At 35.4% G+C, this 71,260-nt stretch overlaps 5 protein-coding genes across 8 annotated transcripts; 1 reads left to right on the forward strand and 4 right to left on the reverse strand.

Moving 5' to 3' along the window:
- Positions 1–1,526: 1,526 nt before the first annotated feature.
- Positions 1,527–10,363, reverse strand: LOC110776361 (SPX domain-containing membrane protein At4g22990). 2 transcript variants are annotated; one of them, XM_056837554.1, is made up of 10 exons: positions 10,069–10,363; positions 9,333–9,403; positions 8,764–8,884; positions 8,233–8,544; positions 7,727–7,831; positions 6,452–6,906; positions 5,585–5,883; positions 3,822–4,012; positions 3,086–3,276; positions 1,527–2,585 (listed from the first exon to the last, which is right to left on the reverse strand). In XM_056837554.1, the coding sequence occupies exons 2-10, from the start codon at positions 9,383–9,385 to the stop codon at positions 2,213–2,215; spliced, it is 2,100 nt and encodes a 699-aa protein (XP_056693532.1). In that variant the 5' UTR covers positions 9,386–9,403; positions 10,069–10,363; the 3' UTR covers positions 1,527–2,212. The 2 variants fall into 2 exon arrangements, with proteins under 2 accessions (XP_056693532.1, XP_021836611.2); XM_021980919.2 differs by lacking the exon at positions 9,333–9,403 and having other exon boundaries at positions 10,069–10,362.
- Positions 10,364–24,047: 13,684 nt separating this feature from the next.
- LOC110776358 (carbamoyl-phosphate synthase large chain, chloroplastic) lies at positions 24,048–29,591 on the reverse strand. 3 transcript variants are annotated; one of them, XM_021980914.1, is made up of 4 exons: positions 28,073–29,591; positions 27,167–27,859; positions 25,112–26,685; positions 24,048–24,474 (listed from the first exon to the last, which is right to left on the reverse strand). In XM_021980914.1, the coding sequence occupies exons 1-3, from the start codon at positions 29,405–29,407 to the stop codon at positions 25,144–25,146; spliced, it is 3,570 nt and encodes a 1,189-aa protein (XP_021836606.1). In that variant the 5' UTR covers positions 29,408–29,591; the 3' UTR covers positions 24,048–24,474; positions 25,112–25,143. The 3 variants fall into 3 exon arrangements, with proteins under 3 accessions (XP_021836606.1, XP_021836608.1, XP_021836607.1); XM_021980916.1 differs by having other exon boundaries at positions 24,048–24,495; XM_021980915.1 differs by having other exon boundaries at positions 25,108–26,685.
- Positions 29,592–31,623: 2,032 nt separating this feature from the next.
- On the forward strand, positions 31,624–39,795 carry LOC110776362 (uncharacterized). The gene is made up of 16 exons (XM_021980921.2): positions 31,624–31,866; positions 31,953–32,043; positions 32,140–32,314; positions 32,400–32,505; positions 33,270–33,352; positions 34,467–34,493; positions 34,880–34,947; positions 35,240–35,353; positions 36,171–36,251; positions 36,457–36,521; positions 36,663–36,719; positions 36,952–37,023; positions 37,171–37,419; positions 37,582–37,697; positions 38,360–38,455; positions 39,281–39,795. The coding sequence occupies exons 1-16, from the start codon at positions 31,816–31,818 to the stop codon at positions 39,429–39,431; spliced, it is 1,602 nt and encodes a 533-aa protein (XP_021836613.1). The 5' UTR covers positions 31,624–31,815; the 3' UTR covers positions 39,432–39,795.
- A 152-nt stretch (positions 39,796–39,947) lies between these two features.
- LOC110776363 (protein CCC1) lies at positions 39,948–41,743 on the reverse strand. Its single transcript, XM_021980922.2, has 2 exons — positions 41,202–41,743; positions 39,948–40,717 (listed from the first exon to the last, which is right to left on the reverse strand). The coding sequence occupies exons 1-2, from the start codon at positions 41,685–41,687 to the stop codon at positions 40,331–40,333; spliced, it is 873 nt and encodes a 290-aa protein (XP_021836614.2). The 5' UTR covers positions 41,688–41,743; the 3' UTR covers positions 39,948–40,330.
- A 2,160-nt stretch (positions 41,744–43,903) lies between these two features.
- On the reverse strand, positions 43,904–47,066 carry LOC110776366 (UDP-galactose/UDP-glucose transporter 4). Its single transcript, XM_021980925.2, has 7 exons — positions 46,696–47,066; positions 46,377–46,405; positions 45,986–46,187; positions 44,947–45,189; positions 44,750–44,851; positions 44,538–44,645; positions 43,904–44,370 (listed from the first exon to the last, which is right to left on the reverse strand). Exons 1-7 carry the CDS (start codon positions 46,825–46,827, stop codon positions 44,119–44,121), a joined length of 1,068 nt encoding a protein of 355 aa, XP_021836617.1. The 5' UTR covers positions 46,828–47,066; the 3' UTR covers positions 43,904–44,118.
- Between the last annotated feature and the right edge of the window lie 24,194 nt (positions 47,067–71,260).

Genomic DNA, 71,260 nt, shown 5'->3' on the forward strand with positions numbered 1-71,260 from the left:
TTTTTTTTGTTTGGTTAAATACGGTACCATCACATAACTTAAATAGAGTCTGAGGCATATAGCCTATTACAGTCCAAAAGTAAATTATGCAAATAATAACTAGGGGGTTGGGGATAGGGGTGAGAAAAATCGGATATCCGGTCCGGATTTATAAACCGGATTGGATACCCGATTTTTCTGATCACAAAAATCATGATCCGTGTCCAATCCGATTTAACTGGATATACTGGTTTTGGAAATCCGGTTTAACCGGATCAAAAAATCGGATAATCCGAATCCAATTTATCCAAAACTAATTCTTAATACCTTGCGTATAAGCTATTTTATTCTTTTTTTCTTCTTCTAATAATCGTCATAAATTCTTAGTAAATTAACTATACTTTTAGTATCCAAAAATCATGTACACGATAATTATAAATTTAATAACCTTAGTATGCAAGATAACTCGCATAAAGTTTATTTTTCTTTGGTACGTATTTCAATATTTATTAATCACAAATAATATAGTATTTTAGTATAATCAAAGAACTAAATTCGATAATTTTCTTTTGTACTGTATCTTATACACTTATATTCTTGTTAATTTATTTATATCATACAGAGTACGTAACTTTCTATGTTGTTACTTAAGTCTCCAAACTTTTTTTTACGAAATAGCAAAATTCGCATCGGGTCCAGATATCCAAATCTTAAAAATCGTGATTCGTATCCGATCTAGTTTTTTTCTTAAAAATTCGGATCGGGTATCCAATCCGATTTTATCGAATCGGATATCCAAAAATCGGATATTTCAACAGGATAACGGATTGGAAATATGGATATCTATTTATTCGAATATTTTTGCTCACCCCTAGTTGGGAAAGGTCCTAGTTACATTCACTTCGAAGTTATCCCTTCTACACTTCTCAACTAATCCGTCCGCTACTTGGTTATCTTTCCTTGTATACTTAGAAGCTCCGCATGAAGGGGGGAGACATATCATACACCAATTTTGCAAAACCCAACAACTATTTCCCTGTATGATCTGTAAATACTCCTGCAATACTTAAGGGAGTTTCATGGTTCACAAAGGAATTGAAACATCAACTTTCACATGATCACATTTCTCAAATTAATGGAAAGGATAGTGCCCTATATAGACTTGACCGTTGGAGTGGTAATAACTTGAGGGTTAAAGTTGAAAAACTCCATAGCAGGTTGGTGGCCTTTAAAATAACAATGTTTAGGAGGTGATGGTTTTTACCTTGAAAGACAAACCTATTCCTTTGTTTTCAGATCTCGAAGCACAAAAATGGGAAAAACAAATCCCATTTTAGACCATTATAAGACCGAGGAAGTCTTTGTCACAAGTGACTTGTGTCCATATTGGACACAAGTGAGTACCAATATAAGACCCTGGATTAGAGAAGTTAGACTCGACCAGAAATGAGGGGGACAGAATGGTGTTCCACACATTACTAGCAACAACACAATCCCTTAGAACATGTAAGGTATCTTCTACATGGGTTTGGCAATGAGAACAGTAGGAGTCCTGGACAAGCTATGAATTCCTAATGACTCTTGCAAAAACTTAATACAGAATAATACGATTGTCAATTATTACCCTATGATGACATACAACCCTTAATTTTATTGTTTGATTAATCTTCGTGTAAAAAATAACCAAAACAACTCTTAACAGTAAGAATTTACACCCTATACTTTCCAATTGGGATATTAAACATCAAAATAATACAGAATCATTTACAAAAATTAACTCAAGTATGAAACTTTAGGTCTTTAGCTATATGTCTTCCATGTATTCTGCTAGGATGCTAACATCTTTCTAGCTTAAATGCTATCATCTTCCCCTATCAGCGTTTTAGACTTCACTGTCGATCTGACAACATGGCAACATAAGTGCTTTCATCGGCGCAACAAACCTGCACTGCTGAAGAATTCTGTTGGTTGATTAATCAGCGCAAGCAGTTCTTACCTGAGAATACATCCAAGTGCTTTCACGAGTCCGTTATACAAGGTTGCTTTACACACTATAATTAAGGTGATGAGGAACATGAAACATATGCTAAACAAGACCATGACCGGATTAAGCTCATCATCACAAGCTTTTACCCTATGTCTCATCAACATTGATTATCAACTCATAATGATCATTTGAGCTGTACAACTTCCTTGCATATATGACGCGTTTAAGCTTTATTTTTGGAGGGATTCAGTACATAGAATTATAAGTGAAGCAGGTGGCTACAATTGAGGAGATACATATCAGAAGTGAAGGGAAGAGAGTAGTATTCAAAAGTCTGCTTTCACCCCATAACCCGGCCAGAGTTATCGTACCATCAGCAACTACTCGAGCTAGGGTCCCTGCTTCTGTAGAAAGCAGTCCTCCGTTGTAGGTCCCACGAGCTAGCCTCGACGACATCACTCGAGATAAAAGTGATAGATTAACACCTTCAAGTACTTCAGCAGATACAAATGTGATGACTGCTGAAATGACATACTGCGGAACTGAATACGGGAATCCAACCTTGAAGCTCAGGACAATTCCTATGCAAACAATGATCTCGGATGTCAACAAAACTTGCCTGCATCAAGTAGTCCAAATGAATTAGTTTTGAATCACAAGTAAATGAAAGTCGTCCTTGAAAATTATGCGATGATTCACAATGCTTCGACTCATAATTGAAGATGATTTACCAGATTTATAATATGCTATGTAGTGCATTATTTACTACCCAAGTATTAATGAAATTGTGACATGAGCCTACCAGTATATGGAGTACATTTTAATCTTTACTGTTATAGAAAATTAGTCATAATACTGTATCTATCGTTGTGGATTTCACAAAAGGCGCTTAAGAGTTGGAAGTAGGAAAACAGCTTAAAACAGAATGAACTAACTTACATGTGTAATAATATAGAACTGTGTAGGAAACTCTGAATTATTTCCAGTCAATAGAAGAGAAACATCTAGGTCTATCATATTTTCTGGTGTGCCGACTAAAACAATGATCAAGAAGACAGCCAACAATGAGCTAAGGATATGCAACAACAATTAACATAATAGGTTTCCTTTGATGATTACCTTTCCTCAAACATATTGCTGATGTAGTTTCCAACTAGAACATTGACTGGGAGAACTGTTAGCCCAAGACATGCAAGAAAAAGTGCCACAGAGCTGGTAGACCACTTGAAGTAGTATCCTGTAATGACGCTTGATTCTGCTAGTAGTATCTCCATTGCATACTTGAGCATGAAATAAATCAATAATTGAGCCTGATTTTAGGCAAAAGATGATTTTGTAAGTTTAGATGTCTGTCAATGAAATCAAAGAAGAGAACTACTATTGAGAAGCATACAAAATTCCAGCTGATTTGATTGGCTACACAAACAGCAGTTATCTAAAAAAGAAGCAAATCATCTATTCATTTTTCCTGAAAAGTGTTACTTCATGAAAGAACTAGTGATGAACCCAACACACAAGGGGAGTTAACACAGCTCAATCTTTCACTTGTTTCAATGGTCTTGAAAAGAACTCCCAATATTATTTCATAATACCCACTGATTTTACTAATATGCTGATGCTGAAAGTAACAATGACTGGTATCGGTTACATAATGCCATGAGATTGTTTTAAGATGAAATCTACACTGCCTTGGAAGTTTTGACTTAAAACGCATACCCCTCTTAAATACCATACTTGGGGATGCAAGCACAGGTATTCTGATAATGAGTCCAAGGGCCGATATACTTTACACTGTTGGTAAGGTGTACATTTACTGGCCTAATTACCAGAAAACAAAAAAAGCTGAACTCCATACCTTGACAGAAGGCGTCAGCAATCTATAAGCTGCAACAATTGAGGTAGCAGGTTTATGGTTTTCTTCAGAATCGTCATCATTTTGGTCATAATCTTGATCATCTTCGTCATCATCATCCTGTTTTTTTTCCTCTGAGCCTTCAAGTAATGGTTGCTCCAAACCATTCTCTGCTGTGTTATGTGTCTTTTGTCCTTTTGTATCATACCAGGTATGGAGTATTAGATAATAGATATAGCAGAGAAAAAAAGATATAATAAACATGTAAACAGTACACAAGACAATGAAACCTTGCTTTGATAAGTCAGCAAATGAGGGTATTTAAGAATGGCAGTGCTCTCAAATAGAAGCTGATGCACTGGACTCAAATTAGCTTTATAGTTTTAGCAAATGTGGTCTTAGGGGACATGTTGCACTTGGTGAAATATGTTAGGGAAAACGGCCATACAGACCAAGAGGAATTACTTGTTCTAATAATCGGAAATTATATGATTCAAAAAAATATCAGAGAGTATATTCACTCTTTAGGCATGGGAAAATATGGAATACTCCTCTATATTAAAATTATACGAGTACTTCGTAAAAGAAAGAGTTACTTGATGCTTTTCACATGATGAGCCTCTAAGGTTGCTAGGAAGCTCAAGGTAACCTACAGCTAATTCCCAGGATTTCAGTTCACATCTAAAATGAGCCTCACTTCTGGCATCATATATTGAGCCAGTGGCATTAAGTTCGTCCACATGGACTCTTTCCATTTTACAAAATTCTTAGGTCTTATGTCAAGTATGGTCCAGATGCCCAAGGAAAGTAGATTTTAACACGAGGAACACCAGTTTTCTGCCTTGGAGATCCATATGCTTCTTTTTCCTAGAGTTACCAAAATGGATCTCCCAAATGGCATGGCTTTTGATCAAGGAAACCAACCTTCATTGTCATTGTCATTACCCCATTGCCTCAAAGAAGCTCCCGCAAGAAGCGGGGTAAGGGGGGTCGGACGTACGCAACCTTACCCCTGCAATTGCATAGAGGTTGTTTCCAATTGACCCAAAAGCGATAACGGGACGACAACCGAACAACCATCTTCTACTTCATGGAAAGGAAGCGAAGAGGTTATAAGAGCCATTTTGATTTAGTCCATTACATCCCACAGCCAAAAGAACAAATGAATCTTTGACTCCATTGGAAATGGACATTTGAAAAATGGATCTCCCAAATGACATGGTTTTTTTTTTATCAGGGGAAACTAACCTTATATTTGATAACATTAATTGAGTATCTAGCACATTGAGCAACACCTTGGATTTTACAATTTCCTCTCAGATCCTTTATTTCTCACTTGCCTTCAAAAGTTCCACAGGTGTGATCAACAATCCTCAAAGCGGAGTAGCCAAGGGCCTAGAACCATTTGGGTTCAGGTCCATATGATGCAAATGGCCAATATGGACCTTCGGATCAATAACATACACTTTGCACAGGTAAGTCCCGGCCTATACATGATTTAAACACTTTCCTCAATCATAGAGCTAAGAAAGGATCTTCCCTGTAGCTTGTGGCTTTGTTAGTTGGCTTAATAACATACCAACCTTCAGTTTTCACATACTAGTATATTACCATGAGACAGTTGAGGGATTCAAAGAGAACTTATATGAGGACTTAACATTTACCGTCAGATTCTCTTGGTCTTTTTTTGCAGATATTAGATGAACAACCATGCAGCAATAGGATATTCTGATATTCATGGTAGTAATAGTGATGGTATTTCTTACCTCGATTCGATTCCTGAGACAAAATGTTGAATTCAGGCTTGGGAGGCTCTTTAAACGAAATGCAAAGACACACAAGGTAAACAAGCCATGCCAGCGCCATAAACCATCCAGGTAAAGTGTCATCATTGAATGTTAATCTGAAGAATTTGAATTTGACTTGAAACAAACAAGCAAGAGCAGGACCACACGCCATCCCAAGTGCACTGGCAGTAACAAAGCCTGCAGATGCCTTCATGCGCAGTTTTGGTGGCACACAATCACTAATGTAACGCCTATTTACAGCCCTAGCAGAACCCAACCTGAAGTAATGACATCCAATTCCCAAGAATTAGACCCGTTACAAAATCAAAGCAATGTATATATATAATGAAGAGATTAAAATAAGTTATTTTGACTAAATTTTCATGAATAACCTAATGAAATGCCGAAGTATCTGTCTTGCAAACGTCACCTAGTCTCCACCCAATAGTAACAGAGATCTAGATTCAGTTACTACTTACAAGACTAGCCTGAAGAGGTTTTAATGAAAAATTTAGACATCTAAGCACAATCCTTAAGGTTAAGGATCACCAATATTGTTGTTGTTTAGATTAAACTCGCTCAAACTACTTTAGTTCACTGAGACACTGACCCTTATTCATTCTCATCCTAAATATGCATGAATTCACTAAGTGGTTCAAGTCAAGAACAATTATTTTGTTTAAATGAACACCAAAAAATCTCAAAAAGATCAGTTACCTCGGACAATATAGCAGTTTTTTTCAAACTATCAAAGGAGACAGGGGTCTCTATTTGGAGGGGAAAACAGAAGAACACAACTTTCAAATAAAAAATACACAAAGACCAGAAATAGGTTGAAGTTATTACCCACAGAAGACACGGCCAATGAGAAGTACTGATATCGAGTTAAGATCAAAAGCCAGTGCATACAGGACATTTCCAACAAGGAGAAGTACACTGCTACACATAAGGGGCCTCTTATATGATTTATTTGACCAAGCACTGAAGTAAACTGAAGAGAACATTTGGGCGACAGCCATTGATCCAATCACTGCCCCACAAACAGTTGCTGCAGCACCAAGGCTTAGAGAATAACTATCTGCTGTGGGGACAATAATGTATGTATTGACCATGTATAGGAATGTGTTCATCAAATTTAACAAAAGGGACATTAAATCAAATGTCTGTTCATCAACATCATCCTGAGGTGGACTTGGTAAATCTTCTTGCACTATCATAGCATGTTTCCCCATGAAATGAAGGAAATTTGTTGAATTTGTCAGCCTATCTACAGCTACTCGAATGGAAGTCACAACCGGATCCTGCAGGTCAAGAAAGGCAACATTACTCCTCTGTTCAGAAATTTGCAGAGAAGGTTGAACTCGTTATTTACGCCGTTTCATTGAAGAATTACAAATATGTGAATAACTAATATAAATTACAGAGAGTGATTGTGCTACTGATAACTCCTGTCTATCATGTGCATATTGGAAATCAAATTAAAACAAACAATTAACCTCCAATTGAGACCTACATAAGAGATGAATCTGATTGAAGTTGCCTATTCAATTGGCATTTCTACTAGTTGAAGCAATAATGAGTTTTCTCAATTCCTATTGTAATGATTACAAGTCTCAAACATATACGAAATTAGTACCTTGGGAGAGTTGGGACAATTGACACAACCCAAATTCAAGTAATCAATTTGAATACTAATTGATCAATTATTGGAGTTTTGATGCAAGTTTAACCTCCTTTTTTCTAGGACAACATATTATTTTCCCATGCATAAACTATCATGTAGAGATTATCTCAAAGAATGATAACCTGAAAGGGCTTAAACAAGTAGCAAACTACATATTTTGTGTGATTATTCTATGAAATGGCTGCTTATTTAACTACACAAGAAAGTAAAAGTCCCTTTAGTTTGGAAACGAACAACACAAAAGTAATGTAGGTTTTGAAAATTTCTGGAACAAGCATGTGTAAGGATATGTAATTAGCATGAAGAAAGTTATTGTAGATGTCTCTAATTAAAAGATGAACATTTCCTAAATCAGGTCCATCAGTATAGTTCTAATTTCAAGCAGGGACCAATAGTTCATTGAATATAGAAAACAGTAAACAATGAAGGAGCAAGACCTGAAGATGAAGAAGCGGTTGATCATATATTGATACATAGCTTCCTTGGTTGTCCTGCAGATCTGCAAGATTGCGGGATATGGCTCCCACGACAGCCCCAAAGCCCTACTTGTTCAACAAAACAGGTGGTTAATAGTTTCATTATTACATACCAGGAAGGGAACACTTGATTTCCCATTAATTACATGAATACATAATTTTGTTTCCAATGAAAATTGAAACTGCAATGAAAGATCGAGTCGAGCAGAGACAAATGTCAGATAATCTGGAAGTTGCCTAGGGCCGCAGTGCATTGCTTTCCCTAGCAGCTAAACAGCACCTTTGCTCAACAATCAATTAAACCATAAAAACCCTTTGGACAAGTTCTAAATCTACACCACTCCTACATCAAGGATTCTTCATGCTGTAAATTGCATTATGACAACAGTTGCATGCAAAAATGAAGCAAATACAGAAAGGCAACAAGTAGAATTTGTCGTTTTGATTAGCAGAACTCGGGGTATTACCACATGCTTGAATATTTGTTGCAGCTGTGAATAGGGATGATTAGCTCGAGTTTTGACATAATAGTTAGTGAAGCCATAGCCCAAGCGTTTATCAAATTTCTTTAAGATCTTCCTTAGAGCTATAGCATTCATTTCAACAAAGAAGAGAAGCCTCAAAAGGTCTTGTCCAACAGATTGATATGCTTCTCGTACTTCAGACACATCAAGAATGCTTCCCTGCTGAAATGAAGTGTCCTGCTGTTCCCTGAGAGCAGACAACCTCTTTGCGAGTAGCCCTTGTTGCTCTAGCATGAACAAGACAATTTTTTCAAGCTGTTTACAGAAAAGGGAATAATAACATCAAGAACTTGACCTTAGTTGTCTAGCCAAACAATGATCAGATAGTTCATCAAGACACTAGTAGAAAATTGTTATTCAGCACTTTCTAAATAGAATGATGAAAAGTTCAGAACAATCCCTTCCAGAAAAAGGGCTTCTATACTAAGTGTGCAACAAAAAACATAACATGTACTTAGTATCTATATATGATACCTGATTATCCAGCATAATCGAGAAATCCTTCAGAACAAGAAGATGATCTCCCGACCCATTCTCAATTTGTCGAGTATATTGATTGACCTTCTTCTTTAGAATCTTGTAGTTTATATAGTACCTTAACATGACCAAGATTAAAAGTTAAGGGTGTTAACTAGCATACAGGCTTAAATCAAATGGTCTAACACGCACCAAGATATTTACAACAGTATCCGGAATACATGAAACTCATGTTCGGAAACTATCAGAATTAATCATCGCGTTCATCAACCACAAATGTCAACATAAATTTAATACAGTACTCCGTAGTATGTAGACCAACTCATTCATAGAATCATAGTCCTACCATTTTCAGTAACTAAACTACCTACTCCACTTCGTTTCTACATCACCTTTCATTCTTTCAACATCACAAAACATGAACTTTAAACGTGACATGAACAACAACCCCACCTCCCAGTCAATTTTATTTTAAAAACGGGCCTCGTTGTTCTTAATCACAAATAATAGTTGGTCTACTTATTTGTCTCATTATCCCAAATAATAGAGATGAACAGAAAAATTACCCTTGCCATTCTTCAATTTGAGTTTGTTTTAGCCTTTTCCCAAAAGCCACCATCCTCTGTAGATTATTACACTATCATGGCAAAAAAAAAAAAAAAAAAAAAAAGAAGAAGAACATCATCATAATCAAGTTTTGAAGATGCCAATAAACAACCTCACAATATAAAAGTTTGGAAAATCAAAAATAAGTTAATCTAACTATTTCATCAAATTAGCAATGAAGGATTAGTTCATTTGTCACGTGACACTTCCCTTGGGAAATTACTCCATATATACATATAAACTCGTTCATATTCCGGCAACTTATTACCGCCTACCAAATGAGCCGATTAACTGTGTTCGTTTCTTTCCAACAACATTTCTTTGTCCTCTCTGTTTACATTACTGTGATGATCACCATTGATAAGTACAATCGAGACTTTCTATTTTTATTTCTTAGTTTTTCTCTGTAAATACACAAAATTCCAAAAAAGGAAGTTTGTTCGCAGTTGTGATTCTGACATGCGGCGTTAAGTTACGCAAAATAAAATCAATTCCTAATTTCTTCATTATCAATAAAAATCACAATCAAACAAAAAGAACCCTAGAAAATACGAATTCGTTCACAAAATAACTTTTTAAAAAATCACATTTTCTCGAAAAATAATATCATTGCGGTGAACAAAACTGCATAATTTTACAATAATAAAAACAAAAATGCCATTAATAAAAAAAATGGAATGAGAGAAGAAAGAGAACCTTAAAGCGGTGAAAAATGAAGGAATTTGATGTTGAGCTGGTTTAGTAGAACTTAGGATTGTTTGGACATTACGGATAATCTGGAGAAATTATTAAGCGGGAATTTGAAGAGGAATTAAACAAGAAAGTGTGATTGTGTTCATGCAACAACTCTTTAGGAGAGAGATTGATGAGCGTGGCAGGAGAAGAAGGAAAGAGAAGGGAGTGAGTGAGTGAGTGAGTGAGTGAGTGAGTGGGAGATTTTGAGGGGAGCACTCGCGCCTAATACGTTTGCTGTTGAGCTCTGCGCTTTGCTTCCCCCTTCAATTTAACCCAAACATTTTCTCCTTTTTTTTCTTTTTTTTAAAAAAGAAACAATATTTTTTTGAATTCTAGTAATGGTACGGTACTAGACCTACTAGGCTACTAGTGACAAGTTCACAACGAGTCGTTACCTTCTTCATTCCTTTAATAATAATAATAATAATAATATGGAAATCACAGCAGGGGATCACTCCTCTGCTTGGTTGCGGGCAGTCCCCATCTCAGGTTTAGGCCAGACTATCGATTGGGTATTCCGTTGTTCTCTGCTTCGACGCCGTGTTCTGCTTGCTCTCGGGTTTTCGATGGGGACATTTATGGGGATCATGCCGTGTCTTGTGCTGAGATTGTGGGTATTAAACATCGACATAATGTTGTTCGTGATACCCTTTTGGATATTTGCTATCGGCCGAGATTTCTGCTCACAAGGAGGTTGATGTTGGGCTGACTAGTGAGAGTGATGGAGCTCTTCGTCCTGCAGATATATTGCTTTATTCATGGGATGACGGTCTAGATGTGTGTGTTGACTTGACTGAGTCTTCCCCTATGACGCAATCTGGGTTGTCAGACTTCGTTCCGGGTCGGGTTGTGGCGGTTGCAGCGCAGCGCAGCGGAAGCAGGATAAGTATGCGGCACGTTGTAGGGCTTTGGGTTACGGTTTCTTTCCTTTTTCCTTCTCTTCTTTTGGGGAATTAGAGAAAGGGGTTGTTTCGTTGCTGAAGCGGGTCCAGACGTACTGCAGGGCTCAAGACATTGGGGCATGGGCAGCTACCCACATTTTCAGCAGGATCGGGTTCGCCATAGCTAGAAGAGTGGGGGCCCAGATTGTATCTCGGCTCCCCTCCAACTTCTTGTAGTTCCCTTGATCTTTGTAGCTTGTTAAGCTTGTAACGTTTTGGTGTTTTCCCATAATAATAATAATATCTTTGTTCTTTAAATATTGCATCATTTTATCTTTTGTAATTCATACGTATGAAAATATATATATATATATACATATATATATATATATATATATATGAGCTCTTGTTAAATTTTTATCGATATATATTTTTGAAATATCAACTTTTTTAGAATTTATACTTCTACATGATTCAAGATAATAAGAGTCAAAATCATGTGTTGGAAACCACAAAGTCAACCATAGTTCAATATTTTAGGAGCGGATGAAGTATGTAGGTTGGTATACACAGTAAGGCTAGGTTTTCTCCAACTAAATTTGATTAAAATTAATTTATACTCCTTTGTATTTTAATACTCCATACTCTCCGTATTTTATTAGGAGTCACATGTTGATTGGCACGCGTATTAAGGAATGAGAGTTGAATTTAATTTAACAAAAATAATAAAGCAAATGGGGGGAGGGAGTAATAAGCCAATAGAAAAAAGATGATGGAAAAAGTATTTTAATCAAAAAAAGAGATGAAATTTAATGTAATGGTAGTCCTTAGAAGAAATTAGATATACTTCGTATTAAATAATTAGAAGATGGTTTAAAAAAGTTACTAAAAATGAAAGTGTGACTCCTATGACCGAAAGTGGTAAGTATGACTCATAATAAAATACAGAGGGGGTAAAGTTATAGTTTAACTGACACAGGATTTAAGAGGGTGGGTTAATCTAAGCATATAAATAGATAGAAATCAAAAAATAATTAATAGGAAGATGATTGATTTTCGGACGTAAATAATGGAGTGATAAAGTGACTTTCCGATTATTATTATGTTTTTATTGTAAATAGTGATTTTAAGTTGTCAATTACTTTGTATGTCTAATTTGTTATTTTATGGCCATTTTATATTATTTTATAGGGACACCAACAGGTCATTTATGTTAGTGACCTCAGGAGTTTCGTATGAAATAGAGACAAGATGAAAGTGGGTTATTATTTATTGCAAAAAATTGATAGTGAGTGAATTATTTATTGTGAAAGAAAAAAAATGTGAGTAACTGAACTTAAGTTTCGTTCTATTGGACTTATTTTGTTTCAACTTATCTTAACTTATTTATCTGGAAAAAAAAAAAAAAAAAATTTGCATGAAATAATTAAATGTGTTTGAGTGAAAAAAACTTATTTTTCTGAACTTATATTATTTGAACTTATATGAACTTACCTGAACTTAACTGAACTTATTATGTTTGAATTAGTCAAACAAGACATAGTCTAAGTGTGGAGACCGTTATTTTTCTGTGAATTGTATTGTACCTGATCGACTGATCGACATGTGAGGTCTATCAGTCTATGGGTAAGATGTAGAGGAACTACTCCCTCCGTATTTTAAAAAGAGATACACTTTCCTTAAATGGTCGTATTTTAAAAAGAGATAAACTTTCCTTTTTTGACATGTTTTGGTCCCCACTTCCAATTATATTAGTATTTCCCTCTTTCTTATGGTCTCCATACTTACTCACATCACCCTTTTACTATAATAAATAATTTACCCACTATCCTCACTTTCATCTTATTTTAATAAATCAACCCACTCTCCTAAAATCACGTGTCGGTCAAAGTGTATCTTTTACAATACGGAGGGAGTATATTTCAATCTCAGATATGTTTTGACAAACCTATCAGATCAAAATAAGTTCAAAAATGGTACTCAGAAGCTCAAAAATGGTACTCAAAAGCTCAAAAATGGTACTCAAAAGCTCAAAAATGGTACTCAGGAGTTCAAAAATGGTGTTCGTTTCTCAAATATGATACTCAAAAGTTTTCAAAATAATGGTGCAATTATCACCGTGCCCTCATATATAGACCTGGTTATTGGACAGGGTAGTCAAATGGATATAGGGTTAGGGTCAAGTTAATAGGGAATTTATTGGGCAGAGCTCTTATTGGACAGGGCCTTTATTGGACAGGGTCATTATAGGGTCAAACTTATACTACAATTATTTTGAAAGTTAAAATAGTAATGATACAAAAACTTACGTGTATAGCTTCGTATTTACTTGTACTTGCACATGACTCTTTTGTTTTTCATTTTTCATTGCTCGTTTATTGACCCGCCCACTAATGACCCGCTATTGACCCGCGACCCGCTTTTGACCCGCCCATTATCGACCCGCTAAAAATGACCCTTTCAATACCCGACCCTCTTTTGACCCGCACCGACCCTGACCCGCCCCGCCCGATAACCAGGTCTACTCATATATGTGTTTGGAAGCACATATCTGATATGGGTTTCCCCCTCATGTTAGGACTTTAGGAGTACATTTCTTAAACGTCCTCGACGCATTTTAATGCTTGCCTGAAGCCTCAACAAAAACCACATACATTATACGGAGAGTATAATCGAGATATTGCAACATATAGAACATATATCAAATTAAGATGTTTAGAAAAAATCATCTTGAAATTTGAGTTTTGTTGACATGATATGTCATATGTTGTTGAGAAGATTAACCCACATGAGAGTTATGACTAATTAATTTGTCCCACATGTGGAAGAAGTAGAGAGAGATTGGCTAATATATAAGATTGATAGGTTGCCCCACCTATCACCAATTGGTTTTAGGATGGAAGTCTGTCAAACTTATATGCGGTTAATCTCTTCAATTCTCATGTACGGGCTTGTGTTAGCCCCGGTGAGTTTATCATGGTATCAGAGCCGACGTTCCTGACCCATTATCAACCCTCAAGAAGGGAGGCCCCAGTGAATTGAAGAATGCAAGATGGAGATGATCATTGTCCCACATGGAAGAAATAGAAGAAAAAAAATTGACTAACATATAAGATTGGTGGGCTACTCCTTATAATACCAATTGGTTTTAGGATGGGTGCTTGGCAATTAAGCTATAAAGTAATAGAATACACTGATTAATTGAAATGTCTTAATTGAATTAAATTTGGCTTAAGAGTAGTAGCTGGACTAGCAATTTATAAATGGAGTCCAATGTGATTGAGGCTGAACTTGGTAGGGAGAATCCGTGTTCGATCCCCCGCAACAACAATTGGTAGGGGACTGAAACATATCCACTCAGAACTCGCCTCGAATCCGGATTAGCCTAAGGGTGAATCGGGTGCTAACACCAAAAAAAAATGGGGTCCAAAAAATAAATTATGATTTGCTATACAATTTCTCTTATTTGCTCATTTTAGGGAGGTAAAAAATTTAATAAACACCATAATAAAACTACTAGGTGAAACTTTAGTTTGTGGGTTTAATAACAAATAAAAGTGAATACTTTATTCCAAATTACAACAATAATTTGGTTCGATTTCAGTAAAAAAAAAAAGGAAAAAAAATTACAAATGTGCACAGTACGACGCAAATCTACTCCCTCTGTATTTTATTAAGTGGTCGGTGCACTTCAATTCCCATAATCGGGCGTATAATTAAGTGGTGCACTTTCCATTTACGTAAACTTTCCCTCTTAAATTACTATATAATTTTCTTCTTTCCTCGTGAACATCCCACCAGTTTTATTTAACACTTCCACTATCTTTTATTACAATTGTTTTTGTTTAATTTATATTTATCCCATTTGTTTCTCTGTTTAATAAAATCAACTTACTTTCATTAAACAAGCCGTTCAAATTACATTACTTATTAAAATATGCAAGGAGTATAAAATACAGAATATAAAAATACAATACTAATGTCTCATGAAAATAAGAAATGTACGCCCATCTACAATCCCGGCCGGTAAATTAAGCTTAGTCTACGTACTAACGTATTAAGTATCTAATTTTTGCGCTTCGCATTTTGCCAATATGAAATTACTAAATCATTTTTTTATAATAATATTTTGTGTCTTATATAAGCAAAATCATGAAATCATTATACTACAATGTAAAATGAAGGTGAAGGAGACAAGTAGGCAACGATCGACAAAGGGAAAGTTAAATAATACGGAAATTTCATGAAATGCCCTCGAGTTTTGCCATAATTCACCAAACGCCCATCAAGTTTCAATAATTCATAAAATACCCCTCACAATTCGTACAAATACCCAACATACCCTTATTAATAACGGGCCGTTAGTCCGCCGTTAGCCAAGTTTCCAATTCACCCAAATGCCCCTATTCTGAAACTTATTTCACCAAATGCCCCTATTAGGAAACTTATTTCACCAAATTCTCCAAATTTAAATATAGCTATTCAGATGTTCAGACGGCTAGTTTTTGTGTTTCAAAAGTGGTTCTTGGTCATGGTTGGCTATAAAAACCCCTTTGCTGAATGGTTCTTGTATTTTAGATGTTATTTTACTTTACTTTGCTAATTTCATAAGATTTGTGTCATGAGTTTTCTTTCAAAATCATCTTCCACACCCAATCATTCCACATATATTAGGGTACTTAACAAATTTTGTTATTGTGGTAGGAATGGAGGTTGAAGTGGTGTTCCACAAGCTCTTCTAGATAGCTGCTAATGCTTTTTGGGGTAGTTTTTTGCACATCTGTTTTGATCTTGCACATATTCGTTGAGTAGAAAATAACATTACATGTAGTTGGTGCAAAGATGTTTTGTAAGTGAAGCTAAAAACAGAAATGCTTCCCACTTTGGTATTTTGTGCAGATTATGCAACATCAATTATTTATGAAATGTGAATTTGTTTCTCATTACTTGTGTTTACTTCGTGATTACAAACAGTAAAATTACAAACATCAATATCCCCATTTGTATTACAACTTTGACTACTTTTTGTTGTTGTTTTAGCTTCTTCTTCATTTGCTTCAATTCTTCTTGCATCTTACTGTTTCGCCTGTTTTCAATACTTTCTCATTCGTCTAAGCTTCCCCCGCATTGTCCTTCGTGTTGTTGCCCCTTGTTTTTTTGCTCAACTACTCCCTTTCACCATCTCAGATTGTTTCAAGGATCACACTTGTAGTACAACCTTTGTGGATTGAGTGTTGTATTAGAGCTTCGAATGACAAATTTCCTACCACAATAACAAAATTTGGTAGGTACTCTAATATATATGTGGACTCATTGGGTGTGGATGATGATTTTGAAAGAAAACTCATGACAAAAATCTTATGAAATTAGCAAAGCAAATCAAAATAACATCTAACTTACAAGAACCATTCAGCAAAGGGGCTTTTATAGTCGACCGTGACCAACAACTACCTTTCAAACACAAAAACTAGTCGCTGAAACATCAAAATAGCTATATTTAAGTTTGGGGCATTTGGTGAAAAAAGTCTCACAATAGGGGCATTTGGTGAAATAAGTTTCAGAATAGGGGCATTTGGGTGAATTGAAAACTTGGCTAACGGCAGACTAACGGTCCGTTATTAGTAAGGGTATGTTGGGTATTTGTACGAATTGTGAGGGGTATTTTATGAATTATTGAAACTTGATGGGCGTTTGGTGAATTATGGAAAAACTCGAGGGCATTTCATGAAATATCCGTAAATAATAAATAAATAAATAAAACAAACAAACAAAAAAAAAAAAACATAATATCAGGAATCCTTTATTCAGAGTCTGATACTCTGAAAATAAAACTCAAGATCTATAGGGCAAGACCATTATATAACACAAAGGCTTCTACACAAACCCAGCAACCATTGAACTAGAGATTTATTTCATTGCTCTAGGCTTGAGTTAACTAAATTATCTTGTATTTTTAAGTGCAATAATTAATTAAATGTTAACTTTGTCATTTTTATAAAAAAAAAAACTAATTATTAGGCTCGGATGACCACCCATGTTATTGTATTAGTAACATTTATATTATTCTTATTTGAAAATATTATTAATCAATTTTCTTTTTATTACATTTATTATTATTTAATTTACAAAAACTGCATGTAACGTGTTATATATAGGTCAATGGTAAACACTTTATTGTTTAAGCGTGAGGTCACGGTTCAAGTCTTATATTTCGTAATGCTGAATTTCTAAATTTTTAGACGCACTTCTGATAAATGACGATAAACAATGTCATAACTAATTTTAGAATATATCAGGAGTATATTAACATTTGAATATCAACAAAATGGATAGGATTTAGTGAATTCATATCTTATTATTAAAGACTTAAATTAATCTACTACCATCATCCGTAATCACAAATTCTTATTTACAATGGGTGTACAATAAATATTGTACACCGAAGTAAAAGTTAACTCAAAATGCTTAAAAGTTAAGCTTATATATGTAAAAGTTATCTATTTTTAAGTGATTAATTTTTTCATTTTAGTAAAACTTATTTCTTCAAAATCACTAATAATGTATAAAATTAATCATTTAATCATTTATATCAACTTTTTTTTTTACTAATATAAAAGTTAATCAAAACTAGGTTAAAGTTACGAAAAAATGGGTAAAAGTTATCTTGGTGTACAATAAATTTATTGTACACCTTGTGCGCACAAGACCTTTTGTAAGATAATTGTAGTTTGATATGCTCAATTTAATTACACAACCTTATAATTAATCATTGGAGTTGCTATAATTGGGTTGGGTGAAGCTAAAAGACTTATTAGTGACATTAATTGATCCGAAATAAATTAAAACGTAGGTTGATAGTGTCATTTGAATATTTTAGTATATTCTGAGTATATTCTTGAATCTTGAGGATTCTCATTTTGGGCGGCAAGAACAAGTGTTTGGTCCCGATGGAAAAGGACCTTGACAATATTGAGAAAGGAATGGAGGAAAACATCTTAATCGAATCTCATGAGTTTACCCATTCTAGCTAGGCTTATGATCACACAAGATACATTATATTCCTCCAAATTTATAAGGCTAAAATGTCCACTTTGTATTTGTGACTCAAACAACACCGATTTCATCGCGGAGAAAGTATATTTTAAAAGTGGCTTGTGTTCAACATAAACGCAAGTGATTTGTATTGATATTGATTATTTTTGGTATTAGTATTGATCAGTCTTATTGATATACCAATACACTACTAATAAGTACTCCCTCCGTATTTTTTTAAGAGATACACTTGGTTGGGCACGGGTCTTAAGAAGAATAAAAGAAGTGGAGTTGGAGTAGATATTTTAATAAGTAAGTACTATGGGGACCATGTCCTTTTGAACAAGTGGGGGTGGGGGTGGGGTGGGTGTAGTTGTAAAATCATTATTTTAATTGGATGGTGGGTAATAAGGTGTAGTAGATATATTATTTAATTAGGTGGTGGGGTTAATAAGTTACCAAAAATGACAAGTGTATCTCTTAAAAAAATACGGCCGAAAAAGGCAAGTGTATCTCTTAAAAAAATACGGAGGGAGTAACATTAAGAGTCACTCGTATTACTAGTACTACTGATTAATTTGGTATTGGCACTGAAAAGAGCTCATTGACACAAGTCAATTGACATTTAAAAACCCTCCTCATTGTGTGGCAACCCGTAGATTATAAGAATAGCATATACCATCAGAATATTTTTAAACCATTATATATGCAACTATATATGTGCATGCATGGCTTAATTGGCTGCTTATATTTGATGTGATTGACTATATCCAACATAACCTAACAAAATAGCCTTTGTGGTTCACTTTAATTAAGGCCTTTCAATTTCTCAAGGGTCATCCTTTTCTATTTTGTTGATTCGGGGTCGGGGCTAGCTCACGTGGTCAAAGCAAATGTGTTTGAAATTATCAGACGTAAGGTGAACAAAATAAGACCTTAATTTAATAGGTCGATTTTAATTTAACCGATCACAATAGTACTAGATGAATTAAATCTAAATTCACATGATTCAATCCGAACTCAATCTAAAAATGACCTGATGGATCCGAACCAGTGGCATAGACACTTTGTAAATGTGGGATTAAGTGACCCTTACTTGAACTTGCTAAATTTGTAAAGTTTTATCACGATTTTTAAAATTTAGATTGTTTTCCTTGCAAAAATTTACCATTTGACACTACTAAAAAAATATTAACATTACTTTGAACCTCTCTATATATTTTTCTTAAATTCGTCACTAATCCGAACAACCCAGATCGCAAGGTCCATTCAAGAAGTACGCGTGCTACTGACAAGTACAGAATCTATATTTCTAATTTAAACAACGAAGATAGATTATGCCTAAATTCCTGAAATTATGACGAGGCAATAGAGCAGCAGCCACATAGGCATTAGGAAACAGATTCCTGGGATTGTGAGCCGGTTGCATTGCCATGTTAATAAGCCACGTAAAAGGGATCCAACCCGAATATGCTCCTGGATTCTGGTGGTCCATCCATGCACTACACGAATCTCTTATTAAATCATCATATCTTAATTCTACTGTTACTATTAAAATTCAACAAATTTTGAGTGGTAAAGTTAGCAATTAGCTTGAAAACGATTTTTAAGTTTTTTTTTTTTTTTTTTTTTTTTAATATTTCCTCTGTTCCTTAATACTCGCACTGATTTGATCAGTGCGTAATTTAAAATACTTGAATTGACTTATTAGTTTAATGGGTGTTAAGTGAGATTTTTTTTTAATATAGTTAGCGGAAAATGTGTAAGGGGTAAGGGTGGTGAGTGGGGGATGTGAATTTTTAAATGTTTTTTGTAGGGAGCAAGGGTATAGGTGAGTTAGTAAGTAAATGTGAAAAATAATATAATATTGATAAAAACTTCCATTTATAGAAGCAATGCAAATATTAACGGACGGCCCACAAAAGAAAGTGGTGCGAGTATTAAGGGACCCGAAAAGGAGTACCTCTTATCGAACAAATGAAAGTTAATTTGATAAAATGGCCAACTCTGGTATACAACGAGTGTATTAATGTACTCCCTTCGTCCCTTAATATTCGCACCGCTCCTCCTTTTCGTGTCGTCCCTTAATATTTGCACCGCTTCTATAAATGGAAATTTATACCAATATTATATTATTTCTCACACTTACTTACTAACTCCACCTACACCCCTATTCCCTCAAAAAATCATTTAAAAATTCACACCTCCACTCACCACTCCTTACATCTTACACATTTTCCACTAACTATATTAAAAAAATACCCCACTATCAACTAACACACATTAAATTAATAAGTCAATTCAAATGTTTTAAACTCCGCACCGATCAAACCGGTGCGAGTATTAAGGGACGGAGGGAGTATTATACAATGTAGAATTTAATATAATATGATTTGGGATGACTAAATTTGTTTCGGAGTCCCGTCACAACAAAACCTACTTTGATAAAACTTATGTGCGCAACTTTGGTTAATGGACCATGTGTGACTTTGCAATTTTGCATACAAGATACAGCCAATTAAGTGAAATGATGTGTTTAAATAAGGGATAATTAATAAACTTTTTAGTATAACAAGTGGGTACTGCATGCCACCAAACAAAAAGATGTTATACTTTGTATATGAGTTCAGTCCCTCCCTCGTATCCTTAAGCAATTTCGTTTCTATATTAAGTAAGATTAATTTATAATAGAAAGTGGATAGATATTTTGGATGTGTATAATTCTTAATTAAATTCTTATTTACAATGGGTGTACAATAAATATTGTACACCGAAGTAAAAGTTAACTCAAAATGCTTAAAAGTTAAGCTTATATATGTAAAAGTTATCTATTTTTAAGTGATTAATTTTTTCATTTTAATAAAACTTATTTCTTCAAAATCACTTATAATGTATAAAATTAATCATTTAATCATTTCTATCAACTTTCTTTTTTACTAATATAAAAGTTAATTAAAACTAGGTTAAAGTTACGAAAAATGGGTAAAAGTTATCTTGGTGTACAATAAATTTATTGTACACCTTGTGCGCGCAAGACCTTTTGATTATCTTAAGCTATAAAGTTTTTTATTGAATAGCTATAATACCTTGTACTAATTTTATTAATTTTTTACATTTTTTACTTTTTTCGTTAGCTACCTGCTCAAAGAGATATAATATCTTGATAGTTATTACGTAATGGTTACCCGCTCATATATTTTAATTTTTGTAAGCAGGTTTTTTCATCATCACTGGAGTTGCTCTCACACACAAGTCACAACTCATAGGTTTTTTTTTTTTTACAAGCTCACAACTCACAAGTTAGAAGCTAGTCAACTACTAGTACCATTCTTGAGTCAGTGTTATCTTGATCTTATCGTCGTTAGTGTTTTTATTTCATACAAATATTATATTACTTACTCTTACTCTATTCGCTAATTAAATATAAACTTTTATATAAGGTGACCTTATACAAAACACCACCTTTGTGTCATATAAGTTAAGCCATGAAACCAATTAGCTAAGTTATGCAACCAATTAGTTAAAAAAAAAAATCAATTAGTTAAGCACTGGAACCAATTAGTTAAGCACTGAAACCAATTAGTTAAACAATTAAAGTGGTTTTTTCATTAACGATATCTTACACAAAAGTTGTCGTTCCCTAAATATGGCACCGTTTGCATTTTTATGCCATTTACTTATAATAGACTTTTGGTCATCTTTTGTGATTCATACGTAAGAAATATTGTAGTCATGGTGAGAACTTGTTATATTCATATCAATATATATTTTCTAAGTATCAACTTTTTATAAATTTTACTTATATATTTCGAGATATTAAGAATTAAAGTCATTAATTTATTGGAGAGCTAAATTCAACCTGGTATAATTAATATTTAAATAACACAGAAAGTATATTTTATACCATTACTCATGTCTGGATCGACCTTATAATTAATATTCTATGGCTGAATTAAACCCATATAAAAATGTGTCATAAAAGTTAATTTCTTCATTTAATTATGCATAAAAAACATATTGCATACAAAATAAAAAGGCTGTCGTTATCATTGTCTCCCCCCACATATCCACCATTGGATTACAAAAAGAAAAGCTAAAGATATTTTCCATAAATAAAAGCAGAAAATGGACAAATACAAAAGGAGAGCAGTTGTAATTTCCTATTCCATATACTCCGTACTTCGTAGTATTGCCTTCAATGATTTGAAAAGCTTCAGATTAGCATTTCTTCAAAAGTTAATTTGGCATTTTTTTTTGTTTGACATAAAGCGTGTAAGTGGAATTGGGATCCTTCCCATTTTCTGTAAAGTAATGGATAATCCGTTTTTTAGATTTATGGTTGTCATATATTTGTGAATGTACTCATTCTGTCCCTTAATACTCGATCTGTTTTGACCGGATACGCTTGTCGATGCACAACTTTGACCACCAATTTCTTTAACTACATATTATAAAACCTTATAAAAATATTAATATTTTGAAAATATATATTAAGATGAAGCCAACAATATATTATATGCTAACATTTGTTTTCATATAATAGAAATAAAATAGTGTCAAAGTGAATTATATAAATAGTGCAAAAAGTCAAAACAGGTTGAGTATTAAGGGACGACAATCAACCTTTATTTATCTTGAATTCTTTTAGTTTTTACCTAAAAAAAGCAGCAGAATATGCTCTTAATGTCATTAAGATTCTCCTTAATGGTCATTCAAATATCAAATTTTAATCAACCAATGTTAACAATTCTTCTTAACCTAACACATACCCCAATAAAAAAAAAAATTGATTTTATCTTCTAATTTTTATTTTAAGTTTTTTTTATATAGGAAATGACGTCTTGTTCCTGGAGATAAAAGGAAAAAAATATTGAAAGGACACTCTTCCATCCAAGTCCACACACTCACTTCTTGAAGAGAAAGAGACGATTTCGCCATTGGGTGTGCCACCTACTCCGTAACTTTTTTTTAAGTTTACTACTCGTATTTCGATAATTTTTATTGTTCGGGCCCCTCGGTGGGACTCACTCCCACAATAAAAATTACTAAAATACCCCTCTTAAGAAAAATTACAAAAAAAACCCTTTGCGACGACCCGTTGATGGGCTGGAAAAAGAGTCTCGGACCTCTAATCCCCACCGCTAGAAGGCCCATGTTTCATACCTATACAATTGCTCATATTTACTAACAGTGCCCTCTCGCATTATTATAAATATGACCAACCTAATCATTTATGAATAATTTCAAGATAAAGGTTGGGATAACGTCAATCAACCTTTAATTATCTTGAATTCTTTTAGTTTTTACCACTAAAACCCCATCAGGCGAGGTGAGTGGCGTGTTCAAAACTGTTATTGGATTGATGGACCATTTTAGCCATTTTAAAAATAGGGGTAGTTGGTGAATTAAGTTTTAAATAGGTGTATGTGGTGCTATAAATTTAAGAACATGGGTATTTGGTAAAATTAAGTTTATGACTAGCATAACACTAACAGAGCGTCTAAAATTTGGGTGTTTTGGTAGATTTCTGAACAAACAGGGGTAGTTTATGTATTTTGAAAACTTGAAAGGTATTTGGTGTATTTCGAAAAAACCTCTAGGGGATTTTATGAAAAAACCGGTTATTGTAGTTTTATAAATTGCAATTAAAATGTAAGTAGAGATTTTAAAAAATATATATACTTATTTCGTTACTTAAATATCGCATCATGGTTGACCTTTACTCCTCTGACACGTTACTTTGAATCTTAATATCTCAAATAGCGTATAAGTAAAAATAATTAAAAAAATTTAATATTTAGAAAATATATACTGATATAAATCTAATGTGACCCTACATAACTATAATTTTCTTGTGTATGAATCACATAAAATGGTTAAAGTCATAGTGTGAATAGTGTAAAAAACAAAATGGTGTTATATTTATGGAACGAAAGAAGTATATATATTTTCTCCTCTAGTGGCATGTAACATGTGTGCATGCATCACAGTACTTGCATTGCTCCAACAAAAGATAAATCTCAACTCTTTTGAGAGGAAGACAATTTGGATCTGGCTGTCATTTTATTTAAAAGAAACAATAAAGTTACATCCATTTCTGCCGAGGAAAAACACTTGCTCAACAAGAACTAAACGAGCTACCCTATGTGCCACCGTATTCCTGGCTCTTTTCACATGAGAGATAAAGAAAGACTCTACCGGAGCTACTAACTCAGACAATATCCTTTTGCCAAAAAGAAAAAAAAAACAAACAAACTAACTCGACAATGTTCGAAAATCCATCTGAGCTCTCACACTACTTTGGGCATTCATTAACAAAAAATATCCAAAAATTAAATCACTAATGTTACAACCATCAATTTATGATACAAACACAGCACGGTGCACCCACAGAACCCTACTTCATCAATTCGCGGCTTTGGTCATCACTTGGAAATGAACAATCTGAGAAGTACTGCAGAAAAAAATCACCAGGCTGATAAATAGCATAAAATGAATGTCAAAAAACTAGTACTTCTCATGTTTATACTGATAAATAGCATAAATGAATGTCAAAAGCCACAAGAACCTGATGCACATAGGGAAAGAAAACATTTCAGTATGATATAACTACAAGTATATAATGAATTGTGACTCTTCGTATCCTAACCCAACCTCCCAATTTTCATGCTTATCAATGTCCTTCCTTCTTAGCTTATTCTCCAATATGTAAAGACTGATTACACTACTTTTAGTTTAACCGTTCAACTAAAATGCTAGCCATTTTCATTGACAATGGGAAGATTGAACAATAATAAGGAGGGTAGCATTGTAGTTGACCGGCATGATTAAGGTAACCAAATTCAAGGAAATATATTAAGGAGGGTAACCAAATTCAAGGAAATATATTCCACAAACGTCAGACATAGAGAACATCGATACTACACAGTAAGTAGTTCATATGTTGTAAGAGTGTTGGACTTTAATTCAAGAGCAATAAAGAACTTAACCCACCCACAACAACAAAGAGCATGAGTTTACTAATGAGCACTAAAGATCATACATTTTCCAAGTTTGACAACGGCAATAGAGAAGCTGGAATTATTACCTACCTCAACCATGCGAATAATAATAACTTGGGAGCTTAAGACACAGACTGCAATCTCTTAGATGCACCAGTTTCTGCCTTGTCTTGGAAGAAATCCTGAAGAGCATACATTTTCACAGGGCTAGACTTTAGGCTCTTTATTGCCTCTGCTGTCACTAGAGCACCAGCAACTGTTGTTACGATCGGAATCTTATAAGCTAGAGCCATCCTTCTCAGAGCCCGTCCGTCAATCTGATCAAGATCATCACCCGAGCTTGTAATCACCATCAAATTGATCTGCCCGTTGGCAACCATATCCCCTGCATGAGGTCTTCCTTCATGCATCTTTAACACTCGCTCAACAGGTATGCCTTCTAATTCCAGAATACGAGCTGTACCTGAGGTAGAGACAAGGTTGAATCCAAGGTCTAGAAAGGAACGGGCGATAGCTGGAAGGTGAGGTTTTGTCAAATCGTTCAAACTCAAGAACACGGTGCCAGAATGTGGTAGCTTCTGTCCAGCAGCAATTTGGGCCAAAGCAAAGGCGAGAGAGAAGTCATAGGCAATACCCATAACTTCACCGGTACTACGCATCTCTGGGCCCAACAACACATCACAACCGGCAAATTTATCAAATGGAAGGACTGCTTCCTTCACAGACATGTGTTTTGGAATAACCTCCTCGGTAAAATTGAGATCACCAAGAGACTTTCCAGACATGACCAAACAAGCATATTTAGCTAACGGGTGCCCAATTGCCTTGGACACAAATGGAACTGTACGTGATGCACGGGGGTTAGCCTCGAGCAAGAAAACGTCCCCTGATGTTGTGATGGCATATTGACAATTCATGAGGCCACAAACATTCAACCGCTTTGCCAATTTCATCGTCCAAGTCCTAATGGTCTCCAAGCATGAAGATGAAACGGTTTTGGTGGGGAGGAAACAAGCCGAGTCACCAGAATGAACCCCAGCTTGCTCGATGTGCTCCATTATCCCACCAATGACCACATTACCATATGAGTCAGCTAAACAATCAATATCAATCTCAACAGCATCAATGAGATATTTGTCAATCAGAACAGGTCGTTCTGGATCAACCTCAACAGCATTCTCGAGGTAAGTCATCAGTTTTTCGTCATTATATACTATTTCCATTGCTCTACCACCAAGGACGTATGAAGGCCTCACAACAACAGGGTATCCAATCTCAGCTGTAATTTTGAGAGCATCAGCTTCGCTCCTTGCAATGCCTCCCTTTGGCTGCTCAATCTTCAACTCATCCAGAATAGCATTGAACCTTTTTCTATCCTCTGCTGCATCAATGGAATCAGGTGATGTTCCCCAAATACGAACTGGGCCTGCCCCACTTGCACTCATAGGCTTATTCTCATCCAAATACTGTTGAATAGGCAGTGCGAGCTTCAAGGGGGTTTGACCACCAAACTGCACAATTATGCCATCAGGTCGTTCAAGGTCAATGATGTTGAGAACATCTTCAACTGTAAGAGGTTCAAAATAAAGTCGATCACTAGTGTCATAATCTGTGGATACAGTTTCGGGGTTTGAGTTCATCATGATGGTCTCATACCCGGCACTCTGCAAGGGAAACGAAAATCAATTAACCACTAAATCATTTAAAACAAAGATGTATTGCTATTATTTTCAGGAATTTGATAGAATAATGAAAGCAACAATATACATCCATTTCAAGAATTTAAGAACTGCCACATAATCATTGATGGAAGGCACAGATCACATGCTATACAGAATCATAAACCTTAAAGGTGCAGTTCTTTTTTCCCTTGCCTGTTAAGTAGCAAAATATCACTAAGCAGGTTATTGAATACTAAGAACTTTAGGTGTTTGACACAGTTACGAGCTGTAAGCATAAAGGACTATACAAGGTTTGGAGCTCAGAGCACAATTTGTTTTCAAAACCGCTCAAGCGTCCACCAAAGCTTATTAACAGATAATTTGCAATCTATAATGTCTCTGCAAACGCCACAAACAAACACTAAGTATACCAACAAAGATGCGACGAGCTATACTGATCGTAAGTTTGAGTTAAACTACAAACCTGAAGGGCGAATGAAGTATGGCAGCAGCAATAGTCAAACTCAATCCCTTGGCCAATACGATTTGGCCCACCACCTAGGATCAAAACCTTTTTCATTTGAGTAGTAGCTGATTCACACTCAAAATCATAAGACGAATACATGTAGGGAGTATTAGCCTCAAATTCTGCAGCACATGTATCAACACGCTTATAAGCTGGGGCTACACCAAATGACAATCTTGTAGAACGAACTTCTTTCTCTGTCGATTTAGTTGCAAAGGCAATCTGTTTGTCACTAAAACCTCTTTTCTTTATCTCATAGAAGTCGTCTTTTGTAAGTTCAGACAGTTTCCGAGATAAAAGGTATTGCTCCACATCAACTAGTTCTTTGAGTTGTGTGAGAAACCATTTATCTACAAAACTCAACTCATGAATTTCATCAACTGTCATGCCTTTCTTCATCACAGCATAGATAGCATGGATGCGATCAGGGTTTGGAACACGAAGGCTATATTTTAGCTGCTCCAAATCCCAATCCAACTCCTTTATCTTGCCACAACCCCACCCAGCATAGCCGAGTTCTAAAGATCTAACTGCCTTTTGAAAAGACTCCTGGAATGTGCGACCTAAAGCCATAGCCTCACCAACAGATTTCATCTGAGTGGTCAGAATTGGCTGAGAACCAGGAAATTTCTCAAATGCAAATCGTGGAATCTGCATAAACAAATAACATGAACAAATATGAGATTATAAACCCATTGGTACTAATATGATACTAATAATGACAGTAACAAAAAAAGATAAATTTATCTTAAAAGACGGAGCTTCACTGCATATTACATTTTTGTAATTACTCAACCATTAAAAATCAAATGAGAGGGAAACAGAGACTTAAAATTTGAACAGAATCAGTAAAATGATACTGACCTTTGTCACCACATAATCAATAGAAGGCTCAAAACTTGCAGGAGTTTTCCTAGTAATATCATTTGGAATCTGATCCAGAGAATACCCAACTGACAACTTGGCAGCCATCTTCGCAATTGGAAAACCAGTAGCTTTAGAAGCGAGGGCAGATGATCTCGACACCCTAGGATTCATCTCAATAACCATTACTTCCCCATCTGCAGGGTTTACCGCAAACTGAACATTTGAACCACCACATTCAACACCAATCTCCCTGATAATAGCAATAGAGTAATCCCTAAGCCGTTGGTACTCCTTATCAGTCAAGGTTTGAGCAGGAGCTACTGTAATCGAATCCCCTGTATGTACTCCCATAGGATCAATATTCTCAATTGAACAAATAATAACAACATTGTCAGCTAAATCCCTCATAACCTCCAATTCATACTCTTTCCACCCCAACAATGACTTCTCCACCAACACTTGTTTAGTGTAGCTAGCAGCCAAACCCGACTTACAAATCGCCTCAAACTCCTCCCTATTATATGCAATCCCCCCTCCGCTCCCTCCCAATGTAAATGCCGGCCTTATAATCAACGGGAACTCCCCAATTTCGGCAGCAATCTGGAAACACTCATCAACCGTATTCCCAATCCCAGAAGGCGGTGTCTTTACACCAATATTCTTCATAGCTTCCCTAAACAACTCCCTATCTTCAGCCTTCTTAATGGCATCAAGCTTCGCCCCAATTAACTCAACCCCATACTTATCCAACGCCCCACTTTCAGCCAATGCAACAGCCAAATTTAAAGCAGTTTGCCCTCCCATGGTAGGAAGCAATGCATCAGGCCTTTCTTTTTCCAGAATTTGTTCAACTAAATCAGGGGTTAATGGTGTTATATAAGTTCTATCAGCCAAATCAGGGTCAGTCATAATAGTAGCAGGGTTAGAATTTACCAGAACCACTTCATACCCTTCTTCCTTCAACGCTTTACAGGCTTGCGTACCGGAGTAATCGAACTCGCACGCTTGTCCAATCACAATTGGGCCTGCACCCAGAATCATAATCTTCTTCAAATCGGTTCTTTTCCCAGTTTTCTGCACATTCCTTTCTGGGGTTTTTGATGCAGCATTTTCACTTTTAATGGAGATTGTCGCCCGTGTTCTGACACTCAAGGGCCGTGCGATGGAGAGACGGCGGTACAAGTTTGATGAGGATGAAGAGAAGAAAGTGTTTTTTGAGTGGAAATTCGTGAAGTGGGAAGAGGTTGATTTGGGTAAGGAGGGATTTCTGGGTTTAGGGAGGAGGGATGGTGAAATCAATTTGTCAGAAATTTGATGAATGCAATAACCCATGTTGGGATTTGGGGTTAGTAGTTCGAGATTGAAGGACAAGATGTCTGCAAATTGGGGATGAACTGAAGAAGAGAGAGAGAAAGAGAAAATGGAGTGACAATGAGGAAGAACGAAGGAGGGAGGCTGGCTGTTGCGTGGAGGAAAGGCCGAAAGGGTTTTGAAAAGAAAGAGAGGGTTTTGCGTTAAAAATCAAAATGGTAAAAGAGAACAAAAAAAATTAGGGATTGCGGAGAATATTTTGCTTTTTCAAAATGGTATAGGGATTTTTTTGGTTTTTTTGTGTAGCGTCCATGCTAAAATCGCCCTATTTATTTATTCACAGTGAAAATATAAAATTATCCTTATAAAAACTTACCCTCTTCATTCATTTTTTTACCCTTTTCACCTCACCTCCCCCTCACGTCTCTCTCAACCCCCCTCCCCCTCCAGCCTGGTGGCTCTGTAGTGGCCGGAAAATAAAATTCTGGCGAACTATTTTTTTTCCTCTTTAACTTATTATGGTACTTTACTCGTAATCTCACCGGAAGAAGTTGTTGGCAACGTTACTTTGTTCAAAATTCATCAAAGAAGCTGGAGGGGAGCTCACGTAGTGGTTTTATTCGTAAAAGTGGTTCGCCGGAATTTCGTGAGCAAGCATCAATGGAGGAGGTAACAATGGAGTTTTATTTTTTATTTTTACCAATCATTTACCGCACACATAATTTGCATGGGAGACATGGGAGTGGCGCATGGAATTTACATGGCTCCCATGTACATGGCGCAAATTCTGTGCATGGAAAACATGGAGGTGGCGCACAGAATTTGAGCTGTGGACATGGGAGCCATGCAAATTTCGTGCGCCACTCCCATGTCCACCATGAAAATTCCGTGCGCCACTCCCATTACCACCATGCAAAGTCCGTGCGCGGGAAGTTTATTTGAAATTCAAATTTTTTTTAACGTAAAGTTTATTCGAATTTATATTATAATTTGTTAATTTAATTTTATTTATTTTAAAAATTATGTTAGTGATTTTAGAAATTATGTAGTGATTTAAGACCCTTATCAAATCAAAGGCATATCTTCATGGGAATTGGTTAACCCTGGGTTTAGAATTTATTTATTTTGGAATTTATTTAATTTAGAAATTATGTTAGAAGATGCCGTGGGCGGCGAGAATACGGGTGAACAAACCCGACCGGAGTTCGACAGAGGTGGTGTCGGCGCAACTGCTAGGGCTGCCAGAGGAGGAAGGGAGGGAGGGTGGGTAAGAGCAGGGAAGGAGGAAAGGGTAATGAAGGAGGGGGGCTGAATTTGATTTTAAAGGGCATAATCGTACTTTCACGCAATAAATTAGGGCGTTTTTAACGGAATAGGGCGTCGAATAAAAATCTCCTTTTTTTAAAAGGTACACGTTACGAAATTAGTTTTTAAAGAGTGTTCGCACCTGTAAGAGGAGTATAATAAATTTATTAGTGCTTATGCGATTGCACGGGATTTCTATAAAATTAGAAAACTAAAAAAAAAAGAATTAGATTATATAAAAATTACTGAGAGTGATGGATTTTATCCCGATTCTAGGTGATCCTGTGATCTATTCTCATCCCCGCCCTTGTGGCTCATTCGCACAAAAAAAAAATACTAAAAAAATACTACGGAGTATGCTTGTTGAGAATAATAATATTATAAATTTGGAGTAGTATGAAATATATAAATCAATTTACATACGTTTATGTTACTGATAATGAACATTGCCTTAGCTTAGTATTTCATTTCAATTTTGGTTTAGCTAGCTTGGAAAATACTTATCGGAATCATTACAGAGTACATAAATTGGTTTGTATCGTTAAATGGGTGCAATTGTTGTACGCGGTAGTTCGTTTGTTTTTTCTTTTAAAGAATTTTGTTGATATTATTATTATTGTTTGTTTTATTATTTTTATCATTATTAATGTTATTGTTATTGTTATTGTTATTGTTATGATTATTATTTATTATTATTGTTGGAAGTGAATATTAAAAGGGAAAATTGTATTTTTCTACTCCAATGCGTTTTTAGAAAACGTGAACGTCGAATAATGATACACTTAATTTATTGTATATCGGCGTAGTTTCTACTTAATTTTATTTTTTTATTGTAACTTTCAATATATTTTGGTTAACTTTTTACACTATAATTTTTTTTATGTCTATTTTAAAGCATTACAAATTTACTCCGTAGAATGTTTTGTTCAAGTTCAGTCTGCAAGTTCAATTTAGATTTTAAAGCCCAAGTGGTTGATGCAAGCGAGCAAACATGTCCGGATACAGAGGAAACAAAAACTTGTTCTCCCTAATAATCGTTTCCTAGGAATTTACAGTACGGAAGTGTTAAACCCTTCAGTTGACATCTAAAACCTCAGTTCGATTTGAACTCGGACCTCGTGGAAATGGTAACCGAAGCAGAGACAAAGCTTCAATTATTTCTCCAATGGCTTCAGGTAACTTCCCCATCTTCCTCAATTTCTGAACTTGTCAATATCATCATTTTGATTATAATCAATTCCAAATTCAATTAATTTAAAAGGTAAATGGAGTGGAGCTACGAGGTTGCAACATCAAATACTGCGATTCTAGTAAAGGGTTTGGTCTATTTTCCTCTATTAATGTTCCTGATGGTTAGTTTACATTCCTTATCCCGTAAAGTAGGTATAATTCCTTAATTTGATTGTTCCAATTAGATTGTTATGGGGTTTGGATTGAAATGTGATCAGGGGTTTTGCTGGTTGTGCCTCTTGATTTGGCTATAACCCCCATGAGAGTTTTGCAAGACCCTTTAGTGGGACCACCATGTAGAGCAATGCTGGAGGAAGGTGAAGTGGATGATAGGTTCTTGATCATATTGTTCCTGACTGTCGAACGTCTCCGTAGTAATTCGACATGGAAACCGTATGTTTAGGCCTTGATGATGTTTGTCATTGGTTATTTGGTTAGAATGGTTCCTTAGGTTGACTGTTTGGGTGCGTTGTTGTAGGTACCTTGATATGATTCCTAGCTCCTTTGGAAACCCACTTTGGTTCACTGAAGATGAGTTTCAGGAACTGAAAGGGACTACTGTTTATCGAGCCAGCACGTTGCAAGTAAGCAAATTTGGCAGTTACTTGAATACCTTAGTTCTTATGTATATCCTCGTTCACTATTCTGCAATAAGAAACTTCACAATCTGAATAGGTGAGTCAGCACTTGGTCTTTTGTTCGCTACAGCTTAGAAAAACCCCTCACTGCATTGAGTATTTTGTTGCTCTGATGGATTTGGGTAGTCTGACTTTGTAACTAATCACAAAATCATTGCCCTTATATTTATCAAGTGAGATCTACAGAATCTTCTGTTGGGGTCTTGAAAAAGATAGGGTACTCATAGGCATTATGTTTAGTACTACAATATACTTTGAGGACTTCAGTTTTCCTTAGGTTTGGGACTTCAGTTTCTAATGCTTTATTATTTCGTCTTTGACGTATAAAACTTAAGATTGCCTGTATGCAATTGCTTGTTCATCTTAGTATGTACTTCCTCCGTTTTTTTACTTGCACCATTTGGGTTAGGCATAAACATTAAGAAAATAAGTAAATATCAAGAATGCCCATGTGATAACAAACGTATTAGGTAGAAAATGGTAGGTTTTAATGGTAAATATAAAATAAATATAAGGGTAAAATGGATATTTGGTGTGTGACCACACCAAAAAGCATGTGAATGCACACCATATGGAAATGGTGCAACTAATATGCAACTTACAAAAAAGGAAAATGGTGCAAGTAAAAACGGAGGAAGTACTTCTTATTATTAGTTTTAGGATGCTTATGCTTCACCTTTTTGCATTTTAAATGGAGAACTGTGTTGCAGAAAAAGAGCTTGCAAGCTATCTTTGAGGAAAAGGTCAAGGATCTGGTAAAGAAACTTCTGATTATGAATGGAGACTCAGAAAGGTTGGTATGGCTGTTTATTATTCGGTACATGTTTGTGAGATACAAAAGATATGTTACTTATAGGCTTCTTAATTAATGAGAGTCAAAAGTCATAGCATTTTTGGTAGTAGAACAAAAAATTGATGCATTAACTCAGGCTTTATTTGGTTCAGCTTTGACTGAAAGTAACTTGTCTAAACTTATTTTTGCTGAAAAAACCTATTTGCGTTTTAAATTTTCTGATAAAACTTATTCTTGCTGCACTTATCTAAACTTATTTGAACTTCTTTTGGCTAAACTTATCGGAATTTTATTTTCCTGAACTTATCTATGAATTTATTTTTGATGAAGTAAGTCAACATAAGTTGAAACAAACACACCCTCAGCAAGCGTACCTTGCATATAACTATAGGTGCCGACGTGCCGTTATGTAGAATGAAATGATGAATTGGTGAATCATGTTGATTGAATGTTCCTAGGACTATTGGAACCTACAATAGAACTGTGAATGCATCCCGTTTTATTTTCCAAAAATATAGGCTGTAGTTCTTGCCTTAGTGATGTATTCTTGGTTTGAAATAATAATGGCTTTGGGGAGTCAAAGTTTATTATACATCTTTTATCGTGATAGATAAAATGAGGAACTGGCAAGTTGTGCTCTGTTACATAAAAAATAATTGGCACTGTACCACTGTCTCTGTTCCTGTTCCAGTGTCTCCTATAATCAGGACATTTTGTAACACAGATTAGTAAACAATATTCTGTTATCTTCGGAACAATGTGTTTGCAGAGATTGTTATGGTCTTTACTCTCTTTAGTCATACGCACAAAGCCAGGACTAGAACCAAGGATTTAGTGCAACTTTCTAAGCCCCGGGTTTTCAGACAAGATACTTTATGATAGTTTTTCCTATTAACATTTGCTATTTTGGACCACCATACTGGCAGCTGGATTCTTGTTTTCAACTTGATGGCTATCCACTTAATGTCTGGTAGGACTGGATGGGAATTTTTATAACAGGTGTTTGGGCTTCATGCCTTGTAATAATTATTTGTGTTCGTCATAGTAGTGTCTAGAAAGCTGTGTTACCTTAGAAGTGGCTATTCTCATCTGGTCTTTTCTGTCTTCTTTCCAGAGAGGTGGCTTTTGAAGACTTTCTATGGTAAGCAACTATACTTCTCCCCTTATCAAAGTTGTACTCTCCCCGTCAAATTTTCTTCACACTTTGCCCATTTTTTAATAAAATTTACTAATATCCAAAATTATGTAGGATCTGGTTAGGTTTGTTTCAGTGTGTAGTTTTGAAACGTTTACTTTTATTAGAAATTAATCAGTAGTGTACATAATAATGGTCAAAGATCGGTTTTGTAGACCATGAAGAGAAAGTGCAAAGATAATTTAGGGATGGAGGGAGTATTCTCTTAGGGCTGACTTCAGCTAGCTAGGTTAATCATTTATTTTTCCTGATATTCCATGTTTAGTATTTCACCGTTTTGAATGTTCTGCGCTGGATAGGTAGTTCACATTGCATATGTATCACACATGCAGGGCTAATTCTGTCTTCTGGACTCGTGCTCTGAACATTCCTCTTCCACGAACTTATGTATTTCCTGAAGGTGAAGAAGGGACCACTTAATTTGGCTGTGATTCCAAAAGATTCATGTAATCACACCTCACGCTGGGAGGCGTTAACTATCGGGCTGGAGGATTGGGGAAGCTTTTCATCATAATGATAGTGTACCTCTTACTTTCAGTTCTAAAGAATATGCCAACTGCCAAGCACCGACTTATCCAAAAAACATTAAAAAAATCTGCAATTTAATGGGTTGCTTCAATTTTTCAGTTGATCTGTCACTTAATAGGGAAATATAAGCATAAGTTAAAGTGCTATATGATTGATTCTCTCAGGATCCGAGATTCCTGCAGTTGATAGCATTTCCAATGGGGTAAATATTACCTCTATGGAAGGAGAGACCCTATGGGTTGAAGGACTTGTTCCAGGAATCGACTTCTGCAACCATGGTAGTTGTTCTCAATCCTCTTTCTTCCACATTCTTTCTCTAATCTTCTTGTACTGATTTTGCTTCTTCAACTACACTGGGACATTTCCTCAACTATTATGTTTTTTTTGTTTATGTCAACAGACGGTAGTGAGTGATCTTGTTTAGTTACTGCTTTGTCTTAATTATTGTGTCACTAAGCCATTAATGCAGATTGCTGGATGTTGGATTACCCTAGTTCATCTATCCAACCATCCAATTTAGGCAATAACTCAACAATAACAGTTTATGGACTCCTTTGTGCATTTTCCTTGTGATTCTTTTCTGCCCTGTGAGTCTGTGACCCTGTCTTATGTGATGGAATTTCTTGCTCGGATAAATCTGCAGACTGCAGGACCCAACTTGTCTGGTAATGTGTTACTGATACTTGGCCTAATGACTAATACTTCCTGTTGATGTTCATGCCTGAAATAGTCAAATATCCACCCACTCTTTTTGTATAAGAATGGAGAACACTTTTATGACTTGTGTCTTTTGTCTACTTAATTTAGGAATTAGGAATTTAGGCTGTTAAGTGGAGGGAGTGGACAGAAACTACAGGAAATGTTGGGCTGCTTGTTTACTGAGTGGAAGGAGCAATAATGGTTTTATTTCTTGTAACTGATGGTTTAATAGGTGTCAGAGGGGCAATCTGACTGAGAGGAGTCTGAAACAACTGTGCACGTTTAATCTAATGATTTAGTGGTTAATGGTTTAGAAATGGATTTATTACTGGATAGTTCAGAATTTTGATGGGGTTTGATTGCATTTACAGCTGACTTGATGATTTTATCATTCAGCTATAAAAGCTGCAACAACATGGGAAGTTGATAGCACTGGATCCACCTCCGGAGTTCCCCTCTCAATGTATCTTCTGTCTGGTAGACTTCTTTCCCCTGTAGTAGTTTGATGTTAATATTAATCATTAATTATGATCTACAAAATATTAAAACTCAATGTTACATATTCTACTCTCCTCTGTCTCTCCCAAGTGAATCACTGTGACTATATTCCTTGATTATGTATGCTTTTTTCACACTTCGCACTTCATCTGATGTTCTCTCACTTTCTTTTTCACATGCAAAGTAAATCAAGGTCCTTCTAATATTCAGAAAGAGATAACTATCAGCTATGGCAACAAAGGGAATGAGGTATTTCTTTCAATCTAAGTAATCTCTTATCAATTTTGCCCCAGATAGTTGTCCCAGTCTTGCGCATTGAGGGGAGCATACTTTAGTATGCCTTTTTTTCAGCAATGACATTGATTAGTTTTTCGACATGAAATAACGCAGGAGCTGCTTTATCTATATGGATTTGTTATTGAAGATAATCCAGATGATTTTCTGATGGTAACTTACTTTTCTGACTTACTGTCTTCTTATGTCGCTGATGTTATTTTTTCCCTGTTATCTTATAATTACTCTGTGCATAAATTAATTGATTCACTTCTTGCTTTACTGAACCCATTTTGTACTCAAGTCTAAACTTTATTGTAAACTTTTCCTGCTAGATGTTAGGCTTAGTTACTCCTGTAAGCTGATCATGATTTTGGCATAGTGATTAAGCTGAATGCATTTACAGGTGCATTATCCAACAGAGGCTCTTCAAAGTGTTTCATTTTCAGACTCCAAAACACAACTCCTCCAAGCACAGGTCTGATATTTGTGTCTTCTTCTTTATGTTGCCTCTTGTTTATTTTATTTAAGGATGTATCATGTATGACATTTGATATTTCTTCTTGCATTGATACATGTTCGCTGATGTCTCTATGCCATAACTAATAAGGCTTTGATCACACAGAAATCTGAATTACGGTGTCTGCTACCTAAAAGCTTGCTGGATCGCGGTTTTTTCCCGAACTCATCCTCAGAAAGCAAGAACGTTCAAGAATGTGCCAAGGACAAGGGCCCCAATTATAGTTGGAGTGGCCAGCGGAAAACCCCTTCATATGTGAATAAACTTGTTTTCCCTGAGGATTTTTTGACTTCCTTGCGGACTGTTTCCATGCAGGAGAAAGAACTTTTCAATGTTCAATCATTGCTTGAAGAGGTGTGGTGGTGCAACTACTTTTCTTGTGCATTTTACTTTGTATCACTATTTCACTAGCATAAAACAATCTAGTTGTCCTGCATACCTGTTGTTTATTCATATTTCGCAACAATATTGATTCAATTTTGAGTATAACCAGTAAACATCTTGTTTTCTGTATAGCTTGTTGGAACTGAAGGGGAGAGGGAGCCGTCAGACGCTGAAGTTCGAGCAGCTGTATGGGAAGCTTGCGGTGATTCTGGAGCTTTGCAACTTCTTGTTGATCTTCTGAATACAAAGTAAGTTCCCATGATTTCCATGGTCCTTTTAGTCCAGAATGCTATTATGGGAGTTATTTGTAGTTTAAAAATGAATTGGTCAAAACAAACTCCCCCCTTTCCCTTGGTTGCTAATATCCATGAAAATATACTCTTCCGAGTCTTCCCTACATCTAGGCTCCGTTTGATTGGGTGTAAAACATTTTCAGTGTAAAATGATTTTCATGGAAAACAATTTGCAATGAAAAACACAATTTGAAATTAGTTTTCCGTTGTTTGGTTCCATGGAAGAAAAATGATGAAACGAAAGGAAAATGAAAGGGAAAGTAAGCAGGTAGTGAGAGGAGTGTACAAGAACGGTAAGGAAAAGGAAGGAAAAACAGTTTCCCCTTCATTTTGATGGGAAAATGGTTTTACACTTCTTTGTAAATCAACCAATGTAAAATTGAAAATGGAGGAAAACTTTTTTCTGGGAAAATGTTTTACCCCCTACCAAACGGAGCCCTAATCCTTGGCGTTGTAATAAGTAATAACCTGCTTGTCCTTGTAAGTTTGTGATCTATTGTATAGGCCTTATGTTCTCTCAGATAATCATTCGAATCCTGAGGCAGAGCTGTATAGTTGTATTCATGAACTGAGAAAACCTAAAATGTATATTCTAATGTGTTTTCTGGAAATCTTAGGTTGATTGATCTTGAAGAGGGTTCGGGTACAGAAGAGTCTGACTCCAAACTACTTGATAAAACTTGTATCAGAGATAGCCCTGCTTTTTCCATAAGGTAAAACTCTTCTTTACTACTCATAAAAATGTTCACGATACTAAAGAAGAAATATACAGTATAAACCAAGAGAACACAGCAAAAGCATTACTATGAAAAACTAGTCTCGGTTTTTGTATTTCAGTAGCAATATTAGGTTTCTAAAGACCTTATTATATCTCAAGTTATTCTTTACCAAGTTTAGCAATTTCAATTCCGTTAGATTCATCTAGAAAAATTCCTACTGCACCCTTCCATATTCCAAGTCGATAACAGATCTGATGGTGGATCAAAACAGAAATAAGAGATTGTGTGCGAGCAATGAAAAACCGGGATGGAGACCAAAGTGGAGATGGGTATAAGAACCATGAAGAGCTGGTTTTTAAGACCTGATTAAATAGGATTGATATTTTGTTTTTCAGTTCACGATGCATCAGTTACCATAAACAATCCCATCTGAATAAAGAAGCATACGTTGATACTCATACATTTCCTTCACAAAAATCCACAGAACAATACACTAAATTTAGTTAAGGATATTTGCCTTATGCCGTTTATGCGAAACATTCCAATAAGTTTAGCCATTACAGTCAGAAACAATTTCCACTTCTCCCTTTCTCATTCCCGAAGGGGGGTTCATTATTTTCCCTGGACTGAGGAAAGAAGTCTTCTGATTCTTAATTTGGTATCGTATGCTTCATTCCTCCATGGAAACGAAGTATATTGTGTAGAAGTCTGTTAATGTTGTTTTTAATAGTTCATTTTGCTGGTTATGGATTTTTTTCTTTTTGAATCTTGTAACCTATGTAGCCCTCTTTTCTTATCTGCTACTTTTGTCATTTGCAGTTTGAGCAACGCAGAGTCTAGCACGGTTGAGGTGATGAGCAAAAACAGGTGGGCGAGTATAGTCTATCGTCGAGGACAAAAGCAACTAACCCGTATGTTCCTACGTGAAGCCGAACATGCCTTGCAACTATGCTTGAAGGAAGAGTGCTAGAACTTCCCTAAGACCCTATCCTATACAACATCAAACAGCATAAATCTTTGCACCCCATTTTACCCTGTAAGTTTTACGTCTTATGTTATTCATTTTCGGGGTATATGTTAGTCAAGAAGCTATAGTCAAGATCAATGGCTGCATATTTATCTTGAATCCTGGAGCCGGAGGAGCTCAAATCTGCAGAGCTTCATATGTTTATTTTAGGTTTTGCCTTTGGATTATAGTTTGTTTTTATCTTGGAAAATTAAGCATTCATGCAACATAGTCGGGCTGAGTCCTTATTCAAATGTTCTTGCACATATAAGGTGTATAATAAATTTATTATACACTAGTATAACATTTATTCATTTTTTTCTTATAACTATTACCTAATTTTTTGTAACTTTAATATGTTTTAATTAACTTTTATATTATAAAAATAAATTGATTAGGTTACATACTTAAATGATACGTTTTGACACATTATCAGTGATTTTGAAGAAATAATTTTTATTAAAATGAAAAATTTATCACTACAAAATAAATAACGTTTACATATATAAAGATACATTTTACTTCAGTATATAACATTCATCCTTTTATAACTACTTGTAAATAAGAATTTGGGGTCTCTATTAGTCTAACAAAGTTTGATACTTGCGCAATATTATTACAAAGGCAGTACTAAAACCCGAGGTAGGTTAGAATCTTCAACTGCGGGAGTGGCGGATCTAAAATAATACTCCCTCCGTCCCAAAATTATAAGGTAAAACCACACGAGCAATGTCACAAAATTGAGCATCTAGCTTAGCTAGATTTTCAAAAGGTGAGCCATACATTACGACATTACCCTCGTATGTAACACAAACTACATAAAAAATATTAAGCACAGCTTCGAAGAGTCACTAGTTAGTTAATTAAGGGTCCTCCAGGCCAGCCAGATTTCTGAGACTCCAACCAATAGCATAAGCAACAGCAGCTGCAATGACACCATTTGAAACTGTCATCAGAGCCGAAAGCGTGTAGCTTCCACCGGAAATCTTTGCCTTAGCAAGTCCGAGAAGAGTCAGGGCGAGGACCGAGAGTATACAAGCGCCGATGAACTTTATGGTATCGTCGTTAGTGAAAGGAATGAGGATGATGAATGACAAAAGCGGGGCGCATCCAAACAGTAGGAAGGAAGTGAAGGTGACTAAGCCACTCTTCCATGGCTTCTCTTCTTCGTTTGGTGGCACTATCCCCTTTTGACCCATCATTTTCTCATCCACCATTATGTTTTTGTATTTTGAAAATATTTCTACTACCTGTCACAAATTCATGTTTCATAAATGTCCAAAATACCCTTTCTACATAAAAATGGAAAAAAAAAAAAAAAAAAAAAATTACAAAAGGAAAAGGGGTATAATTCGAACATGCAACCTATCATACCCGTAGCCTCAGTCTTAATCACAATTAGACACAAGGCCAATACTTCATTGCATCTAAAATGTCATAGATTTATACTTTCTCCGCTCTTGTTTACATAAGACAATTGGATTTCTAACACTATTCAGACAAGTTCCTTTGAGTTCTATTTGTGATTCATATTCATATTTAAAATCGTACATTAGCAAACGTGCCTAAATGATTGTGTCACAAAAAGAATTATTAATGTATTATAGAGTAGTTTTTTTTATCGGTATGGAAGGAAGGCAGCCTTTACCAACTAAGCTAGTTGGTCTGTTGGTGTATAAATTTGTAAAAAAGAAGAATGCAACAAAGAGAAGAGACTTAAGTTAAGATGAATACCGTGGTAGCATCACGGGGATCCATCCCAAGCTCTCGATAGCGTTCAATCAAATGCGTAATCTGTGACATAGCATGATTATCAACCTCCCATTGTGTTACATCTCTTTCTTTAAAAGCCATCTCCTTCTCAGTAGAGCTACTCAAAAAATCTCCAAACCCCATTGAAATTCCATCAGCCACTAAATTCGCGAATCCCAATACCAAAACATCAACGGATGACATACTGCCACCGCTTGAGATGGATGAGATAAGTGAAAAACAGGTGACTATAGCATCTAAGCCACCATAGACAACACTCTTTGCACTTTCTCCCTTCCATGTTGGGCCTTTGGGCTTGGGCCTGTCGTTTATTTGGGCTCTTTCTTCTTCATCGTTTTCCTCTGTTCTTCTTCTTCTGAACATTTGGTTTTCCTCGTCTATTTCTGGGTTTAAGAGGTTGCTTTTGTCAATACTTGTGTAACTATTATTATTGTTATTTCCAGACATTTTTTTGACTACAAATTTTTACTGGGTTTTTTTTTTTTTGGGGTGTTTTGGATTCTAGCATGTAGTTTTATAAAGCGGTTTTACAAATTAAATAAATAAAAAAAGGTGATGGAAATGGATGATTTATGAGTGAGTAGGTGTCACCATGCATGCGAAGTAGATGAAAGGTGCTGAGAGTCTGAGACGTGTAGCCCTATTGTTCCTTAGAGCATGTTCCACCATATTGCTACTTGCGTACTTATTCTTACAAGTTCCTATGTTGTTATTTTCGTTTGCTAAAATCTGAACTTATCGAATTTATTGAGATCAGATCTGATTGGCAATTGCAAGAAATTAAATTTAATAATTTATAGGACCGGATTGTAATTTATCCGGCAACTTTTGTGTAAGGTAGCCGTATCAAAAAGATTATTTTGATTGCTTAACTAATTGGTTCCATTGCTTGATCAATTGGTTTCATTGGTTAACTAATTAGATCTAGTGATTAACTAATTGTTTTCGCTGCTTAACTAATTAGTTTCAGCGCTTAACTGATTGAGTCCATTGCTTAACTTATATGACACCAAGGTGGTCTTTTGCGTAAGACCGACCACTTTAATTGATTAACTAATTAATTTTAGTGGTTTGACTCATTGGTTCCAGTGCTTAACTAATTGATTCCATTGCTTAACTTATATGACATCAATGCAGTCTTTTGTATATGATCGCTTTATATATAAGTTTGTAGTAATTTATAAACCTAATAAGATTTAGGTATAACTTATCAAAATTTATTAGACCTATAATTTATATTTCTAAGATAAATAGATTTCATATTTAAACTTGTAAAAATTAGATGGACAGAATGTACTCTCTTTGTCCCTAAAAATCATCTCATATATTATAAATGGATGTCCCAATTCGATTATTTTATACCTTATTTGATATGATTCTCATTATAAATCTACTTATACACTTACTTTTGAGCATCCAATTCTTAATAAAGGGAGTAAGAACACTACATGCACTTAAACAATCTTTTAATTACGGAGAGTAACTTTCATCAACACTTGAGAAAGCAATGTCACTTTCCCTGTTCGGTTGTTCTCCGGTTAGCGCGCGCGCATGTGATAAGTTTGGCTACTTTCCTCCCCGAACATGTCATGCGTTTATAATGGGTTAGCTTAGCTCCATTTGAAATGATACTCCAAATAAGTCACTCTCATTTGTACTTCCTCTATTTATAGTTGCACCATTGTTCTTTTGCAAATTATTACCATCTTTTTCTTAAAACCACTCTAATATCTAACTTGCTCTCGATATCATGTAAAATACTTTTGATCCAAGGAAAAAGCTATTCTCATCAATGACAAACTATATATAGTTGTGTACAATAGAGAAGTAATTGAGGTAAGCTGCAACTAATAAGAAACTATACTAAACAATATAGACTACATCCTAAATTGCATTTCAATAGGACTTTTCATATGAAGTAACTTTCTTTATCATAACATAGTTGTACCATTTTATTTTTTGGGTAAGTTTTTTTTATAAAAAGACGATAATATTTTAATTAGTCGTTAAATCGTGCATGATACCAAAATATAAAGAATCAAACGGGACCAAAGGAGTAAGAGTTATAGTCTTACCTTTTGCTAATTGAGCTTTATTTACAAACTTTCATATAAATATTAAGTTTTTACAGATTTACAGCTCAAGATTTTATACTCCAAACACCAAAAATATCGGATCTTGTTTTACAAAATTCAAAAGTCATAACTTAATCCAATGCACACAAATTCTAGATATCACTACACCAAATTACTCAATGTACCCTTTATGTTCCCGAAGCAGCCTTACCAAAAGGTCCAGAATCAAGAGAATTTTAAATACAATTCACCCCAAATTAATCCCATGAATTATACAAGTATTGTTTTCATGTAATTTGGGGAGTGATTCCAGTCAATTACATCGAGATTCGTACTACCATAAATAAAGAAAATATGATTGAGATTAGTGGGAGAAAGTTTAGGAACTTTTAAGAACAAGCAAGAATCAAGATTACAACCTATTTTATAATTTACTAATCACAGATTCACAGCGATATATGCAGACTTTAAAACAAAATCATATTGATCGGTGTAATTAGTGTTTGATTTAGCTTCTACATTTCCACTTCTAGCTCCCGTATGTGCTGATTTTGAATCTAGGGGATTTTGTATTAATGAAAATGATAATTTGAATTTGAATTTGACAATATATTCACCTGATATGGAACTCATTCAAGAGGGGGAGTATAATCTTAATACATTTCTATAGACTTGCTATCATAGCATTAATTACCATACCAACCCAATTACATTAATCTCTCCCTAATTTTGGAGGAATCCTATCAATCTACAAGAAACGATCTCATTAAAAATCTTGTACTAGACGCGGTATTTATTTATTCTCAAACCACCTGCCTTCTTTCTTGATCATCTTCGTTAATCAACCGCTTCATCTCCTCTTCTTTCGATGGTTTTTCGATCTTACCGACTTCGGTTGGTTTTGGGATTCTTTTCTGGGGTTTGTGATCAGGTAATAGCTTTATTACGATTCCCATGGTGATCAACAACAGCCCTGTTCCGTGCTGTTCGGTTAAAGGCTTTGTGAAGAGCAAGTAAGATAGCAGCAATGTCACTGCCTTTCTTGCTGTTGTCACCTGAGATACAATCAAAGGAAGTTAATTTTACTATGATATGAGATTGTACTAAACGTGCTACAATTATAGAAACATTAGGTTGCTAAAAACATGGATCAATGCATAAAATTCCTTTGTTAAAAAGATGACAGAGACGGAAGCAGAAAAAGGCGAGGAAAGGGCAATACCATAGCTGTCGTAGCAGCACCAAACAATGCAATGAGAGATAAGACAGACACTTGACCAATAAAGGTGGCCATGGCTTCAAAAATCAACACAGCATACACATAGGGATGCTGCACAAAGGGGAGGTGTGAGAAGAAATGTGTCAAACACAAAATCAGACAAACGAGAACAAGGTTTTGCGAAAAATGGGTGGCTAATTCGGTTGATAAAACACCTGATAACACGAAGTCCATGCTCTGAACAATTCTCCTGTCAGAATCATGGGTGGTATCAACATTGGCAACCCAACAACCGTTGAGCAAAATAACATCTCCATCTGTTTGCATAAAGGTTACAAAGACGGTTAAAGGCAATCGTTAAATCCGGATATTGGATCACACATTTCCTTATGAAGAAGGATAATATAGCTACCTGAGTGGTTTCGGGATTCATGGTGAAGATCGCTTCTTGCAAATTTCCGAGGAAGGAGTCCATGATTAGAGCACCACTAATCATCATAACACCAATCATACTAAAGTTTGGAGATGTTTGAGCATCTGCTAAAGTGAAGAGTATCAAACCCACCACCAAAAGCAATGCTGATAAATACTCAGATGGAGGGTATTTTCTTCTTAAGCCCGGGATGAATGCACCCATTATCATGACTGGTAAAACCTGTTTACGCCACAATTAACGAAATATCCATGATTAAACATCATGTTGAAGAAGTACTTTTCTTTGTCCAAATTGAGTCACATAAGAACAGAAGAACAAGTTATCGTCACATTTTCTTATCTATCATAGTCTTGGTTTATGATTAAATTTCTCAATACGCTACATATAAAAATCCGTACTTGACTATTCTAAAAATTTAATCGTTGTAAAGTCATGTCATATTCTTGATGAAGAAGGAGGGGGGACTAGACAATACAACATCTATTTTCGGCAAGGAATATTAAGCAAGCAAACACATGCATATACAAGGATTGATTTGAGTTATTGACAATTTTAGTATCAACAAAAGGTAAATAAAAGAAGTGTCACTAATTTCCTGACTATAAAAGTTGAAAAGTACTCACACCTAGAACAATACTTCCATATGGAGTGCAAGCAATTATTTGCCACTATTACTAATATAGATTTTCAACCAATTAGGTCTTGGCCTAGAGGTTAAAATCACTCCGCCCCCATTTGCAATTTATATTGCCTTTTAGCTCATTTGCACCAAAAAAAATATGGATTTTCAACTGGATTACTAATTAGCATAAACAACAAGCTCGAATTCGTAAACAAGGCGACAAAATCGACACCGACACTAATAACTATTGACTAATGAGAAATAATAACTTATTAAGATTGGCAGAGAGTAATTAACAAGTTATTAGTTGTACCTTAGTTTTAACTATTGACTAATGAGAAACAATAACTTATTAAGATTGGCAGAGAGTAATTAACAAGTAATTAGTTGTACCTTAGTTGACTTGAACATAATTTGAGCAGGGTAATTAAGAAAAGCCAAGGATCCTTTAGTAAGTCCATGAGAACCCATAAGAACAGCTGAAAGCTTCACATAAGTCTTCCATGGATTCACCATTTGCTTTGTTGTAAAGCCATTCATGTATATTAATGCTAAATACACAAACCCCTGAATAAATGTGAAGTACCAACCATAGCTGCAACCATAAATTTCACCATTAATTATTTTAATCGATTAATTACTGTAATTATTTAGGAAATCACCCACCAAATTTTCAGTTTTTTTTTTTTCTTTTTGGTTTTTCAAGAAAAACCCAAATGCAATATGACAAAACAGCATTACCCAGATGCATAAAAATCCAAATAAAAATTGTAAAATGACTCACCTAAATTTAAGCCTGTTGTATACATATTCCTGAAATCAGCAAAAATCACGAAAAAAGGGGCATGCATGAGAATATTTACCAACGAAATACAGGACATGGTAAAAAAAATTGCCGTGAAAAATTCATAGAAAATGTACTGATTCCCGCTGTTACAAATTACTCCGTACACATACAGCCAAGAAATTCTGAAACCGAAAAAATGTAACAAACCCAGAATTGAATTTTGCGAATTTCACAATTGACAGCGAATTTTCTTGATTATCGCAATCGCAAGAACCCAGAAAAAAAAAAGAGGAGAGAAAGAGGGGGATTGATTAACCTCGCAGATGCCATTGATGAGGTAACCGAAGAAAAACCCAGAAGAGCAAATGAGGAATTGATGCCACTTTGGTCTGCTTGTTAAACTGATTCCGAAAAGAGACCTTACTTGTTCTTCATTGTTGTTTTTCATCTTCTCCTCCTTCTCAAAAACCCAGAAATTAACGAAAAATTTGATGGGGGTATGAAATGTTGAAATGATTAGACTCGATTTTTTTTGATTTTTTTTAACTTTTTTTTTTTAATTTTTAGAATGGATTAAACGAACAAAAGAATGGGATGAATTATGAATTTCCCCTGTCTCTTTGACATGGGGTTTGGTTCTCTGTTTTAGAGAGAGAGAGAGAGTAAAAGGAGTTATGAGTTGAGGAGTTTCTGAAGGTGAAGCTATATAAATATTCTTTATTGGGAGGTGCCTACAACTGAAATTTGGGGACTGGGAAGGGGTATAATTGGATTTTTGTTACTTCAAAATAATGAATACACCATTTATAGTTTTTGTTACTATCTATAAATAAAATAATCTAGATGTTTAAGTTTGTTTTAAGTTGGAAATTAGGTAGGTTAGAGCAACTCCAATGGTTGTTGTATTGAGATATTTGCTTGTAATTTTCAGACCCAAACACTAAATTTGGAATTAAAATCAGTCTCGACCTGAACCGATCTGAATCGACCGATATTCGGGACCGTAAGCCGATCGGAACCCGAAATGTTGTTAAAACAGAAAACTTGAAATCCGGCCGTATCCGACCCACTAAAACCGAAGAACAATTTCGACACCCGTCCGGAATATAACCAATAACATAATTGACCCGATCGGATAATGACTCGGAATCGGACCCGGACTTAACCTGTGTCCGAGAGTGAATTGAACTCGACCTCCATTTTAACTCACCGGATAACTATCCAATATGAACTTGACCGTACCAGGAATTAACTGCTGCAAGCCTGACTCAAACCTGACTGTATAAGACCCAAACCCAAAATTGTATCCGACAAAATAAGACCCGACCTGAACCCGACATATACCCTAAATGAAAAAATAACCGCACAAGAACCGACCGGAAATCAACTTGGTCGAGCCCGACCTGAACCCGGGTGATAAAGTGAATCGACACGACCCAACCGGATCATGACTCGAGAGCCGAGATGATCAAACCCGGACCTGACTCGAGTAACCGTTTTGACAGCTTGTTAAACCATTGGAGCAATTTTGTTAAATTAGTTAGGCAAAGCAAATTGGCTTGGAAAAAAAACAAAAAAAAATCCCCTGATTATTTGGAATGTAATTATGTGAACGTAAGATTTTTTTTTTATGAGTTAAAAAAAAAAAGCAAGCTACTTGGTTGCAATACCTCGTATTTTTAAGTAATTATAAATATATTTATAAAATATTTATAAAATATTTTTATTACTTCGTATTTGAATTGCTTTTAAATAGTTATTTAAATGTATTTTTATTAATTAAAAATATTTATTGTTTTTAATTAGTTACAAAACGAATTTAATTCCAAGTTGGGAATTTATTAGATTTTGAAATTAAAATGATTTGAATTATTCTAAAGCCCGATCCAATTTTTATAAGGAGCCCAAACGAATAATTCAATAACCTTATATTTTATTCTAGCTCAATCGTTAATTCAAGCCCATCTTTAATGCTTCCTAATCCTAACCCAACTAGAAAGTGAAACCTATAAATACCCTCTCATGTCTCCTTAAATCTCCACTTTCATTAAATCCCTCAAACCTTCACAAATTCTCTCTCCTCTCTTTCCTTCTCCCTCACGGCACCCCTCTCTCTCTTTTCTTCCATTCGGCCGTGCACCCCAGCCGAGCAACACATCAAACGTGTGTGTTGTCTCGTTGCCTCGCCCCACGCACCAAGTGATGCCCATCGTCCGTCCCTCGTGTTGCCTTGTTGCCTGCCTCCCCTGTCCCTCGCGCGCCCCCGCTACTGTGTTCCTTTGCTCGTGTGCGCGCACAAGGCAACAACAACATCAGTCGATGTTGTGTCGTGCCGAGTGCACACCCCTTGGTTCCTTTGTTCTTTGCGCTCGGTTACACCCACCAAAGTAATTGTGACGTGTTATAGGCCGGTTTGGTATAATTTATCTTCTTTCTAATCTTCTCTATTTTAAATTATGTTTTTAAATTATGATTAGTATTGAATTTTGATTATTTAATTGAATTTGGGATTGGTTATGAACACCATAGTTGTGGATTTGATGATTAGATTGTGAGGACAATTTTTATTTGAATGACATTAATTTTCATATTTGATTTATAAATAAAGCTTCAATTTTTATGGGTTTAAATGATTTTAAATGTTGATTTAGGGTTAGGGTTTTGGTTTAATCCATATGATTAGTTGATTAACATAATTAGATGTCAATTTTAATTATGGTAATCAATAATAATTTTCAGATTCATTAAAGTCTTAAAGCGTCAATTTTTAATGGTCTTAAGCATGAAATTAATTAAATTTCATGCTAGGGTTTTATACGATAAATTAGAATTATTATTTTAATGATTAACGATTAGTTTCTAATTAATTCAAGCGTTTTAAAACTAAACTAAATTGCTGGAAATTTAATGAACAAGGATAATAATTAAGTTTTATTATTTTAATGAAGGAGGAGAATTCTAACTTAGAGAATTGAATCACAAAGTGGCCCATTTACTTAGATTATTCAAGGTACGTACAAGTCTAGGGTGACCAACTTAATTAATGTGAATACTTGTGATGATTATACGTTGTGATTCATGCCTACTTAGATTATTACTGGTGATGTTTGTTGAATTGAAGTGAACAAGCATGTTATGATTGGTTATGTTTGTTGAATTTCAATAACAAGCATGTTGTCCAAGTATGTTATGCATGTATGGGTTATTTGCATGCAAGGGAATTATTTATGCTATTGTACGTAAAGTCTAGCATGTTATGAGGCAAGTTTATGTTGTGCCTTGTTGCACTATTCAGTAACCACATATGAAGGGTATGTTCACATAAGCCACCACATATGTAGGGTAGACTTTTGAGTCATGTTTAGTAAGTCACATATGAAGGGTATGCTCACGTTAGCCACCACATATGTAGAAAAAGTCAAGGTGAATTGAATTAGGAATTTTCGTGCCTAGTGCACAACCCGCATGTTAACCGGCATGTCGGCGACTCAACATTTTGTTGAGAGGGAACCCTGGAGTAACTTCATTCGAGCCATGTATTGATCACAAGTACGTCCTAGTGATCTTAAAAGAAGCATTGTTTGGTTGATCGTTTATTAAGTGCCTTACTTGGTTGTGTCTTGAGTCGGCTTTGTGAATAAAATATTAATAAACATAAAGTGCAATTTAAATAAGGTTTAAAACTCTTGGAACATATATACCTTGAGTATGAACTATGGGGGGAGTACCTTGCCAATGGGCTTGTACTCCTACGAATGATAAAAAACCTTGAAAGTTTCATTTCTTTTATGCGCTGGAATTCCGTCGGTATGGCCTGACATGGTTACTTTATTTCGTAATGTATATTTATTTTGGTGTTTGGTTGGCTCCCAACACCCGCCCAATGAACGTTTCTTTTCTAGGCCCGTTTGAAGCTTATTCTAATTAATGTATGATCAAGAGTCGTGTCTTGAGTCGGGTCTTGTCATCATGATTAATTGTTTATTAGTTGGCTTTTGCGTGTGGTTTATTATTATTATTGTTGGAATGAAGCATGTTAGTTTAGGATTCGTTCTAGCTTGTTGTACTCAACTTTTTTATTATTCCGGGCTTTGTGTTTTGGTCATGGCCTTTGCCTTAATGACCTTATGATGATCCATCATTTGCTTTTGCATTGATGGGGAGTAGAATATTAATAAACAAGTTTTTAGAGGTGACTTGCAGGACAAGTAATCTTTCAAGGGTTGGTTGAGAGAATTATTGTACTTGCATTTTTTCTAAACTTTAATTATTTTAATTAGTCTTAGACTATAACGTTTTCAATTAGTTAAGATTTTGTTTTAAATATTTTGGTTTGGGCCGTTATGGTTCCAACTTGTATGGGGGACATTAACTACTATCTATTGTTTGAAAATTAGTTAATTCCACTGCGTATTTTGGTACTAGCCTTAGCCGTTATCACGGTGGCGGTAATACTTTGGTAATTCCTTATTTGAAAGTTGGAAAATGGTTTTATAAAAGCAAGGAATTATTAAGGTGTTACATTGCTAACCATTGGAACATATTATAGGTAGAAAATATTGTTGTTTGAAACATTAATATGGCATTCCAAGCTACAATGGTATTAGCTAACCATTAAAGATCTTCTAATAATCTTTATATATTCGCCACCTCTTGAAGATTTTGACGTTCACTTAAAATGTCTAATATATCATTACAGAGTAACTTTTTATTTACTCTTTTATATTTTAACATTTTCAGAGTAATTTATCTATTATAATAGTATAAATTAGTTTTTTAGCACTTTGGTATTCATGTAAAATATCGATTATACCGTCAACATTGATTAAACGATTAAAATACATTTATTAAGTGTCAGGTTTTTTGCATGTAATACCTGACTTTTTAAAATATATGCACGCATAGTATGCACCAATTCTTATATGAAATAACTTTGGAGGACGTTGGTGTTCACATAAAATGTATATTTCCCCTATTTCTTGTATTTACAGTGTTCAAAAAATAATAAATTTCGTCAAAACGTATCAAATAAAAAAGTAAAAATCATTATCTAACTTGAAAGATCACACATGTATCGCTTGCATTAACCCTATTATTGCAGTATGAGTTGAGAAAAATATATATTAAAAGAATTTCAATATGATTACGAAAATACATTTTGAGATTTTCGTGTTCATCATTGCTATCGAGAAGAAAATAAAGTAACCAAAACACTTAGCTATACTCCGTTTAGGTGTTGGCCAAGAGAAAAAGCTTTTATTTTTCCATAGCCCTTTTGAGAAGGTGTTACGACATCACATCTAGTAATTTAATTTTGTTTCTAGTCGAGGTTATTTCCCTCTTTTGCACCCAAAATTAAATAATCAAATGTTTGAAAAGTTTAATTAACAAATTTGTACGTAGTACTAGCTTGCCATTAAAGTTGGGAGTGGAGTATTGGATTGTTTAAATGAACTGATTTCAAATGATTTATTAAATTAATGGTCTTTAAATTACAAGTAAAACCTTAGGACTATGGATGCATGTACTATTGTGAAATTATTAATTATTATATGCCGCATTTAAATATTGTCACAATAAATCATACTTCCTCCGATTTTTTAATACTCTCAACGTTTGGACTTTTAACACTATTTACATATTTTATTTTGACTATTGTTAGTGATTTATATGTAAAATAAATATAGTGTTGTGGGATCTTATTAGATTCGTCTCAATGTGTATTTTCAAAGTATAAACTTTTTATAATTTTTAATTAAAGAGATTTAAACATATTAATAATCAAAAGTGTTCATTAACATGCGTGAAAATGACAAACGTGCGAGTAAAAATGAACAGAAGAAGTATTTGAATTTAATAAAAAAAAATTAACAAAATTCAATCAATCAAACATAATAAAATTCACCCTCCAACAGGTTTAATGTCTATTTTTTGTTTAGAGAAACTTTACAAATAATATTTTCTATATAGCATGATTTTCTTTAACCCCGTGTGTACTCGCACGTTTCTTCTTGGTTACACATAGCCCTTTTTTTTCTTTCTTTTTTTCTACTACGAGGAGTTCCCACCGCCTTCGACGAGTGGACTAATTTTCCGCGTGAGTTTGCATGGGCACCTCGATGGACATCATCCCTCCCAGTTGAGATTTTTTCCATTCCCAAGGCTCGAACCCGAGACCTTGGTTAAGGAGCAAGAGACCCTTAACCACTCATGCCAACCTCAATTGGTACACATAGCCCTTTTTCGTATAAAGTAATGGTGCTAAATTTCTAAAGTTTCTTACTTAGCTTGTTTACGAAACACTCGATTTTGTATTAGAAATTATGATCGAATTGACGCTAAGGACCACAACAGTTGCATATACAGTATAAGAAGATCGGTCGATACTAAGTACTAGTACATCCTCTTTCACCAACGAACAAAATCAATAGTAGCAAGAAACACAATATTCCGTCTCCAAAATGACATTGGTCTATGGGAATCAGACCCATCTATAGTATCAAGCATGCTGCTATCAGCTTTTAAACAACGCTTCACTTCTGCTAACCCTCTCCCAAGGTCGTTGGATCTCATTTTTCTTCCGAGTTTTGTCTCTTCACAAGAACAACAAAACCTAGTTCTTCCTTTCTCGGATGAAGAAATTAAAGAAGTTTTTTTTTATATGAATCCTGACAAATCCCCAGGATCGGATGGATATGGACCTAAATTCTTCCAAGCCTACTGGCCCATAGTAGGCAAAGAAGTTACTACAGCAGTCAAGGGATTTTTCTTCCATGGAAAAATTCCTAGATTCCTGAATCACACTATCATTGCTCTTATCCCCAAAAATGATAACTCGGAAAACCCTAATCACTTTAGGCCCATCAGTCTATGCAACACCGTTTATAAAGCTATATCCAAACTTTTAGTCTCTAGACTAAGCCCAATTCTCCAAAACCATATTAGCCCATTCCAAAATGCTTTCACCCCAGAAAGATCAATTCATGATAACCTACTTATTGTCCAAGAAATACTTAATACGTTCCAAAAATCAAAATCCAAAATCGGATGGTGCGCTCTCAAACTTGATATGGAAAAAGCTTATGATAGAATAGAATGGGATTTCCTTTGGGCTACCTTGGAGGCGTTTGGATTTCCTACCCAATGGATTCAATGGGTGAAAGTCTGTGTCACCACGGTGTCTTATTCTCTAAAAATAAATGGTGCCACCACGGATCATTTCTCCCCTTCCAGGGGGATTAGACAGGGCGATCCTCTCTCCCCCTATTTGTTCATTCTTTGCATGGAAGTTTTTATATTTATGCTTAATATGAAAACCTCCAACCCGAAAAATGGAGTGGGGATCAGTATTGCTCCTAGATCCCCTAAAAGTCCTTGCCTCCTTTTCGCAGATGATAGTCTCCTATTTTGTAAAGCAACAACCTCTGCTTGTCATGTTTTAAAGAATACGATAAACGAATTCTGCAATCTTTCAGGCCAACTAGTTAACTTCCACAAATCAGCAATAGTCTCTTCGAAACAAGTCCCTACGCATAGAGGTGACAATTTGGCTAATATCTTCTCTAGTACAAAATCTATGTCACTTGGGAGATATCTAGGAGCATATTTTTCATCCTATAAACCCACTAAAATCGATTTTGCGAATATCATGCAGAAAAACGAAAGTAGAATTAATTCATGGCATGCAAATTATCTCTCAAAAGCAGGAAGAGCTATCCTTGTCCAAAGTAATTTGGAAGCACTGCCAGCGTATGTGTGTTCCTCCTTTTTATTATCGCAAAAAAACTGTCAACAAATGGATTCGATTCACAGAAATTTCTTTTGGAAACAAACTGCCCAAACGAACGCAACCCCACTCATCTCTTGGTCAACAATCTGCAAACCAAAGACCTTGGGAGGATTGGGTCTGCGTCGTACTAGACCACTAAACAAGGCTTTCCTAGCAAAACTAGGATGGAAAATTCTTCACAACAACAATAATCTATGGGTCTCTATAATTAGGAAGAAATATCTCAACAACACTTCCTTTTTTGAATGCAAGCCAAAACAATCTGACTCGCAAATTTGGCACGATATTTTAAAACAAAGAGAGCTTCTTAGAAAGGGTATTAGATGGAAAATTGGTAATGGAAAATCAATTAATTTTTGGCTAGACAATTGGGCTTTACAAACTAATTTGTTGACTTTTCTCAACAGAAGCTTCATTAGCGAAAACACAAACCTCTTAGTCTCCGATTTCATTCTTCAATCGAAGGAATGGGACATCCCCAAACTCCTTAATGTCATTCCACAACATGTGGTACAAAAAATCCAAGGGATACCAATACCACTTTTGGATATAGACGACACCCCCATATGGGGACCCACGACTTCAGGTGATTTCTCTGTTAAATCAGCAACTTGGCTAGCCCACGATATCTCTGATAATCAATCTCAATGGGAATACCGTTGGATTTGGAAGATTGACATCCCACCAAAAATCCAGATCTTTCTCTGGCAAATTTGCCACAAAAGTATCCCTACTCGGGACATCCTTTTCAAAAGGAACATTTTGCCTTTCGATGTATGTCCATTATGTGACACTTATATTGAAACTATTAATCACCTTTTCATTCAATGTCCAACTGCAAAACAGGTTTGGACCCTTGAGCATACTAAAACATGGTTAGATTTTTCTAACCATCGCCATGACTTTTTTGATACCATAAGGTATCTAAAAAATTACCAAAACACCCTATGTAAATTCATGTTTACCATTTGGGCTCTATGGAAAGAGAGAAATGACTGCGTTTTTAACAATGGTAACTTTAATCCTTTTAGAGTTTTCCTTAAGGCTAGTATAGCCCATAAAGAATGGCAACTTCGAACTGATATCGACTTGCATCAACTTAAGGGTACCCCTTTCACTTCACACACACACACCAACTAACCACACTCCACAAATTCTAGTTCGATGGTACCCACCTCCACCGGGTACGTTCAAGCTCAACTTTGACGGATCCTGCAAAGTTTTATCATCAGCGGCTGGCTTTATCATTCGTGACAACAACGGCGCTTCTATCACCGCCCACACGCACAATCTAGGAATTACACAAGTGTTCATGGCAGAAGTGTGTGCTCTTCACAGAGGACTTCAGGAAGCAAAACGCCTCAACATCAAGAATCTAAGTATTGAAGGTGACAATCTAATGGTTATTAACTTAGTCAAAGGAATTTGGAGCATCCCGTGGAAACTTCATAACATCATCACAGACATCAAGGATATTCTCACTTTTTTCGACAATTGGGAAATAAAGCACATCTACCGCAAAGCTAACCGAGCAGCTGACTGGATCGCAAATGTTGGTCACTTAATTAGCAACACAATGTGCATTGAAGTTTGTAATAGTCCCCAGTTACTTTCCATTTTAGACAGTGATTACTTAGGAGTAACCCTCGTGCGGAGGGGCTCCTAATGTATTATTCTTCTTATCTTTTCAAAAAAAAAAAAAAATCCTCAATACGTAACGTGTGTAGGAGAGTATCGTATATACGCATCATCAATTCATCACCTTAATTAATTAGCAACATTGGGCGTATGTATCTTCGATAATTAGACTAATAGTTAATAATGTGGCTGGATAATTCAAATGAGAATATTACACCACAAAACTGCCATTTTTGACCAAATCATGAAGTTGAATATGATGAGAAAACTCAAAGGAGTATAAAAATAGTTGGTAACTAGTCGTACGGGGTAATAGATTAGTACTCGTAGTTTTGAATTGAACACCCTCATGGAGTCGATAGTCTGAAATTGATTGAGAAGATAGAGGCGATAGTCCTACATTTCGGGAACTGGTTTTGGTAGGAAAAAACTTTATCTACTCACTGTGTAAACTACCATCGTTTAATAGAGAACATTTGATAGTCGAATCCTATTCATCATAATTAAGAGATTTTCAATATTCTATGAGTAGTGGTGGGTATCCCGTAGATGTATACTAATGTCCATTTTGGTACACCACTTCGTTTATTTTGAAACAACTCTATGTGAGTATTGCACAACTTTATATGTTATCGGAGTAGGTGTGCTAAAATCACTTTCTGTGTACTCATATCATTAATTCGTCATATATAAGTCACTAAGTATCCAAAGTGCCTTAAATCAGCAAAAGACACGTGTTCGAATATGGTCACCCTCAGTATTAGAGGTGGTAGCCCTACACCAAATTCCGCAACTTCACTAAATAAAATGATAAATTGGAGTATTTAATAAACAGCACCATGTCTTGTGGAATACTGGAATTGGAATGTGGACTACTCATCCTGCAAATTTCCTGTATTTTGCATGCATGGGAAATGCACACCATTATCATTATTTATTGTTGCCCTAGATCAACCCGGCCATCATACGTAGGGGTGTGCAAAAATTGGTCCGGACCGAAAAAATGGACCGGACCGGACCGACCCAGACCGGACTAGACCGGACCAAAGACAATCGGTCCGGTCATCGGGTCGAGAAATATCAATTTCCGGTCTTCGGTCCGGTCCGGTCTGGTCCGGTCCAAAACCCGATTTTGGACCGGACCGATTTTTTCTTAATAAAATATAATAAAAAATACTTAAAAAGCTAATTCTCTCCTTTAATATGTTGTAAATATTATTATATTGTGATATGTTTTATTTTAGCTTCCAAAAAAGGCCTTAAAAAATTGATTTTTTTATATATATTTTTTCTTTTTTACCATAATTTTTAGAAAAATAAAAAAATAAATAGAAAAAGGTCTACAACCGGTCCAAATCGGTCCGGTCCGGGTTTTGGACCGATTTTATCGGTCCGGTCCGGATTCGGTCCAAGCATAAATTTCGGTCTTCGGTCCGGTCCGGGTCGGTCCGATCCGATCCGGTCCGGGTCGGTCCGATCCGATCCGGGTTTGGACCGATGAACACCCCTAATCATACGACTTACCGAGGATGGAGTATATTTGGGAGTTTGGGGTTAAAAAGTTGAGGAAATATTTTTTTTAGTTTTTACCCCTTTTAGGCTTCAATCTCCAGTGAATCATTTTTGCAAGGGAAAAGAGGTCAATCAAACATTCATTATAGAGGCTATTAAGGTAATAAGGTCACCTACTTTTTGCGAGGCCCATTATTGAATGTAAATGTTGAATTTGTAGTCGTCTTTTCAAATATTCTAAGAAGCGCATAAATAGAATACCACCATAACATGAACAACTTCTCATAAGAGCATGAAACCATAAATTTTATATTTATTTGAAATGATGCATAAATGTTGCACATGAGTAATCTCTGTAATATAAGCAAATTTTTTAAAGAGACTAGTAGTTGACAGCGCGCGTTGCGGCGCAGTATGGCTGGAAATTTTTAATTTGGCACAATGTTTTAGCATTCTAATTTTTTTAATTTTTTTTGAATTCGGATCGATTTTGGATTTTCGAATTTCCGATCCGAAAATTTCGGGTATCCCAAACTTCCGGATTGGATCCGGATCACATTTTTCCGATCCGGAAATTTCAGATCGGATCGGATCATAACCAATATCCGAAAATTGAACACCCCTGATACGTAGTATATGTTCTACGTCTTATTACCTTAGATAAATTAGGATATAGTAATAACGGAAGGCTATCCTAATTTCAATGTACTTATCCTTTTCAAAAAAAAGAATTGACAAGTTGGATACTCGAAACTCGATACTATATACAGTACATGTTCTACATTTCATTTGAATAAAAAATGACATGCAAACGTATGTGAGAAATTTATTTATAGTTAGGTGTACTCAGCATCGATTTTTTTTCTTATCGATCGGTTGAACTAAATCGTAAATAAACAAAACCGATAAAGTTAATACAAAAAAAAAAAAAAAAAAAAAAAAAAGACATTTGGTACATGTAGCCAACTCAAAATGTACTTCTTACTTAATTAGGAGCAAGATTATTAGATTAAGGAGTATGAGTTGAGTGAGTACCTACAAAATATGCAGTGAAGTGTTTAGATTAAGGAGTTGATAAATTAGTTAAAAAGAAGTTAGGATAATTAGTTAAAAAAGAAGTTAGGATAATTAGTTAAAAAGAAGTAAAATAAACAATTGGTACATATGGAGTTACTGTTCATAAGGAACGGTAACTTATCTCCCACTTTTTAAAGCGTAGAGATATATCCATTTAAATTATTCAAATTAGCCTTACTCTCATGCTCAATTAGTTAAAAAAAAGTCAACACAATATCTAAAAAACTTAAGTGTAGGGTATTTTCCTCCCCTACGAATCAATAGCGGATCCAGAAATTTATTAAAGGGGTCCAAAAAAGGAATACATCACGACACTAGTAAAATAATCACGTTTTTTTACAACAACTATGAGGCATTGTGTTAGGGAGAATTATATATTAGGTCTTGATAATTTAAAAAGGAACCATTAAATAACAATATAGTTCCAATATCTCATTGCAAATTTGCAATAAGGAACAATCACCCGTTAAAAAGTCTACTCAATTAAGCACTGTCTAATTGAGTATTTTTAATTATTTAATTTTTATTCATCGAATTTGTTAATTAAAAAAATTGCTAAACCGAACCCAAAAGAAAAAAAATCCACTACTAGCCACTATTGGTACTAATTTCCATTATTTATATAATTAAGCAAGTGATAAAATTGTTATAATGAGTACTTCATACTAATTAAAAAATCAAAAAAAAAAAAGCAAGAAGAGATCACGGGCAAGTTAAAAAAAAACGAACAATGCACTGAAGATATATTGTTCTTTTGGTCGGATTCAAACTCAAGACCTCAATGTTATGAGGTATCATCGCAAAGTATAAAGCATCACTGAGCCACAATTATGTTTGTTATTTCTAGTGAACATTAATTGTAAATATATCTTATTTTATCAGTTTTGCTTTTTTTAGAAAAATGGGGTTCCTTTAACCCCTCTAGGACCATGTAGGTTCGCCCTGCTACGAATGTGGGACATATGCATGTAGCCATGTAATTGGTTAGGGTGGAACTAGGGTTTGAAGATCTTCGAATGCGATCTACAAACGTGTAAGGAGCCGTCAATAAGTTTTCAAGGAAAAGCTCATAAACCATTGCGTAAATTTCGACTAAGGGACAAACTAGAAGAGACTTATCCACACAAAGATTCCAGACAAAATACATGAGATGAGATAATGGCTCCAATTATAGTCATGAATCAAGATGGATATGTAATAAGTAGGTTAAGGATCCGATATTGTACCAAATTAGCCCATTTCTGACATTTACTCGGATTCGTGTATTAGTTGTGAATTTGAACAATTTTTTTTAAAAAAACATCAATTAGTCCAGTTGGTTCATTTAATCACATACTAATTAAATCGTGACTACTTCATTTAAACATCAAGGATCCTAAAATTCAATTGTCAAATGATTATCTCAATGCAAATAAGATATCTTGTTTAGGAAATTCATAAACAATTCAAATTAATGCAAATGATCGACAATAAAACAATAATCAATGAAAAATATCCTACCTTCTAAAAAATAGCCGAACACCAAGCTAATTTTTTCTTAATTTTTTTTTCAAATTTGCCTCTTTCCTTGATTCAATATTACATAATTATACATATGCTAATAATTATACATATGCTAATCTAAACCTCTCTAGTAAGGTTCTGCTCCCACATTTATTTCTCTCTCATGTATAACCTCTTCATCTTCTCCCTCACCTGCATCTCAATTCTAGCTAGCTCGATCAAAACCGCAACCGTCAAGACAAACTCAAGAAAGGTAATTATACTTTTGTTAATGAAATTTGATGTCTTTCATATTTTGTTCATTCATTAGTTTTGGATTCGTGTTTTCGTTTAATGTTTGTTGTTTGAGGTAAGTTAAATAAACGGAGGTCAGTGTTTCGTACTTAATTTAATTCAGATCTTTACATGCATGTGTTTATTTATTTGAAATTGGTCTCAAATTTGAGTTTTTATTTGTGAGATTGATACGAAACTGATAGAAATTTGAGGACGCACGCGGAAGTTTTGATAGACCCGAATAATATAACAAAATTGTATTTTCATCATTGATTATATTAATAAGAAATGTACAACACTATTTGTTTTTGGTAGAACACTTGTTCCTACCTTTCATATTTTGTGGGAACTCTCTTGATTGGCTCATCCTTTATGCAAATACAACCTATTTATAGTTGTTGTATTATGTTTTCTAGATTCTTCTACTTCCCTCATTATCTAGATTTTTCTTAAGATAATTCTAGACTTTTAGTTACTAGATTTTTCTAGGCTAGCTCCATATTTCCTAAGATTATTCTAGATTATAATTTACAATTATATTTCTAGATTTTTCTACACAATACATTTCACTATTATATTTTTACAAGTGTATTATCTAGATTTTTCTAGATTAATATTTTAACACTCCCACTTAATCTTGAAAAATCTTGTGCTTCAAAATCTTTCATCTTTCGAAAATCTCGTTGATGCACTTGTCACCAACCACCAATCGATATAAACGCTTGAGTTCCAATGTTGGCACCCGTGTTACCAACCTCCATAATCATGATCTTCTCGTTGGTATCCGTGTTACCAACTCTCCCACTGATGCACATGTCACCAGTTATCTCCTGAAATTTTTCCTCAAATTTTATTTTGCTATTGGTGCTCATGTCACCAACCATCACGCTAATGCTCTTGTCATTAGCAAACTTCAAATTTTTATTCTTCATTTTCTCCATTGGCATTTGTTTCTCCAAATTTTTCTTTTGTTGTGGTGCTCATGTCACCACCCATCACTGCTAATGCCCTTGTCATTAGCATCCTTCAAATACTTTCTTCTTCAAAAAAACATATTTTCTTCTTCAATTTTTTTTCATCCTTCCTCGTTTTTATCATTAACTTTTTTCTCCATTTTCCTCCATAAATTTCTTCTTTTAGTTTAATTTTACCACCTTTATTATTTTAATTTGAGTACGCACGCGGAAGTTTTGATAGACCTGAAATTTTTCTTCAAATTTTATTTCTTTATTGGTGCTTATGTCACCAACCATCACTGCTAATGCTCATGTCATTAGCAAACTCCAAAATTCTCTTTGTGAATTTTTTTTTGTCACCAACATACTCTGCTAATGCCCTTGTCATTAGCATCCTTCAAATAATTTCTTCTTCAAAACCTATTTTCTTCTTCAATTTTTTTTCTTCCTTCTTTATGTTTTATCATCAACTTTAATTTTCTCTATTTTCCTCCATAAATTTCTTCTTCTAGTTTAATTTTCGCATATTTGTTATTCTTTAAGAAATTTTAGATTAGAACTTGGCTCTTTTCTCTTCCATATTTTCTTCAAATCTTGTAACCCTTCATGTCTTGGGTCTTCGGTCTTCGGTCTTCGATCTTCAATTTTGTTGTTATCACTTTTCCGGCTCTGATACCATGATAAAACTGAAAAGAATCTAACTATAAGTGTTCATAATTTATTTTCTTTGTTTTCTTGTTAGTTTTAATTTGATATGTATGTGCATGTTAGGATTGTGATTTAGATTGTTTCTTTTTTGCAATTTGTAGAATTTTTAATATGATTGTGAAACTGGGTGGGAAAACTTACCGCTGAAGATGGTTGTTAAGGCTGAGTAACAATTAAGGAAGAGGGGCATTGTTATTCGTTGCGCCTGTTACAGGGGAGAGAGAAACAGTGGGGCTGGGAATTGGGATCTGGGGCTGGCTTGAGTTGAACCGTTGATTCAGCCTCAATACCTGTTAATCAAGAGAAAGGTTAATGATTTTTTCAAAATTATGGTTAATTTTGGACCATAAGTCATTAAATTGCTACCGGTATAGTAAAAGCATATGTCAATCTCTGCCTCATACCTTGCTAACCTTAATTTAGATTGACAACCAAGCGAACTCCTATGTCAAAAAAAAAAAAAAAATAACCAACGAACTCAAATCAGATTTGGCATAAGAAAATAAATTATGACATCCTTGATTAAAATTCTATCTATCTGGGCTAAAACTAAGTGATGTAGGTGCGACATAACCAGGCAATGGGTATTGCACAATTTCCTCAACAGAAAATAAATACATTAGGAATAAGGAAATACATAAGAAATATATGAGGCTAAGAAATACGACCCTACGTAGAGCAGATCGAGCAACATTTATTAAACGGATATTTCATGAAATACCCCCGAGTTTTGCCTTAATTCACCAAATGCCCATCAAGTTCCAATAATTCACCAAATACCCCTCACAAATGACTTAATACCCCAAATACCCCTCCATGACGTCATCATCCTCAATTAACTCAATTACCATCTAATTAACCCACTCATTTACCCATTTTTCCTAATTAACCCATTTTTATTAATTAACCCATCTTCTTCCTCTCACTTCTTCCGCCACCACCCCTTCTTCATCTCCCTTCTTCCGCCACCACATCGCCCCCGTTTTCTCCCTCCTCGACCCCATCACCGCCGCCACCACCTCGCCCCCATTTACCATTTGTCGCCCCTCGCCTTTTCCTCCTCCCTCACGTCCTCCCTCCCTACATTACCACCACCGCCGCCACTCATCATCATCATCTGATCTACTCCTCCGACAACACCAACACCACCAGCCTCCTCCGACAACACCACGTACACCAAAATCGACGCGGGATCTCCTCCTCCGACAACATCAACACCACCAGCCTCCTCCGACAACACCACACCAAAATCGACGCCGGATCTCCTCCTCCGACAACACCAACACCACCAGCCTCCCCCGACAACACCACACCAAAATCGACGCCGGAAGAATCAAAGAGAACAATCGCCGCCGTCGTCAAACCCAGAACCACAAAAAAAACAACCGATATCGACACCAGAAGAAATGAAGAGAACAACCCACATGAACGAAGTTGGGTTCTCTTTCCTCCATCAATCCCAAACTCAATTTTCTTAACAACTGTTTTCGCACAAAACCCCTTTCATTTTCATCAAAATTAGCCATGTTCTTCACCTAATTCTTCAATGCTCGATTTTGGGTATTATTATTCTTCACCTGATTTGTTGTATGTTGGGATTGCAATTGATGTGTGTGAATTAGTCGTAAATGGAAGAAGGAAGGAGGGAGAGAGAAAGATATGGGAAGGTCAGGGAAGAAGGAAGGTGGTGAGGAGAGAGAGTGAAGAAGGGGGGCTGCCATGGAAATCCTTGAGGTGGGTGGTGGGTTAATGGAAGAAGGAATGGGAGTGAGAAAAGAAAAAGAAATGGGTGGGTTAATGGGTGGGTTAATATGTTAATGGGTGGGTTAATGGGTTAATGGTTGGGTTGATTAGGAATTAGGGGGGTTAATTAGGGATTAAGTGAGTAATTAGATCGTAATTGGTTGATTATGAGGATGATGACGTCATGGAGGGGTATTTGGGGTATTAAGTCATTTGTGAGGGGTATTTGGTGAATTATTGGAACTTGATGGGCATTTGGTGAATTAAGGCAAAACTCGGGGGTATTTCATGAAATATCCGTTTATTAAATGGTTTACATATATTGCATACAAATCAAAATTGAGTTTGATTGTGGTACGGGGTACTAAAAATGGATCTGATTATAGTATGTTAATAGTATTAACTTAATACCAGTCGACCAGACCAACGACAACTGCATGACAATAAAAGGCTAAAAGATAAAATAATTAGATTTCACCCTTTTCTTATGGTCATAAAGTTTATCACAATATAGTTCGGGTTTACAAGTTCAGATAAGTTTAAAACACGATCGTGCATGGAACAAAAGAAACAACCACGTGTAACGCACAGACCAAACTCCGGTTTTCTCTGTTCACTTATAAGTCTTAGAGTTTAGCTGACGCTTCTTCTTTAATGCCCTTGTATATTTGTGATGGGTGCTAAACATCTCTTGAATGACAAATAGTTATGGATGTACACTTGGAGGTACTCTTCAAATAATCGAGTTGTTCAGGAGTATCTAAAGATTATAGCTTCTCAAGAGCTGTTAATTTGATGTTACTTTCGTATAAAAATATAGTCTTGTTGTTCTTTCTCGTAAGGTAGTTCAAATTGTTGGCCTTTCTCATTCATACTTCAGACATCCTGTCCTAGAAACACAAAGATTTGCTGCCAGCATCTTTCAATTTTGTTATATTTGTCGTCGTTGTTCACTGCATTAGTAGTACATACTCTGAGTTTGTTGAATTTTGCAAACTCTTGTTTCCTGTACGTGTTTTAGGCTGTAACATGGGAGCAGAAGATGACAAAATATGAAAGAATATGAACTGAGATTGAGAGGAAACGAAGAAGAGAGAGAAGCAATGTGTTTCTTGTTATTGCAAATCTTGTTAACTAATTATTACAGCAAAGCAGAATATAAATAGTAATGAAAGCTTCTAGATTATTCTATAAGTTGTTATAACTAACTCCTAAAAACTAGGAGAGGAGAATAACAGAATGTGTGCATGGAAGCAGCATCACATCATGCAACGTGAACTTTATGAAGCAAAGAAATAAAAGCTAAAGCTATAACTAACATCCCCCCTCAAGATTGAGCATCACAAGCTCCAATCTTGGACAATAATGTCTGAAATTGTGTAGAAGAGAGAGGTTTAGTAAAGATGTCTGCCAATTGCTGCTGTGTAGGTAAGTAAGATAGGTGAAGTAATCCTTCCAACACTTTATCTCTAGTAAAGTGACAATCGATTTCTATATGCTTTGTTCTTTCATGGAACACTGGATTTCTGGCTATGTGCAAAGCTGATTGATTATCACAATGCAATGTTACTGGCTTTAGATTGTGCACTCCCAAATCTTCCAATAAGCTTACAAGCCAAGTAACTTCAGAAGCTGCTGCTGCCATTGCCCTATATTCTGCTTCTGCAGAAGACTTAGAAACGGTGCCTTGCTTTTTAGACTTCCAAGAAACTGGTGAGCCACCAAGTAATAGAATATACCCTGTGATAGACCTTCTAGAATTTGGGCAAGATGCCCAATCTGAATCAGAAAAAGCTTGTAAACTGATGGTATCAGCTGCCTTTAACAATATCCCTTGTCCTGCTGTGTGAGCTAGATACCTTAGAGTATGATGAAGTGCCATAACATGAGGTTCTCTTGGACTGTGCAGAAACTGACTCAGTGTTTGAACTGCATAGGACAGATCAGGTCTGGTGTGAGTTAGGAAATTCAACTTCCCAATTAGTGACCTGTACTTCTCAATATCAGAGTAAAGTACACCATCTGTGTTGGATAATTTAATGTTGACAGGCAATGGAGTGATTGATCTCTTTGAAGTGTCAAAACCACAATTGTCAATCAAATCTTTAGTGAACTTCTTCTGACTCAAAATGATACCTTCTGAAGTGTATCCAACTTCCAAACCAAGAAAGTAGTGAAGTTGCCCTAGATCCTTGATACTGAATTCTGAATGTAAGTAAGCTTTCAAGTCATGAAGTTTAGCAGTGTCTGTTCCTGTGAGAATAACATCATCTACATACACAGCTGCTATATTAATGTGACCATCTTGCTTGTTGATAAACAAACTGTAATCATGTTTAGATTGAAGAAAGCCCTGTGTTTCCAAAGCATGCATCAACTTCTCATGCCACTGTCTTGAAGCTTGCTTCAAACCATAGATAGATTTGATTAATCTGCATACTTTCTTGGTAGGATTAGGGATGCCTTCTGGAACTTGCATATATACTTCCTCTTTTAGATCACCATGCAAAAATGCATTGTTCACATCTAGCTGAAACAATGGCCAATTCTTACTGGCAGCAACAGCAATTAAGCACCTTATAGTACTCATTTTGACAACTGGGCTGAATGTCTCTTCATAGTCAATGCCATATCTCTGATTGAAGCCTTTGGCCACTAGTCTGGCTTTGCATCTTTCTAGAGCTCCTGTTGATTTCAGTTTGACTTTAAAGACCCACTTGCATCCTATTGCCTTCTTTCCTTGAGGTAGTTCCACCAACTCCCAAGTATAGTTTCTATCTAGTGCCTCCAGTTCTTTCTTCATTGCTTCAACCCACAAAGGTTGTTGAGCAGCTTCTGTATATGTTGCAGGTTCTGTAATGTCACATGATTGAGACAAAAAGGCTTGAAACTCATCAGGGAAAGTCACATAAGATACTAGATTGCACCAGTGTTTTGTGATTGGCATGAGATCATCTTTATCAGTGTATGCTGAGAAACATTCATATGCATCTAAATACCCTGGTTTTTTGTGTGATCTGCTTGACTGTCTTGTTGGGAGAATGAATGGTGCAACATGAACATGTTCAGAATGAGAAATGGTTTCAGAATGGGACTGAGGAGAGTTAGGAGTGGAATTGGGATTAGTCTGTAAAGGAGAAGAAGAAATGGAATCTGAGGGTGAAGAATGTGATGGAGAAAGAATTGTATTTGTGAGGTCAGGTGAGAAGTTTGTGTTTGTATGATCAGATGTTTCCAAGGTGTGAGGTGGGAATGTGGTTGCAAGAGTGGAGAAATCTGGTGTATTAAAAACATCAGAGGAAAGAAGAGTTGGTAGATAAATGGCACTAGTGTATGGAGTAAGGGAAGAGTTGTGTTTGTGGTAAAGATGAAATGGGAAATGTTTTTCATGGAAATGAATATCTCTGGATACAAAGAACTTGTGTGTATCAATTTCCAGCACTTTGTATCCTTTTTGAGTGGTTGAATACCCCAAAAACACACAAGGTGTGGCTCTGTTGTCCATTTTTGATCTACCAACCTTTGTAGTAGACACATAGCAGAGACAACCAAAAGTTCTCAAGTGTTTAAGACTTGGAGTCTGTTTGTACATTCTGGAATATGGTGATTCAAAGCCTATTGATTGAAGTGGCATTCTGTTAATCAAATAGGCTGCACAAAGAACACATTCACCCCAAAACTTCTGTGGAACTTTGGACTGAACATACAATGCCCTAGCTGTTTCTAACAGATGTTTATGTTTCCTTTCCACGACTCCATTTTGCTGAGGTGTATGACTACAGCTGGTTTGAATTAAGATTCCAAGTTTCAAATATAATTTCTTCATATCACCTTCACACAATTCCTTAGCATTATCAGATCTAACACACTTAACCATGACACCAAACTGAGTTTGTACCATATGTAAGAAATTTTCAATGATAGCAACACAGTCACTTTTGTGTTTCAGAAAATGTACCCAAGTAAACCTGGTGTAATCATCCACTATAGTCAAAAACTGATTGCAACCAGATGGAGTGTTTACAGAATGAGGTCCCCACACATCCAAATGTATCAAATCAAAAAGACTAACAGACTTAATCTCACTGTGAGGAAAACTAAGTCTAGTTTGTTTTGCTGCAGGGCATACTTGACAAATAGTGTTTTGCATACAATCACCAATTTCATAGCTAGGATCTATGTACTTCAATTTATTGAAAGGTAAATGTCCTAGCCTTAGATGCCAGAGTTTTGCATTATCCACTGTAGATGAACAAGCTACACTACAGTTGTGTGTCTGCACGGAATGAGCTCCTTCCACCCTAGATTCTGCCAAATTGTATAGACCAGATTGCACCTCACCAAGAGGAATCAGCTTCCCTTGCTGACAGTAAACAAAACATCTGTTGTGAGTAAAATGAATTTCACAACCCAAGTCCTGACAGAGTTTATGTACATATATCAAGTTATACTTGAATTCTGGTACATGCAGCACATTGGTCAGTGTTATATCTCCATTTATCATCACTGAACCAACATTTTTAACAACAACTTTACTCCCATCCGGTAATGTAATAAAGGTGTTAGACTTGTCAATAGGCTTATAGTCAGCAAATTGAGATAAATCATGACAAAAATGGTCAGAAGCACCACTATCTAGGAGCCACCTAGTATTAGAATGAGATAACAGACAGAGATTACCTGCCATCATGGCTAGGTTAGGAGTTGTAGCATCAGCAGTATTGTTTTGTTGTTTGGCTAAAAGATCCATCAACTATTGGTATTGCTCCACAGTGATTGTTGGATTAACTTCACTGTGATGTCCAAGTAAGACATTCTCACCAGAATTATCTTCATGTGATAGTGCAGCTACTTTGTTTTCTTTGAAATTCTTGAAACCAGGTGGATATCCATGAAGCTTAAAGCATCTGTCCACACTGTGCCCTTGTGTTTGACAATGAGTGCAAAAGTAGTTAGATCCAGGTCTGCCATATCTGTTAGTAACTCCTGTCTTCTGATAACCAGAATGAAAGTCAGATTGCTGAGTTTTGTAAGTTTTGCTGTTGTTGTTCCAATGTTCTCCACTGAATCTTCTTTTCTCAGCTGCAAAAGCTAATGTTTCTGCTTGAGTGCTAGCTTGTGATACTTCTTTGTGTCTCTCCTCTTGAGCAAAAAGTCTGTATGCCTCTGAGACTTTAGGTAATGTTGGCATCATCAACACATTACCCCTAATTGTAGCAAACTGCTCATTTAACTTCATCATAAACTGCATCACCATTTTTTCTTGCTGCCTCTGAAAGAATTTCCTAGTAACATTACAGGTACAATTATTGCATGTGCAATAAGGCATAGGATGTGCTTCTTCAATTGCATCCCAAACAGATTTAACTTCAGTGAAAAATTCAGATACAGATTTGTTTCCTTGTGTTATTTCAGCTAACTTTTGTTCAAGAGAATAAATCTGAGCCAGAGATGTGAATCCAAATCTATCCTCTAAATCAATCCAGATGTCTCTAGCAGATTTCAGAAACATGACACTCTTAGCAACCACCTCATTCAGATTGCCTAAGATCAAAGAACATACCAGATCGTTGCATCTCTCCCAAGCTTTGTACTCAATTGTACCAGAATCAGGTTTCATAATGCTGCCATCAACAAATCCAATCTTATTCTTTGCTGACAAAGCCAATATCATCGATCTCTTCCAGCTGGTGAAACCTTCTGCACCATTGAACTTGAAGGAAACAAGCTGAACTGAGTTTGCATCAGAAGGATGTATGTAATATATGCTAGAAGGATCTTGATTTGGTGGAAGATTAGCATTGTTTCTGTGTGAATTAGCAGAATCCTCATTTCCAGAAGGCATTGTCAAAAAATTGTTTGAAAAGATGTTGAAATCAAACAAGTATTCAGATATAAGAAGCAAAAGAATCGAAGAACAAACTCGATTTTTCAGAGAAATCACCAGAAATTGCAGTAAAAACAGAAGGAATCAGACATAATCAGGAAGAAGAACTTGCGGAATTTGAGAAAAATGAGCCAAGGATCTTTAATCCTGCTCTGATACCATGACAAAATATGAAAGAATATGAACTGAGATTGAGAGGAAACGAAGAAGAGAGAGAAGCAATGTGTTTCTTGTTATTGCAAATCTTGTTAACTAATTATTACAGCAAAGCAGAATATAAATAGTAATGAAAGCTTCTAGATTATTCTATAAGTTGTTATAACTAACTCCTAAAAACTAGGAGAGGAGAATAACAGAATGTGTGCATGGAAGCAGCATCACATCATGCAACGTGAACTTTATGAAGCAAAGAAATAAAAGCTAAAGCTATAACTAACAGAAGAACCTTAACAAATGGGAAACTGAAAGGATTAAGGCTTGGTCTCGCCATTCACATTATTAAGTTTTTGCATTTATTGTTCATGGGTATGTGGTTCAATACTGACAAGAAAAAGGAACTTACTCCAAATGCTTTTCCCTCTCTTATATCCATTTTGTGAACAATATGCAAGTATGTTTTAGTTGAAACTTGTGTTTATCATGTAGCTTCACCCCCTTTGAGTACATGGGTGTTTTTACAGGGAGTGTTTTTATACTTTTAGTTCACCAAGTTAGAATCGAGGGAAATAATAATTGTAATATCCGGATCAAGAATTGCATAGCGTTAGATGTTTGTTTCAAGTAAGGAATGTGCTTTATAAATTAGGAAGTTGAGAACTTGAATTGAGGGCGGGAGTATTAGCTTATCCCTCATGAGACACAATTTGGAACATATGAACTGACACGTGGTACATATGATGTAAATGCACTTTTGAACTAGGATCAATAGAAATAGACACATCAATGGTTTAAAGTTAATGATGTGCAATAATGATGCGAAAAATAATTGAAAGTTTTTAGGCACATTTTAGTATATTTTTCATTTTGCATTCTCAATTTCTTACAGAGCTACTGTTGCAGTAACTTACAAACTTTTCTTCTCAGATTTTTTCAATAGTGTCACCAACGGCAAAACATGCAGTGATAGTCCTTACACTTACAAACTTTTCTTCTCAGATTTTTTCCTTTTAGATGACTTCTTAGATTAATTAATTTGGGTTTAATTTAATAGACACTTTTGGAATACTAAATAATCTTGCTTTGACTTTTTCTCAATAAGATTGCATCCTCGGGAAAGTAGTATAGGTTGCAAATTCGCATTAAACTTTCCCTAAATTTTGGATTAATTATTAACTTTTTTATTTTAATACAATTTGAATAATTTAATTGTGAATGAAGGTATTTTATAATACTTTATAGAGGGACACCAAAATGTAATTTACCATAATAACCTTAGCATTTTTCTAACCTTAGTAACATTTTTATTATTATTATTTAAGAAAGGAAATATTTATCTAATGCATTATTACGTTTGCATCATTTAGAGGAGACTTATGAATCAAATGGACTTAGAGTGTTAAGATGCATTACTACAAACACAATCGTGCAACTTTTTGTTCAAAGTGCATATGGCCTCACTAATAAATGGTACTTCATACTCCTATTCCTCTATATCTCTTTATTCTTCCATCTAATCGTTGCTTTGATTGTTCTGTTACTTTCACAAATAAACTATTGGCATATTTGGACTTTTGTATTATATTTTACAAATATTCATATACTACGACCTATTTTAGTTTATCTACGGGAAAGA

This window comes from Spinacia oleracea, chromosome 2, assembly GCF_020520425.1.
Source record: "Spinacia oleracea cultivar Varoflay chromosome 2, BTI_SOV_V1, whole genome shotgun sequence".
Taxonomy (NCBI): domain Eukaryota; kingdom Viridiplantae; phylum Streptophyta; class Magnoliopsida; order Caryophyllales; family Amaranthaceae; genus Spinacia; species Spinacia oleracea.

Bases quoted from the DNA above. Each gene is read 5' to 3' on its own strand.
- LOC110776361 (XM_056837554.1), bottom strand. From the start codon at position 9,385: ATGGTGGCTTTTGGGAAAAGGCTAAAACAAACTCAAATTGAAGAATGG. The intron at 8,545-8,763 runs GTATCATATATA...TTCTGTAAACAG, and splicing joins CGATTATGCTGGATAATCAG to CTTGAAAAAATTGTCTTGTT. The intron at 5,884-6,451 runs GTAATAACTTCA...TCATTACTTCAG, and splicing joins ATTGGCCGTGTCTTCTGTGG to GTTGGGTTCTGCTAGGGCTG.
- LOC110776358 (XM_021980914.1), bottom strand. From the start codon at position 29,407: ATGGGTTATTGCATTCATCAAATTTCTGACAAATTGATTTCACCATCC. The intron at 27,860-28,072 runs GTCAGTATCATT...TTGTTTATGCAG, and splicing joins TTGATTATGTGGTGACAAAG to ATTCCACGATTTGCATTTGA. The intron at 26,686-27,166 runs GTTTGTAGTTTA...TTTCCCTTGCAG, and splicing joins ATACTTCATTCGCCCTTCAG to AGTGCCGGGTATGAGACCAT.
- LOC110776362 (XM_021980921.2), top strand. From the start codon at position 31,816: ATGGTAACCGAAGCAGAGACAAAGCTTCAATTATTTCTCCAATGGCTT. The intron at 31,867-31,952 runs GTAACTTCCCCA...TTAATTTAAAAG, and splicing joins TATTTCTCCAATGGCTTCAG to GTAAATGGAGTGGAGCTACG. The intron at 36,252-36,456 runs GTAGACTTCTTT...TCACATGCAAAG, and splicing joins CTCAATGTATCTTCTGTCTG to TAAATCAAGGTCCTTCTAAT.
- LOC110776363 (XM_021980922.2), bottom strand. From the start codon at position 41,687: ATGTCTGGAAATAACAATAATAATAGTTACACAAGTATTGACAAAAGC. The intron at 40,718-41,201 runs GTATTCATCTTA...AATTTGTGACAG, and splicing joins ATCCCCGTGATGCTACCACG to GTAGTAGAAATATTTTCAAA.
- LOC110776366 (XM_021980925.2), bottom strand. From the start codon at position 46,827: ATGAAAAACAACAATGAAGAACAAGTAAGGTCTCTTTTCGGAATCAGT. The intron at 46,406-46,695 runs GTTAATCAATCC...TGCTGATTTCAG, and splicing joins TCATCAATGGCATCTGCGAG to GAATATGTATACAACAGGCT. The intron at 44,852-44,946 runs GTAGCTATATTA...TTATGCAAACAG, and splicing joins TGAATCCCGAAACCACTCAG to ATGGAGATGTTATTTTGCTC.